The sequence below is a fragment of the Muscardinus avellanarius genome (genome assembly GCF_963383645.1).
Source record: "Muscardinus avellanarius genome assembly, chromosome: 14".
Taxonomy (NCBI): Eukaryota; Metazoa; Chordata; class Mammalia; order Rodentia; family Gliridae; genus Muscardinus; species Muscardinus avellanarius.
Genome location: NC_137800.1, coordinates 68,987,579 through 69,059,667, shown reverse-complemented (window position 1 = coordinate 69,059,667; position 72,089 = coordinate 68,987,579). Strand labels below are relative to the sequence as shown.

At 40.4% G+C, this 72,089-nt stretch overlaps 1 protein-coding gene across 1 annotated transcript; it reads left to right on the top strand.

Moving 5' to 3' along the window:
- Positions 1-18,647: 18,647 nt before the first annotated feature.
- On the top strand, positions 18,648-34,257 carry ELOVL2 (ELOVL fatty acid elongase 2; the record flags this gene model as incomplete). The annotated part of the gene is made up of 7 exons (XM_080709834.1): positions 18,648-18,705; positions 23,001-23,188; positions 26,089-26,166; positions 29,020-29,191; positions 31,563-31,687; positions 32,320-32,454; positions 34,132-34,257. Exons 1-7 carry the CDS (start codon positions 18,690-18,692, stop codon positions 34,255-34,257), a joined length of 840 nt encoding a protein of 279 aa, XP_080565960.1. The 5' UTR covers positions 18,648-18,689.
- Between the last annotated feature and the right edge of the window lie 37,832 nt (positions 34,258-72,089).

The following is a 72,089-nucleotide window of genomic DNA, read 5'->3' as shown; positions in this document are numbered from 1 at the left end:
GTCTTCTAAGCCTAACACTTTGTTTTCCATATGGTCTGGTCTATTTGTGATACTTTCCATTGCATTTTTTATTTGATTTAGTATAGGTGTGTGTGTGTGTGTGTGTGTGTGTGTGTGTGTGTGGTGCTGGGGACTGAACTCAAGGACACTCTACTTTTGAGCTCTTACCCATTTGCCCAACCCTATTTTATTTTTTATTTGGAGTTGTGATGCTATCTTGGAACCTGCAAACCTCTCAGCCTCCCAAGCCCTAGGATTAGAGGCCTTTGCCACTATACCCAGCACCTTTCATTTCATTCATAATTTGTGTTTGGTTCTTTTTCAGAATTTCACTTTTTTTATTCACCCCCTTTATACTCTGTTTAATTTCATTCCTTAGGTCTTTTTTTAGCTCTCTTGGGCAGTTTTGTTTGGAAATTTTTTCCTACTCTACAGAAGTTGTGCTGTGTTAAAAATTACTTTCTCCCATTTTATGTTATACTTTGCCACATATTATTTCCTCCCGTTTCAACTCTGATAAGCCATAGTACCCCTTCATGTTTCAGCCATGAGAAATCCAGGTTACTCCCATTTGGACCCTGAGAAGCCTGTTTTCTTCTGTTCTGTATTGCACTGAAGATAGCTCCCTCCCATTTGGATCCTGAAGCTAACACCTTCCCATTTCAGTCTATGCTAAATGCAGACCTTTTGTGTAGATTTCAGACCCCTCCCTTATAAATAATACTGTCTTTCAGTGCTGACGCCACTTTTAGTATCAGCCCATAAGCTTGCAGATAGTGAAATAAAACTTTGCTCCCTTTTCTTCCAGTTCTTGTCTGGCCTGTTTTCTTTTACACTTCAACCTAACAATTTTAATAATAAAAAATCTGAAGCCTGAACTCTGAATTTACCTTTAATATTTTCTACACTGCTAGGTTAGTAAATTCCATTGTTGTAGAATTGTATTTATTATCTCATTGACTTATATTTTCAAGGTTTGTCGTGTGTGTGTGTGTGTGTGTGTGTGTGTGTGTGTTCGTGTGTGTATATATTTTTTTTAAACAGGTTTTTGCTAAGTTGCTGAGGCTGGGGCTGGCCTGGAACCTGCAATCTTCCTGTCTTGACCTTCCAGTGTGCACCACCATGCCTAGTTTGTCCCTCATTTTGCTGTATAGTTTCCCTACTAGTTCTTTGGTGATGATTAGTATACCAAGATTCATTATCTCTTGGCTGGATTGGGAATATGGTTCAGCAGCAGAATATCTCCCTTTAAGAACTAGTAGTGTGACACTAGATTCCCAGTACCTGACAACAAACAAGGGGAAAGTAACAGCAATCAGTGTGGTGAATAATATTCAGCATTAAAAGACATATCAAGTTCTTCTTATTATATATATAACTCTAGAAATGCCCAAACCAGCAATGATGTGGGCCAGAAATTGAAAACTGTAAGGACAACAACCATCCATGAACTAAATGCATCTTTAAACACCAAGTTCTAACTAAGATAACTAGAATCCTAATAATTGCAGCAACATTAATGGTAATGACAAAAATTATGTAAATTATATAGTTGTAAAGGATAACAACACTGTTCACTAAAAAAGAAGAACATGGGTAGAAAGGCAAAAGAAAGTTTAGAATATTCAAAAGAAGAAAAGAAAAGGCAAAAGAGCAGTCGCAAATGAAGGCCATAAAGGCAGAAAAAGTATATATAAAAAAACAAAAGGGAGAACTTGGCAATCAGAGGGAGAAGGAAGAGAAAAAGTAACAAGAAAAACAAAATATAAAAGGAAACAGTTCCTCCAAATCTACTGACCCTCAAATACAAAAGAGAAAAATAACAAAAGGATAATTAAAAGCAAATAATAATAAAAAGCATGTACACATTATATAAATATACTAGTCTGCATGTATAAAAACCAAAAACTAAAAAAAATTCTTGATACACGATATCATTGTCTCCGTTGAGGTGATCAGTTTTGTAGGCAAAGGTGGATATTCAGTCCACCTTGGGCTGTGCCTCTTCTTTAGAGCAAGAGCTGTTTTTGGTGTTTTGTTTTGTTTATACCCTTCATCCTGTTGAGCTGCTTGCTGCTTGCCATACTGCTGACTTAAGTGCCCTGGAACTGAGATTGGATGAAATGGGTCTCAGCTTCCCTGCTTACCAGCACAGTGTAGATTGGGATGGAAATTACTTTGTTTTGGCGTGTTGTCCAGACAGAATAGATTGATGCACCTAGAGTGGGGCTGTTACAGAGTCCTAAATGGGAAGTTCCAAAGCAGGGAACTTGGTTCAATCAGAACTTTGAAGTTTGTTTTATGGTCTCCACTTTGGAGAGTTTGTGTTAACACATTCCAGTTGCTAGGCAGATGCGGATCTCAGCTGAGCATCTGAATCACAGGGCCTCCCAAGGATTCTACTCACAGAGTGGACCAACCAACCTAGAGAGAGGAATCTCTGCATGTTCTGAAGATTTTCCTGCCTTTGAATATGGCCTTCCAAGGCTTAGACCCCAAGTTTAGATAGGCCCAACTATTTGATTTTCTGTATCCTCTTTGGCTGGTCGCAGACCACCAAACTCAAAGTGAAAGCACATTGTACTTCCCTGTGTCTGACCTGAACCTCCAAATATAATCTTCTCTGTGCCTGTTTCCATCATGATCTGTCCAGTGTACACTATGCCTCAGAAAACACTGGATAGGACAGTGTAGCAGTGTTTTCCAAGAGCTCCCAGATTCCTGTAGCAGCCAGCTCCAGCATGGGTCTGTCAAGATGGCTCCTGCCCCAGGTCTCTGATCACCAGTTGAGAAGAATAAATCTCTTTTCAGATGTATGCTCAGTGTGCTGTTTCTGATTTGGCCAAGTTGAGACTACCTGTCTTCTCTTTCCAAGAAGCAATTTTGAGTCATGAAGCAACCAAAAAATACTGCCTCCTTCTGTTCTGCCATTTTTAATACCTGGTCTGAAGTTTTCTTTCCTTGATGTGTCCTTGTCTTGTTTTATATCGGGGTGATACTGGTGCCATAGAATGCGTTTGTAAGTGCCTCCCCATTTCTATTTGATGGAGTAATTTGAGAAGCATTGGCATTATTTCTTTCTCTTTTCTTTTTTTTTGGTGGTACTGGGGGTGGAACCCAGGGGCTTCCTACCTCCGAACTATACTCCCAGACCCACTTTATATTTTATTTGGAAACAGAGTCTCACTAAGTTGCTGAGAGCCTCACTAAGTAGCTGAGGCTGGCTTCGAACCTGTGCGATCCTCCTGTCTCAGCCTCCTAAGCACAGGGATTACAAGCGTGAGCCACCATGCCCGGCTGGCATTATTTCTTATATAAAGGTCTGATAGGATTCAACTGAGAAACCATCTGGTCCTGAGCCTTTCTTTTCTGGAAGGCTTTTTATTACTGCTTCAGTGTTCATGCATGTTAATGATCTGTTTACCTCTTGGATCAGTTTAATTAAATTGTGCATGTATAGATATTTTGTCAATTTCTTCTAGATTTTTCAGTTTATTGGAAAAAGGTTTTCAAAATAGTCCTCTGGATTTTCATGCTGTCTGTGGTGATAGTTCCTTTTTCATCTCTAATTTTGTTAATTTGGAGTTTTTCTTGGTTAGTTTGGCTAAGGGTTTATAATTTTGTTTTTTCAAAGAACCACCTTTTTGTTATACTATTTCTTTGTATTTTAAAAAATTATTTATTAAATTTGGCTCTGATGTTAATTATTCCTGCTTCCTACTGTTTGGAATTTTTGTTTTTTTTTCTAGAGTTTTTAGGTATATCATTAGATTATTTGAGATCTTTTTTTTTTTTTTTTATATGGGTACTGCTATACACTTTACACTTTGAACCATCTTCATAGTTTCCTAGATATTTTGGTATGTTGTGTCTGTATGTTTGATTCTAAGAATTTAAACTTTGTCTTTAGTTTCTTCTATTATCTATTTATTAGTGAAAATGTAATTTAATTCCTGTATATTTATTCATTTCTATGACTTACTCTGATGTTGATTTCTAATTTTATTTCAGTATAATCAAGTGCAAGGGTTTTTGTATTTGTGTCCTAAAATATGGTCTGTTTGGAGGATGTTACGTTAGCAGCTGCAAGACAGTGAATTTGGCTGTTGTTGGCTGATATATTCTATAGGCATCTATTAGGCCCATTTGATTTGTAGTACTTCTTAAGTCTGAAGATTCTTTACTGATTTTTCCTCTGGATGACCTATTGGTGAGAGAGGTACATTGAAGTCACCAAGTATTACTGAATTGGGGTCTATATGAATTTTTATGTTTAGTAATTGCTTTATGTAACTAGACACACTGATAATTGTAATTTTATACAATTAAGATTTTTATGTAATTTTAGATGCACTGAATATTTCTGTGAAATATTTACTATTAGCCGGGTATGGTGGTACATGCTTGTAATCCTAGTACTTGAGGGGCTGTGACAGAAGGATCTGGCTTTGCATCCAACCTCAGCTACTTAGGCCCTCTGCAACTTAGTGAGACCCTATTTCAAAATAAAGAATAAAAATTTGGCTGGGGGTATGGCTTGGAGGTAGAATGTTCCTGGGTTCAATCCCTAGCACACAAAGAAAAAAAATTATTATTGTTATATCTTGTAGTATTCTTTTTACCGGTATGAAATGACCCTCTTTGTCTCTTCTGATTAATTTCACCTTGAAATCTGTTTTGTAGAATGATAATAGCAACTCCTTGTTTTCAGTCTCCATTTATATGGTATATAAATTTACATATTTTTATTTTCATCCTGTGGATGTCTTTGCCTACAAGATGAGTTTCTCGCAAACAAGATTCAGTTGGGTCTTGTTCATTATTCACTCTTCCAGTCTTTTTTTTTTTTTTTTGGTGGTACTGGGGTTCCTGGAAGCCCTTCTACCTCCGGGCTACACTCCCAGACCTATTTTTACATTTTTATTTGGAAACAGGGTCTCGTAAGTCAGCGCGTGCGGCTGGCTTCAAACCTGCGCGATCCTCCTGTCTCTGCCTCCCAAGCACAGGGATTACAAGTGTGCGCCACCACGCCCGGCTCCAGTCTGTGTCTTTTAATTGGAGGGTTGAGACCATTTACATCCAGTGTTGTTAGAGAGAAATGCTCTTATTACCTGCCATTTTGACTTATATCTGGCATTTAATTGGTGTTAATTCTCATTTACTTAGCCTCTCCTCAGGGGATTTGTTCATGAATAACAGAAGTTTTGATTTTTTTACATGGTTTTTTTTTTATAATTATTTTTGCAATGCTGACTTAGTCATGAATTATTTCACTATATGCTAATCTTGAAGCATTATTTCTTCAATTCTGAAAGATAGTTTTGATGGATATAATCTTGGTTAGTAGTTATTTTCATTCAGTGCTTGTAGGTAATTCTGGCTTTGAGAGCTTATGCTGAGAAATCAGTGATTATTCTTATATATTACCTCTAACTATGACTTGTTGTTTTTCTCTTGAGGCTTTTAAAATTTTATATTTTGTAATCTAGACATTTTAGTTATAAGATCAAAAAGTTTTTTATTTTTAAAAGTTATTTATAATTCAAAGGTTCTTTTTCTGATCTTGTATATTTGGGGTTCTAAATGCCTCCTGTATCTGGATGCAGGACAATGACAATGAAGACCAATGAGGACACAATAAACTACAGCTCAACAACAAGGGAGATCACTGATACTGAGCTGCAGAAAATGCCAGAAAAATTCAGAATTCTGGTTTTCAATATAATCAAAGAACTTAGAAATAAAATCAGAAAAGTATACAGGATATGAAAGAACACATCACTAGAGAGATTGAGGCCTTGGGCGAAATGAAGGGGACAGTAAATGAAATAAAAACAGAAACCACCTTTGGTAGACTAGACCACATGAAAAATAGTCTCACTCTTAGAAGATAACACATTTAAAACTGGCCTGTCAGCAATACAGAGAAGACAATAAGACAAAACGACCAGAATGTTCAAGAAATATGGGATAATATGAAACAACCTACTTATAGATAATAAATATTGAAGTCCAGAAGCACAAACCAAGGGGATTAGAAACCTATTCAGAGAAATAATATCAGACTTATCCAAATATAGGAAATTAGATGGATATTCACATACAGAAGACATTCAGAACCCCAATAAGAAAAGATCAAAGAATTTCTCCATGCCACATAGTAATAAAAAATGAGAGACCAAGAAGAAACTTAAATGCATTGAGAGCAAAAGACAGGTGATATTCAGGGACAGAACAATAAGAATCACTCCAGACTTCTTAAACCAAATCATGAGAGAAAGGACATACTTTGACTTTTTTTCTTTTAGTCAGACGTTTCAATGTTTTATTAGTTATTTAAATGAAGGTGTCAAAAAATTTAAAATATACTAAACTGGGAATGGAAACATATTTTGAAATTCTAACTGATCTTGTTGGGGTACAAAGGTAAGGTAGAAATGAATAAGACAGTCAATAGGGATAAAAATTTAAATTGCATTATAATTTTCAAAAAATTATTTATAGTATGATAAAGTTTGAATTCTACAGCACCTAGCATTAATAAAGCCTGGTGATGCTTACTGCTTATTGGCAAGTGCTAACAGATGCAGAGGCTGAATAAAATCCTATGATACTTGAATAGTAATGTAAATGACCCAATCAAGAGGGACATATATCTTTCTGTACTATTCCCAGAGCAAGCCACTTTCTGAATATGTATTCACATATGGCAAATATAAAGAAAAATGAAACAAAACCAGTGATTTTGATTCCATTTGGAGCAATGTAATGATACTAAGTAGTTTTGTTTTTTTTTTTTTTTTTTTTTTGGTGGTGGTACTGGGGTTCCTGGAAGCCCTTCTACCTCCAGGCTACACTCCCAGACCTATTTTATATTTTTGAAACAGGGTCTCTTACACCAGCGCGGCTGGCTTTGAACCTGCGCGATCCTCCTGTCTCCGCCTCCCAAGCGCGGGGAACTAAGTAGTTTTTTTAAGGACAGCTTTTTTTTTTTTTTTTTTTTTTTGTGGTACTGGGGTTCCTGGAAACCCTTCTACCTCTGGGTTACACTCCCAGACCTATTTTTATACTTTTTTATTTGGAAACAGGGTCTCTTAAGCCAGCATGGCTGGTTAGGAACCTGCACGATCCTCCTGTCTCCACCTCCCAAGTGCAGGGATTACAAGTGTGTGCCACCACACCTGGCACAGGACAGCTAATTATTAAATACCTTGAAATGAATGGTGGTATATAACAAGTGAATTCCCTAGGATAGGAAATAAAATTATTAAATATGTTAGATTTATAGAAAGAAATTTTTAAATAAGGGCATATAAAATATCAATAATTTGATTACAATCCAAACAAGTTTGCAGAGAGTTCTGATCATTGCTACTTAGAGTTGTGTGTAGACCAGGGACATCAGCATTGCCTGTATAGCTTGTTAGGAACATAGACACCAAGTCCCCACTTAGAGCAATCTAATGAGAGCCTGTATAACAAGATGAGTATATGAATATTAAAGGTTAGAATGTGAAAATTTTATTTCCACTTTCAGCTGTGTTCAATGAAACTTTTTTTAAAAGTCTATAAAGATGATGTCTCTAGAGTTCTTTTATATCTCCTATATAAATGATGCAGTACTTCAAGTAAAATAATAAGAAAAATGGAGAATGATTTAATAGGCTTTTTATTCTTTCATTATCTTTTTAAATAATTCCATTATTAATACTTTCATATATTTTTCAGTATAGCTTAGAATGACTAGTGATAAGATAAAGATATATAGCTACATATTCTAAGATAGAAAAAATAAGGTCACTAACATTCCATAATATGTCATAGATTTATAAAAGGTCCATTGAACTCCTCTGTTAGTCACAAAATATTAGTTTGACTCTACTTTATTAATATGTAAGTGTTCTTTTTGCTCCTCTCCCATCTTCCTTCTTTTTTTTACATTTTTGTTTACTATTTCCCCTTTGGCACTTCTTTTTCCAACATTTTCTTGATCTTTCCTATCTCTCTCTGTCTTCTCAAAAAAAAAGGAGAAGAAAAAAGGAAAAGAAAAATATGTATATATGCATATAAAAGCAAACATTTCCTTTGCTCTTCAGAAGAAAGAAAATTTTTAAAATAAATTTTTAAAATTGTGTGCATTTGCCGGGCGTGGTGGCGCACACTTGTAATCCCCACACTTGGGAGGCGGAGACAGAAGGATCATGCAAGTTCGAAGCCAGCCTCGCTGGCTTAAGAGACCCTGTTTCCAAATAAAAATATAAACATATAACAATATAGGTTACTGGGAGTGTAGCCTGGAGGTAGAAGTGTTTCTAAGAACCCCAGTACCACACACACAAAAAAAATTAGGTACAGTTTTTCCTGATGATAAGTTGAGCATCATGAGTGTTAAGGATATTTCAAAATATGTTAGAAGTCTGGCGTGGTTGGCACACACTTGTAATCCCAGTACTTGGAAGGCTTCAACAGAAGAATTGCAGGTTCATGTCAGCATCAGCAACTTAGTGAATCCATCTTCAACTTAGTGAGACACTGTTTCAAAATAAAAGAATAAAATAGGGCTGGGGCTGTAGTTTGGAGATAGAATGATCCCTGGGTTCTATTCCCAGTACCCCCTTCCCCCAAAATACATTAGAAACCAATTCTCATATATGAAAGTATAACAAGGTATTGTAAAGTAATATGAAATAAGCACCAAATGAGTAGTGTGAGATTAAGAAGAATGAGTTTCATCAATTAACTCAATAAATACTTAGTGCCTAAGGGCCAGGCCTTGTTTTTGGTTTGGGGGACAATTGGAGCTTACATTTTGGTGGAAGTCCCAGACAATAAAAAAAAATTAGCTAGTGAAAACTTAGAAAATTATGAGGACAGTGGTGTAAAAATAAAGTAGGTCAGGAGGTGACGAGCAACCAGGCCAGAACCCTGCAAGCTGATGCTGTTCTCTCCTTTGGGATTAGGTCCATGAGAAATGTCCAGGGAAACATTTAAGGCATTGCCATTTGTCCAGACTCTGAATGAAATGAGATGAAGAGCCATGTGGAGAAGCAAAATATAATAAACAGAACAGCAGTACTAGTGCCTGGCTTTTTAAAAATCTTTGTAAGAGTAGAAATATCTTTATAAACCCAAGGTTATCAAGAATGTAAATAAAATCAGCTGCCCTTATCTTTATCAGATTAGTATTCCAGTGTGCTACAGCACAAGGAAAGACCATGAGTTCTGCACAGAGACCTTCTTCTGTTACCCAGGCTTGGGACCTTTCGATAGGAAGATGTGCAAACACTGACAAGTTGAAACTGAGCTGGAAGTTCAGATTTCACCCAGCAGCACCACTCTTGACTCTGCAGCCTCAGTTTCCTTATCTGTAAATTAGGAAAGATACCTAACTTGCAAGGCTGTGGTATTATCAGATGGCTAGCACATTAGGTGGTTGATAAACAGTAGCCAGTATTACAATAAGTTAGCGCATTTTTTTCTATCTAAAGATGCAATTGCCAAATGTAAATGTTCCTTAGATTCTTCAGTACTTAGACTAAGGTTTTGATTTTGGAAAATTATTTCACAAAACACAAAATAATTTAGAGTTCCATATTCTTCACCTAACCCAGCTCATTGCTTTCTCCTGAGGGCAGTAGTGGGTAGGTAGGTAAGGATGTTGAATGGTAATGCAGTTTAGGGATGTCAGTGTAAAATATGCATGAATATACATTGTGCACAGTTACCTTCAGAATAGCCAAAGAATTTGTTGTTGTCTTCTTTTCCACTTTTTCCATATTCTAAAACTTTCTAGTTTCTTTCATAAATATTAACATATTTAGTTTCTTTAAATACAATAGAGAATGGCTGGAAACAACCCCAGGAGTATGAACAAAGAGGATCCAACTTTTTTTCTGTGTGTGTGGTATTGGAGATGGAACCCAGGGGCCTTCTACTTTTGGGCTACGCTCCCAATCTGTTTTATTTTTATTTGGAAACAGGGTCTCACTAAGTTTCTGAGAGCCTCACTAAGCAGCTGAGGCTGACTTCAAACCTGCTTGATTCTCCTGTCTCAGCCTCCCAAGTACTGGGATTACAAGCAAACACAACCACAACCGGCTAGGATCCAACTTTTAATAGCCATCTTGAGTCCTGGGTATAATGGAAAGGGCTTCTGTGTGTCTGTCCAGTGTGTGATTGTACTTTAGTGTATCCCCTTGGCTCTGAGGGAAGGCACTTCTTCTCTCTTCTACACAACTCAAATCTTGACACGGAGTTTCCTGGGAAGTTGTTAGAATTGTGTTAGGCTAGTCCCAAATAGGATATATTCCTAAGCTGGTCAGATCCCATTTCCTGACTTGCTGTCATTGAACACTAAAGATTAAATTTACGTTGAAATACATACAAAAGGATAAGTAAGGATTTGGATAGTTATGTCTTTTTATTTTTTTATTTTTTAGTTGGTGCACTGTATATTTAATTGGTGCATTGATGTATATTCACACATCATAATGGGGTAAAAAACTTATGTAGACATACATGCACACATCACCCAGTTAGCTCCTACCCAATCCTTACCCCATTCCCTCTCCATCCCTCCTTCCCATGCTTAGCTTAGTGGTTGACTTCGGTATGTTTCAGTACATCGTGTGTCTCCTTTCAATCTTGAGTATTTTGCTATCCTAATACCTTTGCTAACTTTAAAAATATTTTTTATGAAAATAGCTCTTCTGATTGTCTTTAAAATATTCTATTAAACTATTATGAACAAAATAGAACAAAAACCAAGATATTGAACCACTGCTTCTGCATACCATAATGTCATGTAGGCAAATACTAAAAACTACAAAATACTTAAAATATAAAGGAAGGGGAGGATGGAATGAAAGAGGAAAATGAGGAAGAAGAAAAGGAACAAAGAAAAAAGAAAGGAAGGAATAAAAAAACACTCTGGAATAATTTAGATTCAGAGCAGCTCTGGGTTTTGTGGTGGGGTTGACATCTTCCTGGTTTCCTTCTGGGTTTCTGGAGGATGGCCCTTTATTGTGTGATAGTGATTTTGAGTGCACAGCATCCTTTTCTGAAGATAATGTGGACTGTCAAGGTGTTCACAATGCACAGTGCTCCCAGTGATCACAGACTTTTCACCATTAAGTAAAGACCAGGAAATAGCTTCCCATTTTAGACATGCTGGCTTCTATTGACCTCCTGCTGATGCAGGTTGGGAAGGTAGGGACAGGTGGGGGTCCCAGTCAGCATCATAGTGGCAACAAACTGAATGTACTCTTCCTAGTCCTATTTCCCAAATACCCATGGAAAGTGGTGGCTGAGGCAGAAGTGTATGGTGGTCAAGAAGACTAACTAGGATTTTCTATAAGGTCTGTCCAATTGATCAACCTCATATGGGCCACCACTACCTCCAAGTGGCCCTCTTCTTATTGGCAGAGGACAGAAACATGTGTGAGAGGAAGAATAGGTAGGTACAGAATATCACTGAGTGTCACACAGCACTGCTTCCTGATGGTAAGGATGAGATGATGTTAGAGGTGGTAATGGTGGTGCTGACAGTAATAGTGGCTGTTATGAGGTATGGTAGGCTAGCTTTCATTGAGCTACTCTAGGTTATGGATCTTCAATTAAATCCATTTTGAGTGTTCTTGGTTTTCTCTAAATTCTCCTTTCCATATGGAATAATTTCTCTTTGGCATGAAGACATCTTTAGCATACAGTTCTATATGTAATACAGTTCTGCTTGCTATGAATTCTCAGTTATGCATTTGTGCAAATGTCCTTATTTAACCCTTGTTTTTAAAGGATATTCTAGTTTCTTCACCTGCAGTCCCCAAGCAACCACTGATCCTTTCTATCACTATAAATTGTATTTTCTAGAATTTCATATAAATGACAACATACAACATGTATTTTTTTTGTCTAGCTTCTTTTATGCAGCATAATAATTTTGAGAGCCAGCCATGTTGTGTGCATCAGTGGTTCATTCCTTTACATTGCCAAGTAGTGTCACATTGTTTGGCTCACTCAATTTATCACTTGTTGATGGATATTGAAGTATTACTTTTTTATGTATTTTCATTTTATTTGTTTAGTTATTTGTGTGCGTCTCTTTTTTATTGGTGTATTGTATTCATACATCATAATGGCATAAAAAAAAAACTTGTATAGACATACATGCACACATCATCCAGTCAGCCCCTGCCCTATCCCCACCTCATTTTCCCTCCCCAACCCTCCTTCCCATGCTTGGCTTAGTGGTTGATATCTATATGTTTGTTTCAGTACATCATGTGTTTTAGAGAGTTTCCTCCCCACTCCATCCCCTCAGTTAGGTTGCCTTATTTCTTCCTCTATAGAATCTCCTTTTTCACCTGGAGTTTCTCCTATGACCCATTTCACCTTAGCTTTCACATATTAGGGAAAGCATCCAATTTCTTACTTTTTGTGACTGACTAATCTTGCTTCATCATATAAACAGAATCAAAGACAAAAATCACATGATCGTTTCAATAGACGCTGAAAAAGCCTTTGATAAATCCAACATCCATTCATGATAAAAGCACTGCAGAGAATAGGAATAGAAGGAACAAACCTCAACATCATAAAGGCAATCCACAATAAACCCACAGCCAACATCATACTAAATGGGGAAAAACTTCAACATTCCCCCTAAAAACAGGAACAAGGAAGGATGTCCATTATCACCACTTCTCTTCAATATAGTACTTGAGACCCTAACCAGAGCAATAAGGCAAGAAAAGGAAATCTGAAGAGTACAATTAGGAAAAGAAGAACTCAAACTTTCACTATTTGCAGATGACATGATACTATACCTAGAATACCCAGCAAACTCAACCAAGACTTATAAAACTGATCAACAAATTTAGCAAAGTATCAGGATATAAAATCAATCTTAAAAAACCAGAAGCTTTTCTGTATACCAACCATAAATCCACTGAAAAAGAAATGCAGAAAACACTTCCACTCAGGATTTCCCACCAAAAAATAAAATACTTAGGAATTAACCAAGGAGGTAAAAGGCTGCTACAAAGAAAATGATAAAACACTGAGAAAAGAAATCGAAGAAGAGCTTTGAAATGGAAAGGTCTTCCATGTTCATGGTTAGGCAGAATAAACATCATTAAAATGGCCATACTTTCAAAAGTGATCTACAGATTCAACACAATACCCATTAAATTACCAAGATCATTCCTCACAAACATAGAACAATCAGTTCTTAAATTCATTTGTAACAACAAAAAACCCAGAATAGCCAAAATAGTTCTCAGCAACAAAAACCATGCAGGAGGAATCACAATACCTGACTTTATGCTACAAAGCTATAGTAATAAAAACAGCATGGTATACTGGCACAAGATCAGATACATAGACCAATGGAGCAGAATAGAAGACCCAGAAACATGTCCACAACTTTCAGCCAATTGATTTTTGACAAAGGGGCCAAAAACATACACTGGAAAAAAGATAGCCTCTTCAACAAATGATGTTGGCAAAACTGGTTAACCATATGCAGAAAATTGGAAATTAATCCCACTTTCTCACCCTGCACAAGAGTCAATTCAAGATGGATCAAAGACTTGGAAATTAAACCAGAGACCTTGAAGCTCCTTGAAGAGGGCATAGGTCCAACACTGCAACACATAGGCACAGATAAACACGTTCTCAACAAGACCCCAAAGGCACAACAAACTAAAAGGCGAATCAATATATGGGTTGCATGAAACTGAAGAGCTTCTGTTCAGCAAAGGAAGCTGCCAAGACACTCAACCAAGAGCCAACAGAATGGGAGAAGACTTTTTGCCACCTACTCCTCAGAGGACTAATACAGAATATACAGAGAGCTCAAGAAATTCAACACCAAAAAAAAAAAAAATCCAATCAAAAATAGGCAAGTGAACTTAATAGACACTTCACAAAAAAAATTCAGATGGCCAATAAATGCATGAAAAAATGCTCAACATCATTGGCAATCAGAGAGATGCAAATCAGAACCACCCTGAGATTTCACCTAACTCCAACTAGAATGGCAATCATTCAAAACACAATAACAAATGCTGGCGCAGATGTGGAGAAGTGGAAACTCTAATACATTGTTGGTGGGATTGCAACCACTTTGGAAAACAGTATGAAGGATCCTCAGAAGAATGGGAACAAATTTACCATTTGACCCAGCAATACCACTTCTGGGTATCCATCCAAAAGAAAGCAAACCAAACTACCAAACTAATGCATGTGTATCTATGTTCATAGCTGCACAATTCACCGTAGACAAACTATGGAACCAGCCAAGATGTCCATCAATGGATGAATGGATTACAAAACTGTTTGATATGTACACAATGGAATTTTACTCAGCCATAAACACACAATTACATCATTTTCAGGGAAATGGATGGAACTGGAGGACATTATGCTAAGCGAGATTAGTCAGTCACAAAAAGTAAGATATTGAGGTATTTCTTTGCTTTTTAGCTATTACAGATAAAGCTGCTATGAATATTTGTGGGCAAGTTTTTTGTATGGAAATATACTTGTGTTTTCTCTTATCTAAATACCTAGAAGTAACATGCTGGATCACATGGTAGGTGTTTTTGCCTACATGTTTGTTTTTACCAAACCACCAAACTCGTACAAAGTGGTTGTTCTATTTTACAATCTCACCAACTGTACTAAGTAAGCAAGCAGGGATAAATATATGAGAGCCTCCCCCTTCCATATTTACCTTTTCCTCAGCTAATTGTTGCACACAATCACAAATTAAATTCCAGGCCATGGAAAAAAATTTTCTTGTGAGTGCAAGGAATTTGGGAAGTGGGTTCAGGGCTTATCTGGTAGAGAATTCTGAGGTCTAAGGAACTTAGAACACAGTCTGGAGAGAAGACTTTGTGACCATGGGTAAGCATGTCCTCTTGGCTTAAAGGACTTTTTTTTTTTCTTCTGTGGAAGGGTATGGTCAAATGATAACCAGAGAAGGGCCCTCTGGTGCAAGCACTTGTCTTGCTCACATCTAAGGGCAACACACAGTTCCTCTTTCTTAAGACCTATCCAGATTCTAGCCATCTTTGTAAACCATCTTAAGTCCTCACTCTTCTGTCACTGTGGCAGTTTGGGGTATCTGCCTCAGTCATTTGCTACCTTTCTATATGTGTGTCTCTTTCCCAGTTTACAAAATTTTGACCAACCACTTTTTTTTTCTTCAAATGTCTGACAAAGTATTACATATACAAATTTATTTTTAAAATGTTAGAATGAAACTGGGCATGGTGGCGCATGCTTGTAATCCCTGTGCTTGGGAGGCGGAGACAGGAGGATCGCACAGGTCTGAAGCCAGCCGCGTTTCCAAATTAAAAAAAAAAAGTATAAAATAGGTCTGGGAGTGTAGCCCGGAGGTGGAAGGGTTTCCAGGAACCCCAGTACCACCTAAATAAATAAATAAATAATGTTAGAATGAAGTACAACATAGAGTTGGCATTTCTCAGCTTCTAGATTATGATGTGAATCTAAAGGGATTATCCAGCAAGTTTGTCCATTTATATATGTAGAACTTAGAATATGTACAGCTGTTATTTCCCACCAAAACTCTGTTCTATCATCCTCAGCTGTTCATCCCAGTTGATTAACACTACTTAACTCTGTGTACTTGTGCTTCCATTTTATTAACCTAGTATAATCAATGTTCTTTTGTTTTTGCTATTTTTCTTTTAGATGACTTCCTTACTAGCCAATAAATAGCAAAGAAATAAAGATAATTTTTAATCAAGCTTCTGGTTTTCCCAGCATTGGCTATATTTATTTCACACAGGTCATTTAGAGACCCTAACTGTATATTTCTCAAGTGAGTCTTGCCTCAGTCTATTGGTATAAGCACATCTTTCTCCCTAATGTTCTCTTTCTTTCCTTTTCCATTGACATAATAATTCAGTTCCAGCCCCAGCTATTCCTGGAAGCTTTCTTTTTAGGAGATCTAAATTAAAGTGCTTTTCTCAGTGCTTGTCCTAGTCAACATTCTCACTGACATAATCTAAAATTAGTGACCATACCCCTTAGAGGAAAGATTTGCTCTGTTTTTGGCAATTTGGAGGTTCAGTCCCTGTGAGGCAAGTGTCTGCAGAGCTCCAGGCATGGAGACATGATGAAGGCAGGCAGCAGATAGTAAGCAGGGGGAGGAGAAAACCATAGATAATCCCAAGGCCAGACCGCCCAGGGACCCCTCCTAGCAATCAAGTCCCTTCCAACATTGCTACCTTGTTCCCATGAGGGTTGGTGGGAGGGGGCATTCTACATCCAAATCACCATTGTCTTCTTAAGGTGCATTTCTGTGACCCTTTCTTAACATGTTTGTTTTGGTGGTACTGGGGATTGAACCCAGGGGCATTCTACCTGTGAACTATACCTCCGGCCCTTTATTATTTTGAAACAGGGTCTTGCTAGGTTGCTGAGGGCCTAAGTTGCTGAAACTGGCCTTGAACCTGCAGTGCTCCTGTCTCGTAACATTTAAGTGCTGGTGCTGTACTTATTTTCTCTATACTGAAAATTATGTAATGACAAGAACCATGTCTCATTTGTATGCTTCAGCATCTGATATAGTGTTAATATCTATATATGCTCAAACAAATGGTTAATGAATCAAGTTTCTTTTTATCTTTGTCATCCTCTGCTTCTCTTTTTGTCTTCCCTTTTCTTTCCACTATTTTTTCACTTTGAGTAGATTTCTGTAGTTTATAGAAATATGAGCTTTGTAACCTTTTAGTTTTCTTAGCTTTATAAATTTTGAAAAATGGATTTTGAACCTTAGCAAACAAACTGAAAGAGCTTAAACATTTGTTCATGGATGTGGCAATGGAAGATTCCGTGTGTCCATTGTGAAAGTATATCTGTGAGGTTATTTAACCTGTTTGTCGAAGAGTGACAGGCCCTGGGCAGATCTGCCAGTTGTAACAGCCACAAAGTTCACACTTTGTCACACTGATGTTGGGCAACTGACCTTACTCAAGTCAGGTCTTCTGAGATGCCCAGCAGAGAAGTCAAAGTTAAAACTACCACTAAAAAACTTCCAGGCTTGGTTTAACCAAGACAGGAAATAAGGAAAATAAAGATCCTAATACATTGACCAGCAGGAGAAGGAGCTCATAAATATCAGGCTCTAACCCCCATCCTCCTTCCCAAGGCTCCTAATGTTCCAAAGACCTAAGTGTCTTTGAAATTTCTCTCAGGATGGACAATGTGAATAAAGAATAGGTTCACATGACCCCTGCTAAGCGCACGTATCCGTATCCTCTATCTCATGCTGCGTGTCCACTCTCCTCCCTGGTGCTCTCGCTGTCTTTGGTGTCTCCCTGTGCTCCAGCTGTTGCATCAACTCCTCCTAGGTGAACTTAGGCCACCACACTCAATGCACAGCCCGCCAGGGCCAGGCTGCTGGCCCACATCAGAGATCCTTTTCGTGGAAACACTGATAAAGCTCCCCTTTCCTCTCCTTGCACAAGGAGGAGCTGTAGATCTTTGTAGCAGGGGTAGGGAACCCCTTAGCAGGTATTTGAACAGTAGATAAGTATAAATAGGAGCTAAATCAAGTTAGAAGTGGCCAATTTAGGATTATTAACATCAGTATTCCAGTCTAACTCCAGTCTAGTTAAATGAGCTATTAACTTGGAATACCCAAGTGACATTCTTTACTGTACTATTAGGTATATGTATGAAAAGGTTTTTGAAGATAAAATATCTATGTAGAAAAAATTACTAGTGAACAGTTTCCTAATTTCCATACTTGAAAAACAAGCTGGGTTTTTTTTTTTCATTGTTGTTTTGTTTTGTTTTGTTTTTGTGGTACTGGGGAATGTACCCAGGGGCATCTACCTCCAAGCTACACCCCCATGCCCTATTTTTTATCCTTTATTTTGAAACAAGGTCTCACTAATTTGCTGAGGGCATAAGTAGCTGAGGCTGGCCAGGAACCTATGATCCTCCTGCCTCAGCCTCCCAAGTACTAGGATTACAAGCATGTGCCATCATGCCTGGCTAAAACAAGCCCTCTTTAATGGTTAGATGTGGCTCCTGGAAATATGGTGCATGTAAATTTCCATTTTAAAATTGCACATAAGCTTGACGAGATGGCACCCGCCTGTTATCCCAGTATAGGGAGGCTGAGGCAAGAGGATAACAAGCTCAAGGCCAGCCTCAGCAGTTTAGTGAGACTGTCTCAAAATTAAATAATCAAAATGCCTGGGAGTGTCTCTCAGAGGAAGAATGACCCTAGGTTCATAGACTTTCCCTGTTGCTTACATACAACTTGTATTAATTGCAACAATGGTAGTTGCTTATGGAACAGCTTTGGCTTTAAGCATTTTAGACAGAAATGGAATTGAGGTCAATATCCCTTTAAGAGTTTAAAGGAGCACCAAGCCTGTTTTCCAGGATGCATTTTGCTTCATGAAATCAAAGAGGAATTGTTTCCTTGCAAATATTTGCAAGCTTGTGAAAAGAAAAGTGGCATCTCCACCACATTCTTTAAGTCTTTGCAGTCAAAATGCCTTGATGCTAGGGCACTGGAGCTTTTAACTACATGGTGGTGGCAAAAGCTTGTTTTGAGAAAAAAGAACACTTACATATTTTTTTCTTTCTCCCGTTAGGAGTATCTAAAGGCCTTGGATAAAGAAGTCAATGCTTTTGTGGACTATATGTTTGGACCTAGAGGTGAGTGAGACACTTGAGAACTAAATGTGGAAAGAATACAGAAAGAATGCCCTTTACTTTTAGAAAAGAATGTTAACTGTCTCAAAAAAAAAATTGTATGGTATGTAGCATTTAGAAACTTGCCTCATCTTTGACACCCTTCTCTCAGAACATCCCAAAGGGCCTGTTCTTCTCTTGCTTGCCTCCCTTGAGATGAAAGCCACTCTGGGGCCAGGAACCAGGGGCACAGTGAAAGACAGTGGTGTTCTCCAGTCTGTTTTCCAGTCACCTTTCAGTCTGCTCACAGGCACAGTCGTCTGTAAATTGCTGCCCTTACATGGCTAAGCTCCTCTTAAGGATGTAGGTGGCTGCTCTGCCCTGGGCCATTTGGATGAGCTTAGAAGTCTATCATTTCTCCATCATTAGCCACTTAGGCTGCAGTGGCCTCCCCTCTTTCACTCACATATCAGCAGATGAAATAATAGTCTAGAAATATAAATCATACTGCTGTGGTATCTTAGAATTCATCAGTATTTTTCTACTGCCCTTAGGTCACACTAAATTTATCATGGACTCTATACTCTTGAATAATAGATACCCCATACACCTCTCCATCTCAGTGCCAGTCTTCTTCACTCAGAGATAGCCACTTGACATCTTTTAATTCCGCAAAAACATAAAATTCCTTTATATGCTGTTCCTTGAGCCTGAAATTCCTCCCGTTTCCTGCCCCAACCCCAATCTGGTCAGCTCCTCTCCTACTTCAGATATTAGCCCAAATGGTGCCTTTTCAGGAGGGCTTCCTCTCTACAGCAGGCCCCTTGTTGTTCTCCATTTCCACCTGGCTTCTTTCCTTCCCACATTTCATTGTTATTCAGTTTTTAGGAGGGCAGGAGCCTGGGCTGCTTTACTCATCCTTCTCTCAAGGACTCACCACAGTCCTGGGAACATGGTAGGCACTCTATTCTGCAAGTGAATGAACCAATTCTAGACAAAATGTTTTGGTTCCCTTGGGCCTTGATAGTTCACAAACATGTGGAAAATCCATTATTCTCTGTAAGGTTATTTCCTCAATACTGGTCGGGAAGAAGAGTAGTAATGAGATTTTCCTGTTTCTCAGTATCTTTATATAACCATTTGGAGATTATTTGGATCACTCCCCAGAGTTCCTAGGTGGATATAAATTTTAAGTGAGACACTGGTCACTGTCTTATAGAGCATACACTGTAGTTGGGGAGGTAAAACTAGCATATCTGAAATAAGTGGAAAGCAACTAAGTACTAAACCAGGTATGTTCTTTTCCCAGGGCTGCCATAACAAAGTACTACAAACTGCCTGGCTTAAAATAACAGAAATGTACTCAGAGTGCTAGAGGCTAACAGTCTAGAATCAAGGTATCAAGAGGCTTTGTTCCCCCAGAGGTGATAGGAAAGAATCTGGTCCATACTTCTCCTGATTTATAGTGGTTTCTGGTACTCCTGGGCTTGTAGATGCATTACCCTTTATCTGCCTTCACACAGTGTTCTCTCTTCTTTGTGTCCCTGTACCCCAACCTCCTCTCTTATAAGGACACTGCTCACTGGGTTAGGGCCCACCCTAATCCAGTATGAACTCAACTTGATGACTTGCACAAAGACTGTTTACAAATGAAGTGACATTTAGATACAAGGAGTTAGGACTTCATGTCTTTTTTTAAAATTATACACATACTTTTATTGGTTCACTGTAATTATGTATACCTAATAATTCATTATGCCTAATGAAGTTCAAAGTCATAAAAAAAACATGCACAGGGCCCAACCCTCCCCATACATAATAGTGAGACTGGCAGTGATGCATCCATACATGGGCATAGCATAATCTCAGTACTCTCATCAGTTCTTCCTTTTCCCCTCCCATGATTCTACTGGCTACTCTCAATTACCTAAAATCTTTGTGTTTCCTATTTTTCTCTCTGGCTTCCACTTACCAGAGAAAACTTTCAACTCCTGACTTCCTGACACATCTTTTGGGAGGACACAACATCATTACAAGTTAGAGTAGCTACTTAGTGCCAGTTACTTAACTTTGCCCCCTGTGGCTCACTTTTTCTCAAAAGTAAACTGGAAATATCACCTATATGATAGGAGTGCTTTGAGAATTATATAAGCTAACACATGTAAGATACTGCAGAACAGTGCCTGGCACAGAATAATCACTCAGTAAATGTTAGTTATAGCCATAATAAATTCAAGATGATTCTGGTATGCACAGGAGGCACTGTTGCTAAGAAAGAACAGTAGGAACTGGCTCCTTTGAAAAGGCAGGATCGTAGCTGGGCATGGTGGCCCACGCTTGTAATCCCAGCATTTGGGAGGCTGAGACAGGAGGATCTGGGTTTGCGGCCAGCCTCAGCTGCTTATTGAGGCCCTTTGCAACTCAGTGAGACCCCGTTTCAAAATAAAGAATAAAAAAATAGGACTGGGGGTGTAGCTTGGAGGTAGAATTCCCCTGGGTTCCATTCCCAGTACCCCCCCCAAAAAAAAAGGCAGGATCTTTTATCTGGGTCTTAAACAATGAGTAGGACATAAACATGGAAATGGCATATTGCACAGACTTTTTTTTGTGTGTGTGGTACTGGGGGTGGAACCCAGGGACTTTCTACTTTGGGGCTACACTCCCAGACCTATTTTATATTTTATTTGGAAACAGGGTCTCACTAAGTTGCTGAGAGCCTCACTAAGTAGCTGAGGCTGGCTTAGAACCTGTGTGATCTTCCTGTCTTAGCCTCCCAAGCGTGGGGATTACAAGCATGTGCCACCACTCCCATCTGCACAGACTTTTATCACAGTGATTAAATGCTAGAGGAAAGTAATATCTGTGGGTCACATGAATGCTGGAGGGTTGTTACGTTTTACCTTTATTACCAGTGGGAAAACTTTACAAAATGGGACAGAGCTTGAGTAGGCACTTTGCACCTAAAAATGTATGTAGGATAGGTGGTTTAAGGAAAAGTTGGGGTAGACAGATTAGAGGTTGTACCTAGAGACTGGAGAGAACCAAGGAGATCAACAAAGGACCTTGCCAATGGGTGAAACCAGTCTTTTTTTTTTTTTTTTTACCCTTTATGGAGATTAAGAACAGCATAAACTTTTACAAGTCTAGGACATATTTAAACAAAATGAGAATAAATAGTCATTTCATACCTACATTTATTTTCAGAGTTACCAATGACATATCTATCATATGGAATTTATTGAGGATTTTAAGTTTTTACCTTGTAAAGGGCACTTGATGTATACTACCCAAGGTCTTGCCCCTCTGCTATTCCTACTTCCAGTCAAATGGCCAGGTCTGGTCCTTGGCTTTGTTTTCTGCTCTCATCCTAAATTAGCAGCTCCCGGTGCTGTTTATAGTCCCATTGCTCTGTTTAGATCAGTAAGCTCACTTCTGCAGTGATCCTAAGCAGATTCTGGGAAATGTGGGTTTTAGGAATTAGGATATAATATCAATATCCATTCTGATACCCAGATCTTCCCCATGGAAGAATGCTTGGAAATTAATAATGGGTGAGGAGGCACATGTGAATCAAATCCTGACTCAGCTGCTAACCACTCTATGCCCGTTAGCTCAGAAAGCTTTGGTAACTGTTCATCTACATAATGGCATAACAGTATTAACCTTCATATTGTGTTAGAATAAATACAGTGACTGTTTCAAAGAAAGCATTAAAAAGCTTTACTTCCCACCTTTATTTCTTTTCCCTGTCTTTCGGTGTTTAGCTTAAGTCCCATTTTCTCTTAAAAATCCTGCAACTACAGGCTAAAAGTATTACATTGAAAATTTAATTTATAAGCTTTAAGTTGCATACTATTTTGAGTACTTTGATGAAATCTCAGTCAATTCAACTGAGATCAGCTCTTATTTCACTTAATGAAAGAGTAGTGATGCCTCAAATTTAGATATGCCAAAGAGGAGCTATAAAGGACTTCAAGTTGAAAGATAACAGTTCTTGCCAATAAGAAAAAGAAATCTAGTGGTGAGGTTGCTAAGATAAATAGGAAGAAATCTATCCATGAAATTGTGAAAAAAAATCTGTGCTAGTTTTGTGGTTGCATATTATAGACAGCAAAAGTTATAGCCACAGTATGTGGTTAAGTGCTCAGTTAAAATGAAAAAGGCATTAAATTTGTATATGCATGGATAGAAAAAAACAGCATGAATCTTGAAACACAGACCCTGAGGATAAGGAGGGTATTCTGTACAAAAACAATGTGTATGTTGCTAACTGGAGTGTCATGTTTTAGGATTTTCCCTGTGAATGTGTTTCTTTACAGATTCTCGAGTCAGAGGATGGTTTATGTTGGACTCTTGCCTTCCTACCATTTTTCTTACCATCCTATATCTGCTTTCAATATGGCTGGGTAACAAATATATGAAGAACAGACCTGCTTTTTCTCTCAGGGGAGTTCTCACCTTGTATAATCTTGGAATCACACTTCTTTCTGCATATATGCTGGTGGAGGTAGGTGCAGCCAAAACTGGAGTTAATAATTGAAAGAATTTTAGAAGCAATCAGATTGGCCTACAAGAACTATTCTTTTAGGACCTCAAGTACTTATCCCAGCATTTGATATGATTCCTTTCCAGGCCTGGCAGTCTTGTTTTTGATTTGAGATTTCCATATCTTGATTTTGGCCTATTTTCTTAGTTTCATTGAAATTTAGAATCAAAGTTTAGATTGAACAGGCTTTAAAGATCATTTGTTACAATTTTTCCCTTTATATATTTATGATAATGAGGCATAGGAAAGTTATGTAATTTGCCTTAGAATTTACAATGACAAGTATTTTTTTTTTTTTTGGTACTGGGGTTCTTGGAAGCCCTTCTACCTACGGGCTACACTCCCAGACCTATTTTTACATTTTTATTTGGAAACAGGGTCTCCAAAGCCAGCGCGCGCGGCTGGCTTAGAACCTGCGCGATCCTCCTGTCTCTGCCTCCCAAGCGCGGGGATTACAAGCGTGCGCCACCACGCCCCGCTACAATGACAAGTATTTTAAAAAGTTAACCAGCCAAAATCAGTTTGACCGAAATACCAATAGAGACATACACACATATGTATTTTATTGTTCATCAAAGAGAATGAGCCTACATTTTTGATGTCCTGATAGCAGCTTAGCACTTCTCAGAACTTCTGAGCTGACAATTCTCTCCGCTCCAGCTGACCTGCTGCCCCTCCATTGTAAAATACCAGAATCAAGTAATTTTACAAGAACATGTAATGATTGTCCTGCCCCTACAACCAAATGTTAGTTTACTATATAATACAAGGGAAAATCTATAAGTATTAAGCTTGCTCTAGCAAAAATGAATAAAAGGACACAAAGGAAACAAAAACATCATGTTGTTTTAAGGGAAATGTTAGGGTAAAATCCTTTGTGTAAGTTATAAATGGCCGGATGTGGTGGCACACTCTTGTAATCCCAGTACTTGGGAGACTGAGGCAAGAGGACTGAGGTTCATGGCCAGCCTCAGCTACTTAGTTGAGGCCCTCTGCAACTTAGACCCCATTTCAAAATAAAGAATAAAATATAGGGCTGGGGGATAGAATGTCCCTAAGGTTCCATCTCCAGTACCATAAAAAAAAAAAGTCAAACAGCTGATGACACAGAACCTTCCTGCTATCCTTGAATTAAAACTGAAAATAAATCCTTGCCTTAAAATACAGGCTTTTTTACCTAAAGTTTATTCTGTGAATTATCCTAATATGCACCATGGCAGGGAGGGTAGGCTGGGGCTAGAACTCAGTGCAGTCTACCACTGCCTCAGCCTCCCGAGTTGCACCCTGTCCAAATCCTAATCTTCATTATTCTAAAGATGGTTAATAGCCATTTCCTGGAATTCTAGTGTCAGAAAAGCCATGCATCACATAGATGCTTTCTAATTTACCTAGTCCTGAAAGGATGGTTTCTATTTTAAATTATGAGGTGAGTTTTTTAGCACACTAGATGAACTTGCAGGATCTTGATTTTTATGAGTTAGTTTCCTGTGGTTTGGGCTGCTTCCAGATTTGTTAGGTAGCCCAGCACAGGTGCCACAGGGATAAGAACAGCCTGGATAAATCTGATTAAAGCAGGACATGTGCCCTGTCCTCTCCACACATAGGGGATGGACCCTGTTTTGTTAGCATATAAAATAGATCTACAAAGCTATCTACAAAGCTTCAGCCTGGCCATAGACATTTTAAACTAATCCTTGTGCATAAAGTTAAACAGCTTTCTTAGCTGGAAAAGTGCTCTAACACATACGCAAAACTTACAAATCTCTAAGGCATTCCTAGATCTCCTCCTAGCCTGTCACTGGTTCCATTTGAGAAGAAGAGCATGAAGCCTCAGGGGCAACTAGGGAATGGCCTGATTTGTAATAGAATCCATCAGGAAAATCCAAGGTTTGCTTCTTTCACTGGATTGGCTGCTCCTGGCAGTCTTTAATTGTAGTTATGTTCACTGAAAGGAAAGAGAAGTATATCCAAAAATTAATAAAAGACAAAGGATCTAAAACATTCTATAGTTAGTAGTCCATCTCTTTTTAATGTTCAATTCAATATGTTTTAGCAAATCTATACCTTTATGCATCTGATGTAGAAAATATATACCTTTTGCCTATAATACCTTATGTCAGTCAGAGCCAAATGCCTCATATTGTAGTATCTTAAGTTTTTATAAGCAAGAACTATTTTTATAGAATTTTTAACAAGGAATAAAGTTTGTTCTCATGATGGTGTGGAAAGAACAGTGAATTAGTAAGTCTGACTTTTCATCATCATCCTACTACTTTCTACCCATGTAATATAAGCAAATCATTTACACCTCAAGTATATATTGAGCAGTTACTGTATGCTAGACATTAGGCAAGGAACTATAGACACAAAAATGATAAAAAAAAATGTAGCATACATTTCATGGAGCTTTTCAGTTTTTGAGAGTAATACAGAAGATAGTAGCAATAAAAAAATTGTATAAGAAGCTATCTGAGCTCTGTTTTTCATCTTATAAAATTAAGGTGATCAAATATTAAATTTTAGTATAGTTTCCTCACTTTTATGTTCAGTCAATTCTATATACCACTTATAGAAACAGAAGACTAGATATTCCTTACACAAAATTTTGTTACTCAAAATTTTGTTTCTTTTACTTTTGGATGATGTAAATGGGTAGAAATAAAATATATTAAGTAATATAAGTTCGGTAGCAAGAATTAAATCTCTTGATAATAAATGTCTGAGGACAAGGTTGGGTCAAACTCAAATTACGGAATGTTTCTTCTCAAACCTGAGTAAACTCCAGAGACATGAGTGGGAAATTTGGTTTATGTCTCCAAATTCTTGTGTTGATTTTCCCCACTTCCTGGATTTTTTGGCAGCTCATCCTCTCCAGTTGGGAAGGAGGCTACAACTTACAGTGCCAAAATCTCAACAGTGCAGGGGAAGCTGACATCCGGGTAAGTGTTAGAAGTCAATCATCTGTTACCATTTCGCCTTTCAAAGGAGAGAGGACTCTTCTTCCAGATGTGAGGATGGGCTGAAATTAGCAGGATCAACTAAAAAAGTTAATCACAAGAGCTTCCTTTGAGAGGAGGGAACAGGACAGGAAAGGAAACTAGAGTTCTCTGGTTAGCTTATGCTGTATTTGATTTTGGAACCATGAATTATTTTTATAATTAAATAAAATATTGTATAATTGTACAATTTAGAATGAAAGCAAGGAAGTCATCTAAAAAAGTTGGAAGCAAACAGATGAGCATATGTATATATTAAGCTGATGATGTAACCAATGAAAATTACTTTGAGTGACATTGAAACACAATATTTTGAATGGCTATTCCTAGTGAGATATGCCTTAACAGAATTGTTTTTTGCTGCTATTGCTATATTAGTATTGCTATATTAGTATTATAAGAGTTTTGAAACTCTTATAGATACATTGTAGGATAAAATAAATATAATTCCATTAGAAAACTAATATTTGAAGCAAAGGAGATGTCTATAAGAAAGTTAAATGACAATTAGTAATGATAGATTTAAACTGAAAATAATTTTATACTTTTCTGCAAAAAATAACTTATTTCTTAGTTATAAGAAATATATTTGTCTACAAAAAATAAAGGCCTAAGTTGGTCTATGACAGTCCAGGGCAATGAGCCATACTTACCCACCAGATGTGCTCTCTAAATATAATTTTCTACCAGAAGGGGTGAGAATTCTTAAGAGAAGTGGCCAGTTCTAGTTTGGGGGCAGAAAATATATTTAAAATGAATTCAGAAGGCCTTGAACAAAGAAGTTCTCCCAGACTGTGAGGGTTATGACAATAACATATCTCTAAGTACATTTTTTAAAACAAGTTTAAAGTGAAAAATCTCACTGTTAGCTTTTGAAGGTTAGAACACCTACTCATTCTAGAAAAAAACATTTATCTTGCCTTTCATATGTGAGTTTCTAAGTAGATCCAGAGGTAAAGTACTTCATAGCAGAGAAAAATATGTGAAATAATGGATCTATATCAGCCATCTGCAGATGATGAAACTATTATGTGGGAATGTAATAAAAACATTTATAATGATTTTTAATATTTGAATTCACTGTTCAGTCTGAATAGTAGGGGGATGGTCAGAAATGACACCTTCTGATGTGCTGCAGTGGGGTGCACAGAAGTACCTCTGAAATAAAACAGCCAATCCAGTCTCTCAATCTAACTGCAAGTTACAGAAGAGAAGGCAAGGGAAACTACACTGGGAGGACACAGTTTCCATACCAGCAGGGATGCTGTACAGTGGAACAGTGTTCCTAAAGAGCAGCAGGAAACGGGATTGCTTAGAAACCTTAAAACCATTATAAACCGCAAGGCACACCTTGTTTATATCCTGATTTAAATAAATTAATGAGAGACATTTTTGAGATGGTCAAGAAAATATAAAAATTGGCTGTAGAAGTTATTAAGGAGTTAATTTTCTTAGGCAATGACTTCATTGTTATAATAAAAAGTATGTTACAAGTATTTATAGATAAAATGGTATCTTGAATTTGTTTGTAATAACTCATGGCTTACCCCCCAAAAGTAGTGGGAATTAGAATTGATAAAACTAGATTTGAGTCATATTGATAATTTTTGAAGTTAATTAATGGATACAGATTGTTCATTATACTTACTCTCCATGTATTAGTGAATGTTTAAAATTTCTGTAAAATACAAGGTAAATCAATGAATATAAGACATTTAAAATATTAAGATGTATACTTTTAAAACATCTTCAAAACTATTATTTAGGCTTCCCTATAGCCATTTTATTTCTAATGGATAATAAAAGACCAGTGTACTTTGAGGTACTTTAGTATTTCTGAAGATTAATTAGTCCATCAAACACTAAGATGAATGCCACCAACTCAGGATTATCTTGAGAAGTAAACAATATAGCATGTTATTCTAACTTCGCAATTTCTATTATATAACACATCTCCAGAGATAAACTTAAAAACATACGCTTTTAACTAAAGTGTTTTCCTGTAAATGATAGAGCATGAAGGGTCTCTGCAGAGAAAGGAAGGTGGTTATTGAGGCCTACCACCGTTGGTAAGGATGAAGAACTTCTTGGTTTCTAATCTCTTCCTTTGTGGAAAAGACATAAAAGATGGACTGCCCATGGGGAGCATGTTTAAGAGAAATGTGCATTAGAGAAGCAAAGAAAAATATTGCAGGTTAGTTTAACAGCAGTGCCCCGTCAAGTGTGAGGCCCTGTGCAGCATGAAGGATACAGTCTGCCTCCAGGCACTGTGCATCCTGTTGATAGGTTCACAACATCTGCTACACTGCTGTGGTTACTGACTAGAGATGTAGTCACAGTAATTTAGAAATACAAATGAAAAAGTAGCGAGCTCGATAAAGTTCCATAGAGGCTTTGAAGAGATGTGAGGCAGGAAAGAGGGTATTGTTGAACACAGGGAGCTGAGTGTTCAGTACTCAACCAGGAGTAAACAGACCACTCTCAGGGCCTGTAGGTGCCCTGGCTGGGAATTCAGAGGATGATGGTGGAAAAAGTAGCAAGAGCAGAACTGAGAAAGATGCTGTTCTTAAACGAGGAATCTACTGAGTCATGGAGGTGCAGAGGAGGAACTTGGAGAGAGAACTCATCTTTCACTAGAGTATGGTGGATAGCTTGGAACAGGAAAAACTGGAGGCAAAGACTTCAGAAGAGCAACTTTTTCAGTGTTCTGAGAAAGAAACTCACACTGGTAAAGTAGGGATGGCACACAGGAGCATTTCTCCTTCTCACTTTTTTCTCTTTTTACATTTTTTATAGGTAGCTAAGGTGTTATGGTGGTACTACTTCTCCAAATTAGTAGAATTCCTGGACACAATCTTCTTTGTTTTGCGAAAAAAGACAAGTCAGATTACTTTTCTTCATGTATATCACCATGCGTCTATGTTTAACATCTGGTGGTGTGTTTTGAACTGGATACCCTGTGGACAAAGTAAGCTACTTGGTTCATTTTCAGTAAAGAATGAATCTCATAGGAACAGGAGTGCACCTCTTCCTGTACTGAGCATCATGTGCATTTCAGGAGAGTGGAGGGAAGTAGCAGAGGAGAAGCTTGTCACAACAGGAAGCACAGAGCAGTGGCTTTCAGTGTTGCTTCATTGAGAACTGCAATAAAAAGTATGCTTTATATCACAACCCAGTGCACCCATTCATCTTATACTTCCTATGAGATCAAAATGTCATCCAGCACTAATTTACGGTGGTTCATTCTGATGTACTTTGGGTCTTTTTTTGTGTGTTATTTCACTTTTACAAAAAGCAGTGACAAGTCACTGCCTTGACTTCACAGTTCACTAATGGGTAAATTATGACCTGTGGTTTGAAAAGTACTGAGCTAGAGAGGAGTGGTTCCAATCGGATACTGTCTTGTCCCTAAGAATTTAAAAATACTTTATTTTAAAATTCACAGCAGGGAAAATTTAAGAAAAATGCTTTCGTCCCAGGACTCAGGTCATTGTCAAGATGATAGGGAAAATGCCAAGTATATTTAGAATACAAATGTTCCTTGACTTACAATGGAGTCACATTTCCATAAGCTCGTAAACTAAAAATATCATAAGTTAAAGGTGCATTTAATACACCTACCTTACTGAGTCTCCTTGCTTAGCAGCACGGCACACTGCAACATGTGGGCAGTTCCCCCTTGTGATCCCAGGGCTGGTTGCTATTGTCCCGCATCATGGATATTACAACACATAGCAGTAGCCTGGGGAAAAAACCAAAATTCAATTATTTCTACTGAATACATCACTTTTGCACCATTATAAGTCATGCAGATATATCATCTGTATCACTGGGCTGTTAAAGTACAAATGAAAATTATAGTGTCAGGAAGAAAACAAAAGGAGTGCAGAGAGCAGAAAGACATTTGTTTTTACTCCTAGAGTCTAGTTCCTCAAATTTGGTTATTAAGGAAGACTATAACTAATATTTTATGACTGTCAAGTTTCATTTCATTGAGCATCTAAAATCCACTTAGATCATGTGTACAAACAGCCCTGTGAATGATGTTTGTGAAAATTTCCCTTCAAGAGTATTATAAGATTTAAAGCAACAACTGCTCATTGTTCATTAATTGGTGGAAATGAAAACACAGGTAAATATCACTAATATTGTGCTAGTTAGTATTTTGAAACTGTGTTTTCATTTAAATTCAATTGTCCTTTTTAAATTTAAGTGTTTTTAACATTTATTCCAGCCAGTATTTGTTGGGAACTTACTATATGCTTGGTTTTTTGTTTTTGTTTCTTATTTACATTTATCCAAATCATTAATCTAGGATCTTTTGGAAGTTCATAGTATTATCTGTTAATCTCATCATAGCCTTTAAAGGTATTACTATATCTACTTCATAAAAGAAAATACAAATTTACAGTCAAATAACTCATGCAAGGGTACGTACATAATAAGTGATCCTTTAACACCACAGCCTGTCCTACCAAGAATTGAGAGCCCACAGACCTGGATTCCAAACTAACACTCAAAAGCTTTCTCTAAATGCTAGCACTATTCTAAGCATATTTTCATACACTGATTAATCTTCACAACAGTGAGTTCCCTATTTCCAAAAAATAATCCATCTATGACATCTTACCTCTTGCAGCTAATTAAATGTACCCAAAATAGAATATAGCCTTTTCTCCTTGACTTCCTGAAACACCATCCACCCATGTCAATGGCAGAGAAGTCTTTTCATGAAGATGGCAGGGGACTGTATTTTAGGTATCTCTTGTCCTTAAAGTCCCCAAGACAGCCCTTTCACTGGGAAGGTCTCTAGTCTCTCATCCTGCTGCACATTCCCTCTGTAGCATCTGGTTCCTAAGACCCTTCCTTCCAGGTAGAATTTACTTAATTGTGAAGAGCAGTCTGCTTTGATTGAACCCAAAGCCTTTTGCATTAGACAGGTGCTCTTACCTGGAGCTGAATCCCTAGCCTGCAGATGCTCTTTTCGCATTCAAGGTTTAGCCAAAACAAAGACAACTCTTTCAAAAGAATTCTGCCAGAAGTTTTAAGCTAGCATTTTTTTCCTCACTGATTAGCTAATAGTAGTGACAAAGAGATGGTTAAGAAACTTCTCAGAAAAGCCTTTTCTGTTTGAAAAACGACCCCAGTTTATTTTGTTTAGGAGTTTTTGCCAAATCCTAAAGTAATGGTACAATAATCGGGGATTTATCATCATGAATCTTGTTATCTGGCTGTCCATCCCTGTTGCTCATTGCTATTCTCCATGGGAATACTAGCACTTACAGGAGGATGAACAGTCTTACCTTCAAGGTAGTAACTACTCTACTCTACTTCTCTAGGTTTCTTTGGACCAACACTGAACAGCTTTATCCACATTCTTATGTATTCTTACTATGGGCTTTCTGTTTTTCCATCAATGCACAAGTACCTTTGGTGGAAGAAATACCTCACACAGGCTCAGCTGGTATGTTACCCCTTCTTATGAATGAGGGAAGGAATAGAAATCTACCTTTAAGACATCAGAGGCTTCTTGATGTGTAATGAGGCTGCCCGTATTTCTCTAAAAATTGCCTTTTAAGAATTACTTTTTAGGTAGGCATGGTGGTGCACACCTGTAATTCCAGTGCTTGGGAGGCTGAGACAAGAGGATCACAGGTTTGAGGAGAGCTTTAGCAAAATAATGAGATCCTGTTTCAAAACAAAAACTAACAAGGGCAGAGGGTAGAGCTTGGAGGTAGAATGTCACTGGGTTCAATTTCCAGTACCACCAAAAAAATTACTTTTTGTGTATTAAAGTACCTTTTATGCCTGCAATTTATTGCTTTGAAATGTAGATTAACACTTTTTAAATAATGTATAAGCTAAATCATTTTAATCTAAACATTAGCTGCAACTTTTTCATGAGAAAATAATGGGCAATTTTATATAATTTAGATAAAATTTCTAGTTAGGATAGTGGCATGCTTCAGCATTTTGCTTGCTTTATTCCTGCAAAATGTAGAGGGTGATGGTAGTAGATATCTAAACTGAGGAAACTTGGCCGTGGCTTGGTGGAGCTGGGCCAGGTCCTCACTGAGCCGCTTCTCTGCCCTCCAGGTGCAGTTCCTGCTCACCATTACGCACACGCTGAGTGCAGCTGTGAAGCCCTGTGGCTTCCCCTTTGGTTGCCTCATCTTCCAGTCTTCCTACATGATGACACTAGTCATCCTCTTCTTAAATTTCTACATTCAGGTATGTGAAATGTAAATACTCTGGAAAAATGGAGACTGTATGCCTTCACATTACAAATTTTACTTAATCTATTAATGTTTATGAATAATCCAGATAGCATGTCAACAAAAGAAAAATTTGCATTCCTGACTCCTCTCCCCATGTCTTCCTCTTCATAGAACCACCATTAATAATACAGTAGGCATTCTGTTAAAACTTAATATGCCATACATTGAAAAATGTTTCAGAAATACCAAGTTATACACATAGTTCTCAACTTGTATCATGTATTTGTACTGTGCTACCCAAATCTGACACGAAACAAACAATAGTATAGTAAGACAGATCCAGGAAATTTACATGAATGGAGAAAAAGACATGAGAATAGTAACTTTTTTTAATATTAAATTCAATAAGCCCATATCAACTACTAGCACATTGTAGGCTGTTTATTAGGACAAATTTCTCTTAAGGGAAATCGGTATGAAAAGGTCACAGTGGCTTTTTATCAAGTGTCACTTTCTTTGTAATAATTATATTTTTATTGCTGTATTATAGTCATACTACATCTTAATGGGGTACAAGATGGTAGAGGCATGCATGTACATGCATAATTTAAGTGGGAGAGAGCTTCAATATGCAGTTCCAAAAGGACTTCATTATATAAGAACCTATGAAAGCTGGGAGAAAGCACAGGACTCAGGTGGTTGTAGATTTTAAATTGCTCTCCTTTGTGGACTGGGGAAATGGAAAGCTTCATCAAAAAATAAAAACATACATTTATATTCAGAACTACTTCTGAAACTACATTTTCTTCTTCAAACAAAAAATGCTCTCTTTTTTTAGTTTGCATTTGCTAAAAGTTAACCCATCGTGGCTTGATGCAAAATACAACTGTGGGAACTGAACCTTTGACAACTTTCTAGATCTGTGTTTCTGAAATTACATTGACTGGGCTTTGTCTGTTTTAAGAGATAAATGTTTCTCGTTTGAGAATTTCTAAAGAAATAACCAGCAAAGCTAACAGACAAAGCTATGCAAACACCACACCAAGTGAAAAACAAAATTGCTCTCCTTTGGGAACTGGGGAAATGGGAAGAGTGCTGGAGGACAGCCAAGGGAGTCATTTGGGCGCTGGGTGTTGGCACTGGGGGAGAAGCAGGGGAGGTAGGAGCACTGAAAGCCTTAACTCCACATGCTGGCTCAAACTGTATTTTAGTCCTAAACTTGAGTATATAATTTTAGTCTTGACTCTTGTTAATATACCATTGCTTTAAAAAAGTAAAAAGACAAAATCATAATTTTATCAAAATAGGAAGGATATGGTAACAGCTGCATTAAGCCAGAATCTTTGGTATTGGTTCTTTTAAAATAATAGTACCATTTCATTTGAATTATATAATAAATTATATCCTTTCTGAGTAATAAAAATTGCTATTCCCATAATATGCAAATCCTGACCTAATAGTGATAAGGTGAGAAGAACACCTTTCATTGACATACATGCATCTGGTCTTGGTTTGTACTCTATTTTCATCTTTAACCAGGGGTCCTAAAAATGTTCATATTGCACATATGAGTTTTTGATATAAAGCCCATTGCCCAAGAAAACTATGTACTATTTTAACCATATGCAGTGTCAGAAACCAGGCCTTATTAAGGAATCTTTTTTTTTCTCAATATATACACATCCAACAGACATACCGAAAAAAGCCAATGAAGAAAGATGTGCAAGAGCCAGCTGCAGGGAAAGAAGTCAAGAATGGTTTTTCTAAAGCCCACTTTACTGAAGCTAATGGAGTGATGACCAAGAAAGTACAGTGAAAGGAGTAACGGAAAGAGTTTCTACGCTGAACTGAACAGGTTCGCTTGTTTTAAAGCAAAGACTGAATTGAAAGTTGTATGTTTTAGCATAAACTAATTTCTCTTGAGTTTATAAATCATTTGTACCCAGAATGTATTAATATATTTCTATTAGGTTAATCTGTTAACTGAATGCTTTGGTCAGTGTTGAGGTGATGCTGGACTCTGTAGACCTCAGAGCAGGTGCAGCTCCTCCCGTCCTCCTTCAGACCAACCCTCGGCGGCACTGCCTTCACAACGCCTTACACACATGCAAAGCCAGGAAACAGTGCAGTGTTATTTACAGCAAGTCTTCAAATAAAAAGTTATAGTCATATAAAACGGTAAAACAAAACACTAATTATATTGTAAATACAGGGTATGATCTAATGTACTTGAAGCAATAATTGTCAGTGCATAAAGGAGTTAACCCCAGAAAATAATAAAATGTGATCACAAACATTAGGCAAAAATCTAGTAAAACCTCTTTTCTCAAGCCAGACTTTTGTTTGAAAAATCCTGCCACCAGTTTTCACTCTAAACTCAGTGGAATTTGTTGATCTTCAAAATAATTTGAAGATTATTCTAAGGAGAAAATGTTATTTTTCTGCCAAAATTCTTATAACTCAGGGGCTTCCGATAGGAGTTATGTTTTAATTTGATTTCCTTAATTATTCATATATTCAAGTTTACCTCCCACGTTAGTTAGCCTAGGTTAATAAAGACTAGTGCTGCATACTGAAGCTGTGTCTAGATCTGGCTGCTCACTTTCCTCCTGAATGAGGACTGCAGTCCAGTCTGCCCTTTCTTAGAATGTCTGTGCCACTGGAATACTTATAAACTGATGCAGGGAAATTCAATAGGCATTGAATTTGTCAACTATTTCTTGTGAACCGACTCATGAATATTACCTCAAATATTTGGTATAAATCTTTGCAGTTTATGTAAATTTGAAACTTGGAAAGATGTAGTAGAGTTTGGAAAGATTCCAGTCCTGGGTTAGTGATGAGCCACCAAGCTTAGTACATCCGTTTCCAGCTCAGAACTGTGCTTCCCCCAAAAACAGACCTTCCTAAGCACTGGGTCTTTTAGTATTAAACTGTACCAAGAATGAAAACAGTATTTTCTGAAGATCAATTTATACTGTATAAAATGAGACTTGACACTTTGACGTTTTTCCTTTCCTGTTGCATTGACAAGGGGATGCAGGAACACAGCCGGGGCATTTCACCAAGGCTCCAACAAGGGCATCTTTCTCTCCCTTTTTGCCTTCCCAAGCTCTAGTCTTAAATTTTCTGTTAAAAAACTAGAATGAGTTTTTCACTTTTTTTATGTCAACTGTCCTTTTTCAGGACTCTAGCGTATTTCTTAAGGTGAACATAGACACTGAGCATAGTATTTTGGGGTGACTGTCCTCTGACACCCCTCCTGTACTGGATGATCATTTGTTACACAGAGGTCTTTCTGTCTGATGCCCGCTTATTCTTTCTAAACCTGACTTGCTCTAGGGTGCTTAATCAACACTTGCATCTCTTGTCACTTATAACCATATTCAGTGTACTGGTCTCTCCCAGGAATTTATTTTTTTAAACAAGGGCTAACTTTGAGTATGACTGTTACTGCTCTCCTGTGACAAAACATAAAATCAGACTAAGAAGAAAATCCCTTAGAGAACTAGACTTTAGTTCTCAAACACAGACAGGCTGAAATCTGTTACCAAGGTACATTCCAGGTAAAACCGAGAGGAGACAGACATCACTGGTCATTGTATTCAGCTTATTCTTAATTGCCAAGGAATTGAGTGAAACATCACCACTCATCGTACATTTAATGTTTGATGAATTTATGGGCTTCACATCTGTTAAGCATGATGGAGTCATCCTCAGCTGACAGACCAAGTTGAGCAGCCATCAGTACCATTGCTCAGATCATACTGAAAACCGCATCTATTAAGCTTAGCAAAACTGAGCCTTAAACCATTCAAGGGCTGATAATACAGCTGTGAGATCTGAGCCACAAAAGGCAAATCAGGTAAATATTTTAATCTGTCATTAAATGTTGTAACTTTTTTTTTAATGTGTACTTTTAATGTGACTTTCCTAAAACAGAACTGTAAAAAAAAATGCTGTTTTTATAATCTGTTAAAGAATGGAGAATGCTTTTCCCAAGTAAACTTCTTTTACTCATTGAATGACAACACTCAGATGAATACTGTAAAGCCTGTTAATTCCAGTTTTTTAAAAAGTAACAAAATGGACTACTTGCTGAATGGAATTAAAATTTCTAATCCATCAAAAATTTTGAACTTCTTAGACATATTGGTGGACAAAGTGCTCCCCACCCCCAGAGAAGAATGTCTTTTATTTTAAAGAAAAATAATATTTACTGTGATGGGAAGAATGAAATTTTGTATGTAAGGCCATTATAGTTCTTCCTAACATGTCTGTGTCATTTTATGAATGTTTCTGTGGGTTACTCATTAGGAAAATAAGGATATCGCTCTATTTTCCTCTAAAAGTACTTGCATCTTAAGAATATGTAATATCATGATTAGGGTGGGCAGGGAGGCAGGAGAAGCCATTTTTCTTTGTAGATAAAAAGCATTCTGTATGATTGTTGTATAATAAATTGATTTTTACATGAAAGTAAAGTATTTGGCAATTTTTTTATTTGGCTCAAAGCAATTAAAAAGTATGCCTACTTGGTATTCCAAATCACTTAACACTCAGATTTTTTATTTTTACCAGGAAAGGGGTATTTTAGCAATTAGATTTTTAATTCTTCAATAACCAATTAGTACTTTAACAAGATATTTATATACTAAGTTAAGCTATTTTAGAAAACATTCACAAGAAAAATTTGAGACAAGTTAGATAAAAGCAGAGGCTATGACAATTATAACAAATTACTATGTAGTATCAACAGTCTGCGGGGGTGGGGGGACACCAGATTAAGTGGAGAGTATTAGGCAGAACCGACACTGGTCAGTGAAGCCTAGGACTGTCCCTGTACAGAGTGCTCACCACATGGAGAGGCAGCCATCTTTGCCCTGCAGACAGAGCCATAAATGAGCAAGGACCATGGTGAAGCCTGGCACAGAAGTAAGTCTAGGGCCTGGGGCAAGATCACAGGCTGGGGTTCCCTAGTGTCAAGAGCAGCCTTGAATGATAAAGATAACAGGTGCAGGTCCAAAAGCAAGCTGCAAGAGATGTGCTCCAGGTCATTATGAAGATGCTTACGTTGCTGGGCAGTAGCAGGAGCAGGACCAAAAGGGAAAAGGGCAGGAGACTCGCTGACTACCTAAAGAGGGGCTAGAGTATGCCTGTGGGAGGTGGGTTTCCTAAAGAGCTTCCTGTAACTTCATTATTTTTTTTTTAAACTGTGGGACCAACTCATTCAAACTTTGTTTAAAAATAAAAGATGAGCCAAGCATGGTGGCGCATGCTTGTAATTCCAGCATTCGGGAGGCTGAGACAGGAGGATCGCGGTTTGCCAGCAGCCTCAGCTACTCAATGAGGCCCTCTGCAACTCAGTGAGGACCTGTTTCAAAATTTAAAAAATAGGGCTGAGGGTGTAGCTCAGAGGTAGAATGCCCCTGGGTTCCATCCCTAGTACCGCAAAAATTAAATAGATAAAAGATAAATCATAGGGGCTCGGGTCTTTCTCAGTAGTAGGGCCCTTGCCTAGCATGTGCAAGGCCCTTGATTCAAGCCTCTAGCACTGCCAAAAAAAATTTTTTTTAATATCCTTAATGAACATAGATGCAAAAATTCTAAACAAAATACTAGCTATACGCATTCAAAACTATATCAAGAGAATAATACATCATGACCAAGTCGGTTTCATCCCAGAAAAACAAGGCTGGTTCAACATACGCAAATCAATACATGTTATTCACCACATAAATAGAACCAAGAACAAAAACCACATCATCATAGCAATAGATGCTGAAAAAGCATTCGACAAAATCCAACACCCATTTATGTTAAAAACACTGCAAAAAATTGGGATAGAAGGAAAGTACTTCAACATCATCAAGGCAATATACCGCAAACCCAAAGCCAACATTATATTGAATGGGGAAAAACTGCAAGAATTTCCGCTACAGTCAGGAACAAGACAAGGATGCCCACTATCACCACTCCTTTTCAATATAGTCCTTGAGACTCTTGCTGCAGCAATCAGACAAGAGAAGGAAATCAAAGGAATCCACATAGGAAAAGAGGAAGAAAAACTATCCTTATTCGCAAATGACATGATCCTTTATCTGGAAGACCCAAAGAACTCAACCAAAAGACTTCTGGAGCTGATCGACAAATTCAGCAAAGTCGCAGGTTACAAAATCAACCTAAAGAAATCAGTGGCCTTTCTTTACGCCAACAACGAATCCACAATGAAAGAAACAAAAACAACAATTCCATTCACTGTAACCTCAAAACCTATAAAATACCTAGGAATAAACCTAACCCAAGACGTAAAAGACCTCTACAACAAAAACTATAAAACATTAAAGAAAGAAATAGAAGAAGATCTTGGAAGATGGAAAGATCTCCCGTGCTCATGGATAGGCAGAATAAATATCATCAAAATGGCCATTCTGCCAAAACTGATCTATAGGTTCAATGCAATTCCCATTAAAATACCAGTGACATTCTTCAGAGACCTAGAAAAATCAATCATGAACTTCATATGGAGAAGGAAAAGACCTAGAATAGCCAAAGCAATTCTCAATAACAAGAAACACGCAGGAGGCATTACAATCCCAGACTTCAAACTATACTATAGAGCAATAGTAGTAAAAACAGCATGGTACTGGCACAAAGATATACTGACCAGTGGATTAGAATAGAAGAAACAGAAACAAACCCACACATCTTTAGTCAATTAATCTTTGACAAAGGGGCCAAACACATACGCTGGAGAAAAGACAGCCTTTTCAACAAGTGGTGCTGGGAGAACTGGCTAACCATTTGTAAAAAGATGAATCTAAACCCCTATATCTCACCTAACACAGGAATCAACTCAAGATGGATTAAAGACTTAGAAATTAGACCTGAGACGGTGAAGTTAGTAGAGGAGAGCATAGGTTCAACACTACAACATATTGGCACAGGCAGTAACTTTCTCAACAAAACCTCCAAAGCTCAGGAAATTAAAGCAAGAATAAACAAGTGGGATAACATCAAACTAAAAAGTTTCTTCTCATCAAAGGAAACTATCAATAACCTAAAGAGGAAGCCTACAGAATGGGAAAGGATCTTTATCAGCCACCATTCTGATAGGGGGCTAATATCCAGAGTATACAAAGAGCTCAAAAGGCTCTACACTAGCAAAACAACCCAATCAAGAAATGGGCAAATGAACTAAATAGACACTTAACAAAAGAAGAGATACAAAGGGCTAATAGATACATGAAAAGATGTTCTTCATCACTGGCCATCAGGGAGATGCAAATCAAAACTACACTGAGATTCCATCTAACCCCAGTCAGAATGGTAAGCATAAAGAAATCAAACAACAACAAATGCTGGTGAGGATGTGGGGAAAGAGGAACTCTTTTACACTGTTGGTGGGAGTGCAAACTAGTTCAGCCACTATGGAGATCTGTGTGGAGATTCCTGAGAAAGTTGGGGATAGATCCACCATATGATCCAGCTATACCACTCCTGGGTATCTTTCCAAAGGGGTTGAATTCAGAGAAATACAGCAACATATGCATACCTATGTTCATAGCAGCACAATTTGTAATAGCCAAAATATGGAACCAACCCAGATCACCATCAACAGATGAATGGATAGCAAAACTGTGGGAAATACACACAATGGAATTCTATTCAGCCATAAAGAAGAACAAAATTATATCATTTGCAAGAAGATGGAAAGCCCTGGAGAGCATCATGTTAAGTGAGATCAGCCAAGCACAGAAGGAGAAGATACACATGTTTCCTCTAATATGCCCAAACTAGAAAACACAACGGATACCAGTAGGACCCCAGATATTAGAGGGGAAATACTAGCTAAGTTTTAATGGAAAGATAGGAGAGGAGAAAGGCCGATCTGGATTAATGAGGGTCTACACCTGAACATGTGTAAAATTATGAATAAGACATGGTTAACCTGGACAACCATTGGTGGGGGGGGAAGGGGGCGGGGGGGAGAGGGCACCAAATATAGTGTAAATGTATACTACTTATGTTCAATAAAAAATTGTTAAAAAAATAAAGTATAAACAACAAAAAATAAAAATAAAAAAATAAAGGACAACACCATTGGTAATAGGCAAAAAAAAAAAAAGATAAATCCTATTTTTCTGTCAAGGCCTAACAACTGTTGTTCCTAATTAAAAGAACTACTTATAAATATTATAAATGTTCATCTAAGATTTTTTTTTTCTTTTGTGCGGTACTGGGGATGGAACCCAGAGGCATTTTACCTCCAAGCTACACCCCCAGCCCTATTTTTTTAGTATTTTTTTTTTAAACAGGGACTGAGTTGCTGCAAAGGACCTTGCTAATTAGCTGAGGCTCTCCGGGAAACACGATTCTCCAGTCTCAGCCTCCCAAATCTTGGGATTACAAGCATGCACCACCACACCTGGGTTTCATTTTCTTTATATAAAGATAATTTCATATTTTCATTATGCCAGACTACCTTCCAAATCAAATTACATACACACATACAAGAACAGTTTCTCTCCACGGCACACGAGGAGACAATCACTCCTACACACTACTACAGTCACCTAATATGCTGTAATTTTCAATCATAGGGTGAAAAGAGAAAAGGCTATTCACTTGTATGTTATTTTTCTGTCTTCAGCTGCTCAGAGGGAATACTGAAGTGACACTAGGTGGACAAGTAAGCCTGTAGCTCATACCCTCATTGAGCAGTTTGTAAATGCAGTCATTACAGAGCTACGAGCAGCCCACTGGGAGCCCGCTATGAAGATGTGGCTGGATCACGCTTGGCAGACTGAATGAGGCAAAGCACAGCCATCCCAGCACCCTCAAAGCCCTCTGCATGCAGCACAGTCTAAAATGTTGGATGCCTTGAGGTGGGGCTTATAATCTTGTATTTGCCACAGTTACCATCCTCATGTTTCACATTCAGCCCATTGGTAACCCAGCTGGCCTGTAAGCCATTTGAATTGTGAGTCCTGAGAACTGAAAGACAAAAGGAAAATGTGGTTCTGCTTGGGCTCATGTCACACACAGAGAGAAAAATGAAGCTAACAGTCTTGTCAGCTGTGCCCTGACAAATGATAGATGTTGCAGATCTCAGACTGAAGAAGTACTCTACTTACCACCATCCAGGTGGACCTAGCCATTATTCTTTTAAAGCTAGTTTAGGCCTGTGGACATTGATCAGCTCTGGAAATAGATCAAACTTATCTTGTTTGGTGCTATTTTTTGTGCTGGATATAAAGTGATCCAGATGAAATATCTGTCTAAAGTCTGTTGCCTAGTATTAAAACAGTTTACCAAAGGAAACTAAAGAATGTAAAACCTGAGCTTAGTTTTTGATAGGTAAAGAATGCAGTCAGGAAGGGAACTTCATTCATTTTTCCAGAGAAAAAATGGCTAGGATTCTGATAGGAGTCAGCATTTTGACTCTTGAATGACTCCATTGACAGAGTTTGGAATAGGTTAAAAAAAAAAAAAAACTTTCTGCTCTTAGAGTAGAGGTAACTCTTAGCTGGATCACAGGCAGTTATCACATTCAGTAGGAACATGCTGTTTAACTCAAACATGTCAAGATTCAGTTTCATCTCCCTTACATGAGAAGCTAAATATGCATGCTAAGACTGACACTGATTCCTAACAACACTACTGACAGCTGACAACACTTCTTCTGGCTTAAAAAAAAATGACAAGGGCCACTGAGCCAACACACTAAGTGTGAATAATTACACTTGTAAAGTCTAAGTCTCCCCCCCTTTCAAAAGGCCCACTTTAGCCAGGGACACACAAGAACAGAGATTTCAGGTGCTATTGTTTAGCTTAGCCACACTGACGCAAAGCCACCACATCCTACTATATAGTAAAAAAAAAAAAAAAAAAAATGCCTGTTCTGTTGACAAGTTATTTGCTTGCCCAAACTTTGATCAAGCTTCTGAACCTTCTAGACTCATCTGGTTTTATCAAGCATTCTCAGATTAACAAGGCGCCCCTTCCCTAGTGTCTCTGGTCAATCCTTGATATCAGCTTCTTCATCCTACACCGTGCCCTAGGTGTCTGATCACCCCGGCCTGTCATCAGCAAGAATCCTGTTAGGTCTGTTTACCCAGAATCCCCCTTATCCCTGATATTTCCTGTTAATTTTCTATCCACAGACCCCTGCCTTGGTCTGTAGCTATAAATTCTCACTTGTCCATGTTATATTCAAAGTTGAGCCCAATCTTTCTCGGGCACTGCAAAATCCCATTGCAGTGGTCCCTCTACATAATCACAAAGTGGTCCTGAATAAAATAAGCCTTAGCATGCTTTTATCAAGTGTTACTGATATTATTTTCTTTAATGCCATGTAAAGAAGGAAATCCAGATGGTTCATGGAAAAACTGAAAAAAAAAAAATTCCAAAATAGGGACTTCAGTCATAGTGATCAGTCTTCTGGAACCCCAATCAGAGTCTTCCTCCATTATCTGGGTAGTGATGATGGTTCTACCATAAATGGGAAAATCAAACCATGAATGAGCAGAAAATTAAGTACAGACCAGTACGTGTGGGCCTCCTACACAATAAATCCCAGTTCATATGGAAACAAGTTCTGTATCTTTAACCTAATGCAAACCTTAGACCTTACCTTGGAGAATTACTAATTTCTATTCACGCGCTAGTTTTCTGAAAAGCATTAAAAATGGACTCACAACTTTCCTATATATTCTTGGCACCCTGACCCCACACCCTACTCTGCTTCCCAACACTCTACTTCAAATAGTAGGCTCCTCCCGGGAGAGACCACAGCTGTGCTGGCTTAGAGACACCCTGTATTTAGAGTTCTAGAGAGAAAATCCTAAAGAGAGTTCCACAGATGCAGAGAGAGAGAATGTAGAGAGATTTTCAGTGGTTGGCTCACAATCACGGAGGCTGGCTGCAAGTGAGAAGTCTGTAGGGCAGACCAGCAGGCTGGAAACTCAGACTTGATGCTGTTGCCTTGAATTTGCACTCTGTGGGGCAGGCCAGTGGCTAGAAAACTCAGGTAGGTTTCTGTGCTGCAGTCTTTAGGCAGAATTGCTGCTGTGGGCAAGCTCAGTGTGCTCTAAAGGCCTTCAACTGATTGGATGAGATTCCCCCACATTTGGAGAATAATTTGCTTTATTCTGAATGTACCAGTTTAAATTAGTCGCATCTGGAATACACAGCAGACACACAACTGGCCACTATACTGACACGTAAGACTGATTATCCCCTGCTCCCTTTGTAAAATGCTAAGGCCCACAGCCTGAACTTACCTTTCTCAACCTCACTGCCCCGTTCTCAAACTCCTCTTGGTCCTTTGGCCCCTGAGACCTTAAAGTCTGAGGTTCCCCTCTTTGGTCTCCCTTGAGATGGTAAACTCATTTTCTCACCATTTCTGCTCAGGAACAACAGTGAGCAGAGCTTGTAAAGTCCAGGGAGCAGCCAACTCCCACAGACCTATCAACCAGCCTGGGAAGGAGCTCAGGGTGGCCCGGGGTGGGTAGCAGGGGACCCCGTGTGAGGGGACAGAGCTGCCACTGGGCCTGGAAGCAGACGAAGGGCCTTGCTCGGGGGAGCTGAGGGGCACTCATATTTCTAAGCAGAAGCTACGGTGTTAGGAAGAGACATGATAGTGCTGTCACGGCACATCCTAGAAACTTCTAGTGGTGAAGAGGAGGGTTCAGTGCAAGGCAGGAGGCTGGGGCAGATGCCAAGATGTATACTGCCCTGACCACACCAGTGGGAACCATCACAGCATTCAGCAGGGAGCGGGTAGATGGTGGTGTAGACCAACCACCAGCAGTGGTTGAGGAGGCAGAAGCATAGTCATGGGATTGTCCCCACAGAATTAGAGAAAATCTAGGCAGATCAGATGGGCGCGTTCACTGGGAGATGCCACAGGACTCTGAAGGGGAGAAAGAGCCAAGCGTGAGATTCTGAGCCTGGGGACAGGACTTTATGATGGCGTCACAGGCTCAGCAGGGGAGGGTTCGGGCTGGGGATGCGGAGGATGAGAGTAGCTTGTGGACACATTCAGTCTGAGCTGCAGATAGGATACAATGCCCAAGAGGTGCCCACAGGTAGGCACAAGGCCTCGGGCTCAGGGAGCCTTGTGCAGAGAGAAGAGTGAGGAAGAAGAGAAAGCCGGGCCCTTCCCAGAGAGGAAGATGCAGGAGAGAACCACAAACGGGCCCGAGGAGCAGCCGGAGACAGGAGGAAGTGGTGTCCCAGAAGCAGAGGAAACAGAACACTCCAACAGGCACCTGGTGGAAGGAGGTCCGGTCCTGAAGAGCAGTTAGCAAATGGCAGAAGGCTTTAGAGCAAATGGGAAGTCAACAAGGTGGGGGGACCCAGAAAACAACACAATAATCAATAATTGAGAATAGGTAGCTAGGCATGGCGGCACTCACTGGTACTTGGGAACCTGAGATAGGATAGCAGGTCCGAGAACAGCCTCAGCAACGTAGACTCTCAACAACCTAGTGAGACCCTGTTTTAAAAACAAAAATAAAAAGGGCTGAGAGTATAGCTTGGAGGTAGAATGTCTCTGGGTCAATTTCCCAATACGACCCCTCCTCCAAAACAAAGAAGGAAAGAAAGGGACAGAAGAAAGGAATTGGGGCTAGGGATACTCAGGGCATGTGCTGAGCACCTGCAGAGAGAATAGGCCACGGAATTCCAAAGATGCCGGCATCCTGGCGCAGCACCTCCAGATGGAATGGGGGTGCCAAATAAAAATAATAGGACGGTAGAAGCACCCGGAGGTGCTAATTTTTTTCTGAAAAGAGGGCTGTAAGCCAGTAAGTTTGACCTCTGTGGAAGTGAACACGCAGGTTCAGGGTAAGGGTTGGGTAGATGGCAGATGAGGAATCGGTAAGAAAGCAAAGCGAGGAAGGAGGGCAGGGGCGGCCAACCCCTCGCTGCCAGAAGAAAAACAACTCGGCAATATACTTCCCAGCTGAACCACTTCATAGTCATCCTGGCTCTGAGCAAATCCTGCCCTGGTTTCAATCCTTGTTGCCACAAAGGGGCTGGGGGTCCCTTCACACCAACCTGCTTAACTTACATAAAAAGGTACCAAGGCCAGGAGTTAAAGCGCTGTATCGGGAGTGTGGGTAGGGCCAGGGGAAAAGCAGATGCTTACAGGAAGGAGCTGCGGCAGAGGAGGTCAGTGTGTCCAGAGCCCCCAAAAGTGATGTGTGTCCATGGCCACGGATGGCAACACAGACGCTGGGCTGGGCGCAGGGCAGTTCCTCCACAGGAGCCAGAAAGGAGCCCAGCTTTGACACAGAGCTGGAATCTGGCCTGAAGTCCCCTCCCGAGTCACCAGCGTGGGGTGAGCAGGACCATGTGGGCTCCTCCACGGTGCCTCGGGGTCCAGCCTTCTTTCCACATCGCCTGGAAGAGCGGATCCACCTAGCCCATGCCAGGGCAACAGGACACGCACAGCCGGCGTGGCATCCTGCAAACCTGCTTTTCACACTTGTGTAATTATTTCACTAGCACACACCTCCCCATCAGACCACCGGCTCCTGGAGGGCCAGGCAGGATCCATCTTGAATCCTGTGCACCCAGCACAGTGTGGCACACGGCGAGTCCTCCAGAATTTGCTGAGTAAGACAAGTTTGAGGACTCTCTCATGCATATCTCTAAAGAGATGCCCCCCACAACAGCTCATGTTCTTTGTAACATCTGTCAGCCCATCCTCAAAATCAGCTCTATTTTTTTGTGTGTGTGGTACTGGGGATGGAACCCAAAGGCATTCTACCTCTGGGCTACATCCCAGTCCTGTTTTCTGTTTGGAAACGGGCGAGGTTGATGAGTCTACTTGCAATCCTCTTGTCTCTGCCTCCCAAGTACTGGGAAGTGCAGGCCTGCACCACCACACCTGGCTTAAAATCAGCTCTTTAAATTCTCCACCTGCCATAGCTGCTCACATCTGTCCCCTCCTCTTTTCCATACCCTATGTGATGGTTTTATTGTGGCCATCGTCTCCCCCAGTGTGAATTCTGCCTTCATACTGCTACCAGACTCACCTGCCTAAACCGTAGTGTTCATTTTATCATTCCTTACTAACGTTCTCACTACAGAATAAGTCCCTCCAAACTGAAGTCACTGAAGGTCCAGCTTGATTAAATTCCCTCCAATGCGTCATAGTATTTTAGAGATTCAAGCAAATTTTGCATTTTTCTCCATTTCTCCGTTCATATTAGTCTCTCCTCTCATCCTAGAGAAGCCCTCCTTATCTTTCAAGATCTATTTCAAGTGTACGTTTTCAGGAAGCCATCCTTGATCACCATGCAAAAAGTACATTTCTCACCAGGCATGGCAATGCACACCTATAATCCCAGCACTTGGGAGGCTGAGAGAGGAGGATCACAGGTTCAAGGATACCCTCAGCAACCTAGTGAGACTTTCAAATTGTATTTATTGTAGTACAGGGGATTGAACCCAGGGGCAGTCTACCTCCAAGCTAACCCCTAGCCCTATTTTATTCTTCATTTGGAAACAGGGTCTAAGTTGTGGAGGGCCTAAGTAGCTGAGGCTGGCTGTGAACCTGTGATCCTCCTGTCTCAGCTTCCCGAGTACTGACATTACAAGCATGCACCACCATGCTGAGTTCAAATTTTTTTTAAAAAAAGGGCTCAGTGCAGTTCAGAGGTAGAATGCCGCTGGGTTCAATCTCAAAGTACAACTACCAAAAAAAAAAGGGGGGGGGGCTCTTCACAATTCTGATTCACAGTTTATACTTCATCGAATGTGTGTGTCATGAACATCCTGGATCACAGGTACCTGGATGATTTGCTCCTAGCCTTCCTAATATCTTCCATGTGCATTAATGCAAGAGTTTTTATAGTGTTCCCTAGATACTAGGAGTCATTTATATCCCTTAGCTGTCTCTTCAATAAAGATAGTTAATAGAATAGTACTGAAATCCACACAACTCCAAGACACCAAATCTTGGGAGCCTCGAATTAGATATACCTAAATGAAGTGGGATTAGTTAACTTCACTATTCTTATACTCTGTAAAGATTATAACAGTGTACTAAAACATATCTCATTAAAAAATTCTAAAGATATGGGGCTGGGAGTGCACTTTCCAGCACATACATGTCCCTGGGTTCCATCCCCAGTGCATTAAAAAAAAAGGCTTAACTGAAAAAAATGACAATCAAAATGGGGTTGTAAACATTTGGTTTTGGCAAATTAAAGCACATATAAGTAAGCTATATATAAAGTAACTTACTAAGTGAATTAGCTGTTCAGCCTATACTCAAGAACTTTACTTACCCAATCATAAATCATCTACAAGGAAGATGACCTTAAATTATGTAGGTCTCGTTTTTTCTAAAGTAAATTTAAATGTACAACTATGTAGGCAGCTTCATGTACTCAAATTTCATGAGATCATTTAGTAGATGTGAATATTTCTCCTCTGAAAAATTATGTTTTTGTTAAGGCGCTGAAGAAACTAAAATATTCACAAATCAAATGAGTCCTAGTAACTTTATTTCCATTATATGCCATTTTCATCTGAGCCACTTTCAAACTGTTTCTCCTTTAAAGAGCTAAATTAAGCTATATTTGTGTATAGATGCTGCTAAAATTCTGGTTCCCACAAAACTTGAAGACATTTCTCAAACAAAAAATTAACTTCACTTTTTAAAAATCAGAAGAAAAAGCAACATCACATCAAATTCCAGGACATTCTGACTTTTCTATTATCTGCACAATTATTAACACAAAAGATAAGCCTTTGTGAACAAAGAGATAATAACAAAATTGTGAACACTAAAATATTCTTAACTCAGTAGTTCCCAGGGATCCTGTTTGGGGCCAAATAAGCTCTGAACTCTATAATTTGGCTCATATTATCTGAGCCAAAGTCCCGTTTCTATGTTCTTCTCAGGCAGTTCAGACTGGTGGAAAAAAGAAAAAAAGAAAAAAGAACAGTAATTAGTCCAGGCTCTTGGTCCCTTAGAAATGAGCATTACGATACTAACGTCACCTCCTCAGATACTAAGGACATATGACATGTGGCTGCTGTGAGCTAAAGTTCTAGATAGGTGAGAACGGACCAAAGTCAAAATGACCTTCAAAGGCCTCTTAAAACACGTGCCACTGGAAAGCTGCATGGACCATCTCTCAGCAGTCTCATAGGGTGGGCAACTTAAGACAGCCTTTTTTTTGGAAGAGCAAACCCTAGATGAAAATTACACGTTGTTAATAACCAGATTGGCATTCAGCCCAATCGGATGCTATGAAGCAATAGAAGCTGCTGTCAACAAGGGGAGCATCTTCACATTAGGGAACGGATTCTCTCCTCCCACTCAAATATGCCCACTACAAGAAACAGACAATCACCTGTGTGATGAAAGTCATTTCTCTGTTTTTCTGCTGTGTTCAGCACATGCAATTTAAACCAGGCACGGTGGACATTACTAGTTACCTCCCTACTATCTACCTATTCTTCCCTGCTCCCTATTTACAAACACCTGAGAGGGAAGGGATGGTTATCCGGTAATGTGCTCAAATTTTCATCTCTCCAGATTCTCTGTTACAATCAGGGTAGGTCACATGACCCAGCTCTGAGCAGTAAGATGGGGACAGAAATCTACTGGTTTAGGCTTTCATGAAAATTGTTTCCTTGATTGAAAAAAAGGAGTAGTGGAGCTGACACACATCTTTTACTTTTTACTCTTAACTCTAACCCTAAGCCTCTTACCTGGAATGTTGAAGAGATTTCTAGAGGTATAGTGGCCATTCTGTGACTGTAAAACCCAAGTCCCGTAAAGGATCACAGAGCAGAAAGCTAAACCGACCTAGGTCACTCATGACCTCTCAAAGCTGCTGTAGCATGGATTTGCTTACTCAGGACTTCTTACGAGAGTAACGTTAAGGCTATTTGCTTTAGCCCCTAAGACTCTGATTACTGTTACATGTGACCAAAAGCAACATGTTCATTTAATTCACATTCGATCCTATTCTCCAGTAGAGCTGGGAACTATTCCAATATTTTTAGCTCAGATTAGTTTTTTTTCCCATGTCCTACTTTGACCTGGAGGTTACTGTTGTTTCTTCAAAAGAAGTTAGTAATCTTCCCCAATAATGTAAGATTTGTGTATGAGGATATCTTCTACATATTTGTAATAACAATTTAAAGTGACCTGGACATCATCAATAAGGAGATAAATGTATAACTCATTGTATGCCCATAAACTCAAATATTCTACAATTACAAAAGACAGTATCTCTATTACTTGGAAAGGAGTTCTATTTTCACTGTTGAGGGAACAGAGCAATATGTATTTTAGTATATAGTTTTGTTATTTGAAACATATGCACATAAATACTTGCATAAACACTTGCTATGCTCTTCTATAAATATCAGAACAAATGTTTAGAAGAATAAGTTCCAAACTATTAAGAGATAGTTATCTCTGGATCATAGGTAGGAGGGAAAATTGGAGAGAAGAAAAAGTTTAAATATTTATAAACTTTTGTGTTGTTTGCATTAATCACATAAAATTCGTGTGTGTGTGCATGTACACATGCATGTACACACGCACATGTGTGCTACTGAAGATTACCTCCAGGTGCATTCTACCTCTGAATTACACCTCAAGCCCTACTTATTTATTTTGAAACAGGTTCTAAGGCTGGCCTCAAACCTGCAATCCTACTGTTTCAGCCTCACAAGTACTGGGATTATAGGCATGTACCACCACACTCAACTCCAAAGTAATTCATATCTTACAATGAATTGTAAAAATGAAGAACAGACAGATAGAAAATAAATTCACCAAAATATTACCACTCCAAAATACCCATAGGAACACTTTGATGAGCATCACCATCCCTTCTTGTCTCACTGGTCACTCCTAGTCATCCTCTTTTGCAGACTTCATCCCCTTTACCTAACTTCATACTGGAGTGACACAGAATGCTATTTGAGGCACGTCTCTCAAAAGTCACCTCATCTCTTCTGAGGCCCAGCCCTCTGCCATGAACTTCAGTCTCAGATGTCCAGTTACCTATTTGACAACTTTGTTCAGATGCTTAAATAATATGGAATGGATATCCCAAATCAAACTGTAAATACCTGTCTCAACCCTCTTCACCTCCTTAAATGACCCTACATTCCACCCGGGGGGTCAAGCTCCAAACCTCAAGGTTGTCCTTGACCCTGCCTTGTCCCCACTACCACACCCAACCCATCAGCAGTCCCTCCAGGCCTTCTGCACTGCCCAGACAACACACACTCAATGGCTCCTTGACCTTTACCCACTACAGTGTGATGGGAATAAAATCCAAACTCATGGCCATGACCCACAAGGCCCTCGCCACCCTACCACATTTCCCCTCTTCTAGCTTCATCTTACGCCACCCTGCCTCGCTCCTTCTGTTGGGCCTCACTGAACTCCTAGAATATACTAGGCTGCTCATGGTCTCAGAACACTGGTCCTGGCCATTCTCTCCGGAATGGTCTCCCCAACCCTCTCCACTGGCTCCATCCCACCACCTGGATTTCAGCTCATAAGCCACCTCCTTTAAGAGATTTTGCTTGCCTTCTCTTCCCACACCATGAATATTTCACCATATTTTGCCCCCTTTCTTGGTACTTACAACCATTGTAATTCTCATCTGGTTACTATGAGGTCTGGAACTTGTGGATATTACTCTACCCTACCATCTAAGGAATATGGGTCCCTCCTATTCACAGGAGGAAATATACGAGTTCCGTAGTCACAGACTCAACCAACCTCAGAAAACACCAAGGGGAAAACTACACTTTTATTAATCAGGCACAGACTTTGTCACTATTCTCTGAATATAGCAATTTCTTATATAGCATTTATGATATATAAGGTATTATAAGTGATCTGAAGATGACTTAAAGTATGCAGGAAGATGTGCAAATATTGCATCATTTTATACAAGGGATCTGAGCATCTTTGGGTTGGACCTTCAGCATCAAAGTTGAGTTGGTCCTGGGATTAATTTCTCACAGATACTGAGGCATGACTGCACCTCATACCCAAGACTCAACTGATTTAATGGATGTGTATATGCCTACACATATAAATTTCCTAGAGCTGAGCATAGTGGTGTACCCCTGTAATTTTAGCACTTGGGAGGCTAAAACAGGAGGATCACAAGCTCAAGACCAGCCTTGGCAACTGAGTGAGACCTGTTTAAAACTGAAAAATACCTCTAACGCAGAGGTAAAATATCCCTGGATTCAATCCCCAGAATCACAAACAAATATCTGTGTGGTATTAGAGAATGAATCCAGGAGCATTCCACCTCTGAAGTATAACCACAACCCTATTTTTATTTTGAAACAGGGTCTAAGTTGATGAAGATCTCATTAAGTTGCTGAGGCTGGCCTCAAAACTGTATCCTCCTGTCTTGGACTCCAAGGAGATTACGGGGACTCCCAGGTACTAGCACCACACTTGGCCCTATGTCATTACCATTAAAGGCTAACACGACATAGCAGAGGGATGTCTAGATCAATTTAACCAAATGCTCACTGGACAATGAGACACTCTCTGTCGTCTCTCTGTTACCATCAGGTTTGCAACAATATCATTGTAAAGATCTTTGCATGTATCCAATTTAATCTTTAAAATAATTTCTTAAAAGTGAAACTGCTGGTTCAAAAATCATTAAGCAAGCCAGAGAGCAGCACAAGTCTGTAAGCACTCAGAGGGTTGAGGCAGGTGGACAGTTTGAGCTCAGGCATTCAAGAACAGCCTAGGCAACATTGTGAGACCCCTGTGGTTCAGGGGGAAAAAATCACAAAGCTCAACTTTGGACACTGAGGCAGTCTTTTTTATTTTTTAAAGTTGCCCATTTGCTCTCAAAATAAAACATTTAATAAAATATTGCCACTCTTTAAGGTAAGTACAATTGTACTCTTCCAGATAACACTGTAATTTGGATATAGTATAACTTAGGAAACTTCTTCGGACTCCTAAACTGAAGAAAATCTCAAAGTCGGGGTCCATAAAAAGCCCTATTGTTAAATGTCATGGGAATGAACAAAATAATATTCAAAAGAATCCAACTGGGCGGGAGCATTGCTGTTCTTAGAAATGCTACCCAAAGAACAGAATGGCTGGCTGTGTTCTACCCATTCCCAATTTGCTTATTCTGTGAGCCTCCATAACCCTAACCAGGAAATTCACCCACATTCTGATTCAGTGCCCTTTGAACGCTTCCTCCCTGCCCCAATTGACAGCCAGTCCCTGTGAGAGTACTGAGATGCAGGCTCCTGCTTGAAGGGTTAAGGAAGCAACTCTGGCTCCTGAGAAGCAGCTTGGAATGCCAGGCTGGGAGGCAAGCACACTTCTGCTAATCAGTGAGCTATGAGCTTTGCCAAGTTGCCTTCAAGGTCAGAAGCAGCTCCGGCCCTCTCTCTCTCTGAATGTCCTTCCCAGCATAGACATCTCTCAGAAAACTTACTGGTATGATAAACAGCTTGAGATGTTATGAGCAGTCACAAATGTTCTTTGCTTCTAATTGTAAAACAAAAAGTTGCTTTGAGACTAGTCCTTTGGCTTTACTCACACATCTATTGTTGCTTTAAGATAACCTTGTAATGTCTAAAATGGTTAATTTGTCTATGGATCCCATAGAAGCTTTCTCTCTAAAAGTCTGATAGCTCTTTCAATAAAACATGCAATGTACATGAAACCTGCATCCCCTGTGTCCCGTGAATAGGCTTTACCCTTAGGTCTCCAGTGCACTAGACATTGACAAGTCCCTACCTCTCGAGGTTTTTCATGCCGGGCCCTACAACTCAGTCTGCTCCAAACTAATATACACAGCCTTTTCTGGAAGAAAGTTTCTCCTTGGTCATCATCTTTTAACTGAAATGTGGCTAACTTCTGAGAGTTCCACCTCCTTGACACCATGCTTCAAATATCTTTCTGATATCCTATTACAGGCTGAACATCCTTAATCAGAAGTACAATGAGTTTCAGGGCATTTCAGCAGATGAGGGCTGCTCAATCAATAGAGCCCATGCAAATGGACTGAAGCCTTGAACTTGCAACCCACCTGTCTCAGCCCCCTTACTACTGGAATTATAGGTGTACGACCACACCCAGCTGAGATATGGAACTTTAAGAAATCTATATTTCCTAGTGTTATCTACTGATCAGATCATAGAAACCATGCCAGTCTAAGGATTCTGAGAATGGCCAGACCACCATAAACCACTTTGTGATTACCAGACTGATGTCACACACCTTAACCACAAGGTATGCAAGTTCATATACCTTCCCATGACCACCCTTCACCAAACTTCTTCTAAAAGAAGAATCCCCAAAGCACCTCTCACAATGGCCCATATTCTTCCTCAAATGGTTTTTTTTTTGTTGTTGTTGTTGTTGTTTTTGCAGGTCTGGAATGAAACCCAGGGACATTCTACCTCCAAGTTACACCTCCAACCCTATTTTTCTTTATTTTGAAGCACGGTCTGAGTTGCAAAAGGCCTCACTAAGTAGCTGAGGCTGTCCGCAAACCACGATCGTCCTGTCTCAGTCTCCCAAATGCTGGGTTCACAAGCATGCGCAACCTACATCTGGCCTTCTTACTTTCTTAAATAAATCTCCATGCCTCTAATTTATAGATCCTTAAGTTTATTTCTGAAACATTTGTCCAGAACCCTACTTATCCTGAGTGGAGATTCCCCTCTTAGGGAACTCCCTGGATCTTTTCTGGTAAGGAAGAACTTTTCCCACCCTATGGCCTTGGTGCTGTGGCTATTTGTACCATAAAGCTCAGGATAACCTGAATGCATCCCTTGAGACCTAAGAGCAGTCCTATTATGGGTCCTGAAGTTCTAGAAATCCAGCTACCAGCACCCCAGGGAAAGTCAAGAAGATCTGTACCTCAGCCCACAGCCTGGGACTGCAGCTGCTGGAGCAAACAGCCCTAGGCTCACCGGCACCTGTCCTGTGGGCACTGGGGAGGTTTCTGTTCACATTCTGCAGTGCCAGGTGTGTGGCAAGCAATACCACAAGCCTTGGCCCCAGAGCTTGCCTTATCTGAACCAGGAACATTCCCACCATGTGCTGCAGCTCCAAAGTGCAGATACCCAAGCCACAAGCCTCAGTGCCACCCGCACTCAATCAGTGGAACCTAGGAATGGTCACCTCCACATGCTACCTACCCAGGGGCATAGATAACAAGACCACAAAAGCACACATCCCAGAGGACCCACGGCATGTCTCCTCAGCAGTCCACAGGTTTGGAAGCAAGCTTCTGGGGCCCCAAACCCAAGGATCATTTGTGCTTATCCCCTGGGACATAGAAAAGGTACTATCTGGATCCCGCAGCTCCAGAAAAGCAGCTTCCAGTGCCATAAGCCTCAATGCTACTCAAATCACAATGTAAAATCTAGGGCATCCTACAATAGAGAGATTAATATCTTTTTTTGTGTGTGTGGTACTGACGGTGGAAACTAGGGTTTTTTCTACCTCCGGGCTATACTCCCAGACTTATTTTATACTTTATTTGGAAACAGGGTCTCACTAAGTTGCTGAGAGCCTTACTGAGTAGCTGAGACTGGCTTTGAAGCTGTGCAATCCTCCTGTCTCAGCCTCCCAAGTGCTGGGATTACAAACATGGGCCAGCATGCCCGGTTTTCAATATCCTAATTAATAGAAATTACTGGTGTCACAGACAACCAGTATTACCTGTGTCCATCCTACAAGTCCTGAGTACGGTCTCATTTACATCCTGTCTCCAGAACTATGACTAATATGTGCTGCAGGCCCAAATATCTCCTGCGTTCATACTGAGGCATGCGAGAAAGGTCTCCTTCACATCCTCTGGCTCTGAGACCATAGTTGCCAGTGCCATAGCCTTGATGTCATTATACTCATCCAGTGGGACCTAGATCCAGTTCCCTTCACATCTGACACAACCAAGAGACTGTGGCAGCTGGTGCCACAAGCAACCCTTCCATCAGCACTCAACTCTGTGAAGCCTGAGAACATGGACCTTTGGAAGCCTATGTTTATTGTGAAGTTGTAAAACTACAGTCACGAACTGCTGCAGACTAGACTATTGAGACAGATACTACTGATACCAATCATAGGGACTCCACTTGTAAGCTTCTCTATAATGAGAGCCAAAGAACCTATCCAACTGACACCCTCTATCCTATCTAAACAACAAAATATTTCCTACAAAAGCTACTCCATACCATTGGAAGAAGCAACTATTATACTAATGTGCACAGGTATCAATATAGGGCCTCAAGAAACATGAAACAGGACACCTCTAAAGGGAACAAAGTCATTCTCCAGAAACATCCCAATCTGAAGAAATCTATAAAATGCATGGAAAGGAATCCAAAATTACGATCCTAAGGAAGCTCAGAAAGATGCAAGAAAATACATATAGATAAAACAAAGCACTGAGAAAAACAATTCAGGGTAATCAATGCGAAATCCACCAAAGTGATGGTAGTTGTTCTAAAAAATTAGAAACCATAGAGTTAGCTGGGCGTGGTGGCGCACGCTTGTAATCCCCGCTCTTGGGAGGAGACAGGAGGATCATGTAGGTTCGAAGCCAGCCACGCACACTGGCTCGCACACTGGCTTAGGAGACCCTGTTTCCAAATAAAAATATAAAATAGGTCTGGGAGTATAGCCCAGAGGTAGAAGGACTTCCAGGAACCCCAGTACCACCAAAAAAAAAAAAAAAAAAGAAAAAGCAAGAAAGAAACCATAGAGTTAAACATTTCAGGTGATAAAACGAAGTAGAGACAAACAGAAGAATTCCTAATTTCTAAAGTGGTGAATAGATCTTTTGCATTAACCTAATCAGATGAAAATTATCAATGAGAATAATTACCAAGACTGAAGACAGCCTACAGGACTTATGGTATACCATTAAGTCAATAAATATACACGTGAATTATGGCAAATCCAGAGGAAGAAAGATAAAAGGCATTGAAAACAAATTTCACAAAATACCTGAAAACTTCCCAAACCTTCCAAAAGTTATAGACATGCAGATAGAAAAAGCTCATAGAGCCCTAGCTAGATTCAGCCGAAATTCCTTCATCAAGTACTAGAATGCTGAACTAGAATATTCTAGTCAAGATATCCATTTACAAGACAAAGAGAACTCTAAAAATGAGAGAAAAGTATCAAGTCAAAAATAAGGAAGTGATCATTAAACTTATAGATTTCTCCTGAAAAAGAATATGGGCTAGAAGAGAGTGGGATAATATATTCAAAGTCTTGAATGAAAAAATGCCACGAGTACTATATATCCAGCATAAATATCCTTCAGAATTGAAGGGGAAATAAAGTATTTCCCAGATAAATAGAAACTGAGGGAATTTATCATCACCAGACTAGTCCTACAGGAATTGTTTAGGTGAGTACTAACAACAATGAAAACACACCAGTTGCCGGGCGTGGTGGTGCACACTTGTAATCCCCATGCTTGGGAGGCAGAGACAGGAGGATTGCGCTTGTTTGAAGTTATTCTCGCTGGCTTAAGATACCCTGTTTCCAAATAAAAATATAAAAATAGGCCTGGGAGTGTAGCCCAGAGGTAGAAGGGCTTCCAGGAAGCCCAGTACCACCGAAGGAGAAGAAGAAGGAGAAGGAGAAGGAGACGGAGAAGGAGGAGACAGAGACGGAGGAGGAGGAGGAGGAGGAGGAGGAGGAGGAGGAGAGGAGGAGAGGAGGAGGAGGAGGAGGAGGAGGAGAAGGAGGAGGAGGAGGAGAAGGAGAGGAGGAGGAGGAGGAGGAGGAGGAGAAGGAGGAGGAGGAGGAGGAGAAGGGAGAAGAAGAAGAGAGAAGGAGAAGAAGGAGAAGGAGGAGGAGGAGGAGAGGAGGAGGAGAAAGAGGAGGAGGAGGAGGAGGAGGAGGAGAAAGAGGAGGAGGAGGAGAAAGAGGAGGAGGAGGAGGAGGAGGAGGAGGAGAAAGAGGAGGAGGAGAAGGGAGAAGAAGAAGAGAGAAGGAGAAGAAGGAGAAGGAGGAAGAGGAGAAGAAGGAGAAGGAGGAGGAGGAGGAGAAGGAGAAGGAGGAGGAGGAGGAGAAGGAGAAGGAGGAGGAGGAGGAGAAGGAGAGGAGGAGGAGGAGGAGGAGGAGGAGAAGGGAGAAGAAGAAGAGAGAAGGAGAAGAAGAAGGAGGAGGAGGAGAGGAGGAGGAGGAGAGGAGGAGGAGGAGGAGAAAGAGGAGGAGGAGGAGGAGGAGGAGAAAGAGGAGGAGGAGAAAGAGGAGGAGGAGGAGAAAGAGGAGGAGGAGGAGAAAGAGGAGGAGGAGGAGGAGGAGGAGGAGGAGAAAGAGGAGGAGGAGAAGGGAGAAGAAGAAGAGAGAAGGAGGAGGAGGAGAAGAAGGAGGAGGAGGAGAAGAGGGAGGAGGAGAGGGAGGAGAGGGAGGAGGGGGAGGAGGGGGAGGAGAGGGAGGAGAGGGAGGAGAGGGAGGAGGAGGAGGGGGAGGAGGAGGAAGAGGGGGAGGAGGAGGAGGGGGGAGGAGGAGAAGGGGAAGAGGGAGGAGGGGAAGAGGGAGGAGGAGGAGAGGGAGGAGGAGGAGAGGGAGGAGGAGGAGAGGAGGGAGGAGGAGGAGGGGGGAGGAGGGGGAGGAGGAGGAGGGGAGGAGAGGGAGGAGGAGGAGAGGGAGGAGGAGGAAAGGAAGGAGGAGGAGAGGAGGGAGGAGAGGAGGGAGGAGGAGGAGGGGGGAAGGAGGAGGGGGGAGGAGGAGGAGGAGGGGGAGGAGGAGGAGGGGAGGAGGAGGGGGAGGAGGAGAGGGAGGAGGAGGAGAGGGAAGAAGAGGAGAGGGAGGAGGAGGAGAGGGGAGGAGAGGAGGAGGAGGAGGAGGGGGGAGGAGGAGGAGGGGGAGGAGGAGGAGGGGGAGGAGAGGGAGGAGGAGGAGAGGGAGGAGGAGAGGGAAGAGGAGGAGAGGAGGAGGAGAGGGAAGAGGAGGAGAGGGAAGAGGAGGAGAGGAAGGAGGAGGAGAGGGAGGAGGAGGAGAGGGAGGAGGAGGAGAGGGAAGAGGAGGAGAGGGAGGAGGAGGAGAGGGAGGAGAGGGAGGAGGAGGAGAGGGAGGAGGAAGAGGAGGAGGAGGAGAGGAGGAGAGGAGGAGGAGGAGGAGGAAGAGAAGGAGGAGGAGGAGGAGGAGAGGGAGGAGGAGAGGGAGGAAGAGGAAGAAGAGGGAGGAGGAGGAGAGGGAGGAGGAGGAGGAGAGGAGGAGAGGAGGAGGAGAGGAGGAGAGGAGGAGGAGGAGGAGGAGAAGGAGGAGGAGGAGGAGGAGAAGGAGGAGGAGGAGAAGGGAGGGAGGAGGAGGGGGAGGAGGGGGAGAGGGAGGAGGAGAAGAGGAGGGAGGAGGAGGAGGGAGGAGGAGGGGGAGGAGGGGGAGGAGGGGGAGGAGGAGGAGGGGGAGAAGAGGGAGGAGGAGGGAGAGGGAAGAGGAGGAGGAGGGGGAGGAGGGGAGGAGGAGGAGAGGAGTGAGGAGGAGGGAGGAGGGGGGAGGAGGAGGAGGGAGGAGGAGGAGAGGAGGAGGAGGAGGAGAGGGGGGAGGAGGAGAGGGAGGAGGAGGGGGAGGAGGAGAGGGAGGAGGAGGAGGGGAGGGAGGAGGAGGGGAGGGAGAGGAGGGGAGGAGGAGGGAGGAGGGAGGGAGGAGGAGGAGAGGGAGGAGGAGAGGGAGGAGGGAGGGGAGGAGGGGAGGAGGAGAGGGAGGGGGAGAGGGAGGGGAGGAGAGGGGAGGAGGAGAGGGGAGGAGGAGGAGAGGGAGGAGAGAGGAGGAGAGAGGAGGAGGAGAGGGAGGAGGAGGAGGAGGAGGGAGGAGAGGGAGGAGAGGGAGGAGGCGAGGGAGGAGGAGAGGGAGGAGGAGGAGGAGGGGGAGGAGGAGGAGGGGGAGGAGGGGAGGAGGAGGAGGGGGAGGAGGGGGAGGAGGAGGAGGGGGAGGAGGAGAGGGAGGGGGAGGAGGAGGGGGAGAGCGAGGAGGGAGAAGGAGGAGGGGGAGCAGGAGGAGGGGGGAGGAGGAGGGGGGAGGAGGAGGGGGAGGCGGAGGAGGGGGAGCAGGAGGAGGGGGAGGAGGAGGGGGAGGCGGAGGAGGGGGAGCAGGAGGAGGGGGGAGGAGGAGGGGGGAGGAGGAGGGGAGGCGGAGGAGGGGGAGGGGGAGGAGGGGGAGGCGGAGGAGGGGGAGCGGGAGGAGGGGGAGGCGGAGGAGGGGGAGCGGGAGGAGGGGGAGCGGGAGGAGGGGGAGGCGGAGGTGGAGGAGGAGGAGGAAGAAAAAGGGGGACCAAATTGTAGCCTGACAAAAACAAAGCAAAAAACCTACCAAATCTCAAATCTAACAAATAAAAGAAGTGGGAAGAAACCAACAGAAGTCAACAAAATGACAGAAAGAGTTTCATACCTATTATCTTGAATGTAAATAGATTAACTTCACCAACCAAAAACATAGTCTGGCTGACTGGGATTGAAGTAAAAACAAAAACTAAATGCTGCCTATAATGAACTCATTTGTCTGGTAAAGATACACGTACTGAAAGTGAAGTGTTGGAATAAGACATACCACACAAAGAGAAGCCCAAGGCAAGCGGAAAGAGCTATACTAAAGCAGACTCTAACAAAAAGTATAAAAAGAGAAAAATAAAGCCAGGTTCAGCAAAGTGTACCTGTAATTCTAATACTCAGGAGGCTGAGACAGAAGGACTGCAGGTCTGAGGCTAGCTTCAGCAACTTATGTAACTTATCAAGACTGTTTCAAAGTTAGAAATAAATAAGATCTGGGGAATATAGTTTGGAGGTAGAGTGCCCTTGATTTTAATCCTCAGTGCCACCACCCAAAAATGGGTCATCATATGTTGATAAAAGAATCCGTTTAGCAAGTTATAACAATAATACATAAGCACCAAATAATGGACTACTCAAATATAGAGAACAAATCTATTATATCTAGAGGGTGAGGCAGACTAATACAATAATATTTTGGGATTTCATTACCCCACTTCCTTCAGTAAACATCCAGAATGAAAATAAGCATCTGAGTTAAACATTATAAGGAAAATGGACCTAACAGATTTTTACCAGAAATTTCACCCAACTGTAGCAGAACACATGTTTTTCCTATGAGCACATGGAACATCCTCCAGGATACATCATGTTATACAACAAACTAAGTCTCCTTTTTTCAACTGAAAGCATAGCATGTATTTTCTTAGGCCACAGTGGAATAAAACTATTAACCAATAACAAGAATAAAAAGCATATTAATGCATGAAAATAGACATTCTCCTAAATGACTGTGTGAGTCAGCTTTTCATCACCACGACCACAATATCTGAAGAAGAAGAAAACCCAAGGAGGGAAGATTGAATTTGGCCCGTGGCTTCGGTCCGTGGTCAGCCAGATCCACTGCTTTGAGGAGAGGCAGAACACACAGCAGAAGGCTGTGGCATGGCAAAGCCACGCAGTCCCCGGCAGGTAGGAAGCAGAGAAATAGAGAGGAAGGGGCCACGGCAAGATATTCCTTTCAGGGCTCACCCTCAGCGACCTACTTACTCTGCGCTCTACATCTATAATTTCCACCACCTCTCGAAAATACCATCAAATCAAAATCTCCCAATGGTTTAGAGTCCATTGATTACATCAGAGCCTTGATGGTGCAATCACCTCCCTAAATCCTCACCTTGAGACACTGTTGCTCTGGAAACCAGGCCTTCAAAACATGAGCCTTTGTGGACATTCTAGATCCCAACCAAACAAGGAACAATGAGTAACAAGAAATTTAAAGGGAAGTAAAATAAATTTATTAAAACAACAGTACCACATACCAACATCTGTGGGGTACAACACAAACAGTACTATGAAGGAGGAGGGTATAGCAGGGAACACACGCATCAAACACAGAGAAATCTCAGACGACCTAATGATGCAGCTGAGGAAATTAGATTACAAGAACCAGATCCAAAATAAGTAGAAGGGAAAATAAAGATCATGATTACATTTAAAAATTAAAACTAAAAACAAAAAGAGCAGTCAGGCATGGTGGTACACACCTATGATCGCAGTGCTTGGGAAGCTGAGACAGCCAACCTCAGCAATTCAGTGAAATCCTGTTTCAAAATAAAAAATTAAAGCTGGGCGTGGTGGCGCACGCTTGTAATCCCCGTGCTTGGGAGGCGGAGACAGGAGGATCGAGCAGGTTCGAAGCCAGCCGCACTGGCTTAAGAGACCCTGTTTCCAAATAAAAATATAAAATGGGTCTGGGAGTGTAGCCCGGAGGTAGAAGGGCTTCCGGGAACCCCAGTACCACCAAAATAAAAAGTAAAAAATAAAAAATAAAGGAGCTCTGATGGTATACCTCAGAGATAGAAGGCTCCTAGGTTCAATTCCAACCACCACAAAAACCAACAACAAATACAAGGAAACAAAGTTGAATTTTGGAGAGGAAAATCATAAGTCTTTAGACTAATCAAGAAAGAAGACCCAAGTAAATAAAACTGGAGGTAAAAAAGAAGACAATACAACTGATATCACAGAAATAAAAATGATTCAAGGTAGCTGGGCGTGGTGGTGCACACTTGTATTCCCCACACTGGGGAAGCTGAGAAAGGAGGATCACACAGGTTCAAAGCCAGCCTCAGCTACTTAGTGAGGCTCTCGGCAACTTAGTGAGACCCTGTTTCCAAATAAAATATAAAATAGCTCTGGGAGTATAGCTCAGAGGTAGAAAGCCCCTGGGTTCCATCCCTAGTACCACCAAAAAAAAAAAAAATATATATATATATGTGTGTGTGTGTGTGTGTGTGTGTGTGTGTGTGTGTGTGTGTATGTATGTATATATGCTAAAAACCTGGAACACTGATGATTTTTTTTCCCTCTGTACTGGGGATGAAACCCAGGGGCATTCTACCTCCAAGCTACACCCCCAGGCTTATTTTTTTTTATCTTGAAACAGGGTTTCACTGAGTTGAAAAGGGCCTCACTAAGTAGCTGAGGCTGGCCACAAGCTACGATCCTCCTGTCTCAGCCTCCCAAATATTGGGATTACAAGTGTATGCTACTATACCCAGCTCAAAACCTATGATATTAAATCAATTCCTGACTGGGTGTGGGGGTGCATACTTGTAATCCCTGCACTTGGGAGGCTGAGACAGGAGGATGGCACAGGTTCGAAGCCAGCCTCAGCTACTTAGTGAGGCTCTCAGCAACTTAGTGAGACCCTGTTTCCAAATAAAGTATAAACTAGGTCTGGGAGTACAGCCTGGAGGTAGAAAGCCTCTGGGTTCCACCCCTAGTACCACACACACCAAAAAAAAATCAATTCCTGAACACAACTGACCAAAACTAAGTCAAAAAAAGTCAGAAAGAAATATAAAATTGAAGTAAACAAATGATATTGAAGTCGTAATTAATAATCTCCCATCTAGAAAAAGTCCAGAACTTGATGACTTTACCACTGAATTCTACAAAAATATTTAAAGAATTATAATTTTTAAAAACTTAAATAGAAGGAACTCTGCCAAACTCTTTATTAGGATAGCATTATCCTGATTTTATTTTGTTTTTATTTTTTGGCAGTACTGGGGTTCCTGGAAGCCCTTCTACCTCTGGGCTACACTCCTAGACCTATTTTATACTTTTTATTTGGAAACAGGGTCTCTTAAGCCAGCGCGGCTGGCTTCGAACCTGCGGGATCCTCCTGTCTCCGCCTCCCAAGTGCAGGGATTACAAGCGTGCGCCACCATGTCCGGCTTCATTATCCTGATTTTAAATAAAAAGGTAATGATTGATAAAACAAGGAATTGTAGACCCATTTTCCTAATAGTAGAGTCTCACTAAAATATTAGCAAACAAAATTCAACATGATCAAGAGGGATTCATCCCAGTATGTAAGGATAGTTCAACATATGCAACTCAATAAATATCGACAGGACAGTCAAAAACCAAATCAACAGATGAAAAAGTATTTAATAATATGCACTACTGCCTCATGGTAAAAACTCATGACAAATTAGGTACAGAAAAAACATGCCTCAAAATACTAAAGCCTATTTATGAAGATCTCACAATAATTATCAGACTGAATAGGAAAAGGCTGAATGCATTTCCTCTAAGATTGGGAACAAGAAAAAGATGTCCACTTTGACCATTCTTATTGAAATAGTAGTACTGGAAGACTTAGAAAGAGCAACTAGGCAAAAAATAAAACAACTAGAAATGCAGCCACGGATGTGAGAGATCACTAGAATTAAAACTCTGAGACTAGGTGGAAGAATTTATAGAGGACTCATAAAAAATTAAAAGATGCTATGTGTTTATAGATCAGAATTATTAAAATGACCATCCTACTGAAAGAAATTTGTGGATTCAATATAATTCCCATAAAATGCTGATAGTCTTTATATATTTTTTTGAAACAGGGTCTGAGTCGCGAATGGCCTCGCTAAGTAGCAGAGGCTGTCTGCAAACCGCGATCCTCTGTTCTGTGCTTCAACCATTATACCTCCACGTTCAGTACAGTGTGTGATACACAGGTGACTCAGACCCAAAGGGATATAATTCTCAGGCTGGGCGGAAGCTCGGTTGCAGAAATGTAATGTGGGAAAAGTGCAGTATGTCCGAAGCCTGGCCATGCTTGGACAAATTCAAATAATGAAGGGCTCAATTTGCTCTCAGGAAAATTCCTCAAAACCCAAATGACAATTTGGAACCCGCTCTTTAAGGATAGGCAGGAGCAGAAGCTAGCTTGACCAGTCAACGGCATTCTGACATTGCAAGCTCAAAATCCTTCTCCGTAGAACATGACTCCCTCCCAACGCAAAAAAAGAAACACAATCTGTTAAGAGCCATGATGACATTTAAGCCTGCACAAAAAGTACCCTGAAACTCTCCATTCTCACCATCCAACAACCAATGGCTCCCTTTCGCATAAATTCCTCACAACCAAATGATCGGGGAGGCAAATTTAAGCTTTAATGCCCCCACGCCCAGTTTAACACTCCTTGCCTCCTTGACAGTGGATCTGACGATAAACCTTTTGCAAAAACCCAGTGCCACAATATCAGCTCCTGTGTACGTCAGTGAACCTTGCTTGGTTTCAAAAGCATTGGAATGTCTTTTAGTGCTTTTTACTGAACAATGTGAATCGTACTTACCTGTGGGATGTAGTAATAAAACTGGTCTTCAGTTTTCCTTATGAAGGCTGAATGGGATTAAGCCTGGAAGAAATCGGTCCATCTCTTATTATGGTCATAGATAAGAACACAGTCTATACCTGTATATATATCATGTGTTTACTTACTTGATAATGGATGAGCAGGGTCCATGGAAACCTGGGTTATCAACATAAGGATAAATATTCCTATTTGATTCTATTTTAGGCATTGTCTTTGTCAATGCTGTCTGGCCATTGGCTATGTAATAGGCATTATGGCCACCATCCAAAACATTGAATCCCTAACTCCTTGTAGCTTTAGGTTAGGGGCAGAATCAATCTAGTCTCAGAGATGTCCATTTCATTTCCCTAGCGAAATATCTAAAGCCATCTGTAAGAAGAAAATATGACAAGACAGACAATAGATACTTGTGTGTTCTTCACTGGAGCTAATTAACCTCCCCAAATTTCACAGAATTCTTGCACTCAGCCCAGAGCCTGGTGCCCAATAAGCACTCCATTTGAGCTCAAAGAATCACCTTCCTCCCCTCATTTGCAAGTCAAAGGGAAGTTTTATGAGGTCTTTGGAAAAGACTAAAAGCAAAACCCTGAGAAAGTATACTCTGCACATATCAGAAGAAATGCAAATAGCCAGTATATGGAAATAATGTTCATCATCATTAGCAATCCAGGAAATGCTTAATCAAAACTACATTGAGATTCCATCCAACTACAGTTAGAATGGCAATCAAGAATATGAACAAAAATGCTGGCAATGATGTGAGAAAACAAATTTTTAAATACTGTTGGTGGTACTGCAAATTAATATGACCACTATGAAGATCAGTATGGAGGTTCTTCAAAAGACTAGGAATGGCCGGGCGTGGTGGCGCACGCTTGTAATCCCTGTGCTTGGGAGGTGGACACAGGAGGATCGCTCAGGTTCAAAGCCAGCCGCGCTGGCTTAAGAGACCCTGTTTCCAAATAAAAATATAAAAAAATAGGTCTGGGAGTGTAGCCCAGAAGTAGAAGGGCTTCCAGGAACCCCAGTAACACACACACACACACACACACACACACACACACACACACACACACACACAGGCTAGGAATGGAACCATCATATACTCAGCTACACCAACTCTTTGGTATCTTTCCAAAACAAAGTCAGAATACTATAGTGATACATGCACAACCATTTTTAGAGCAGCACAATTCACAATAGCCAAATTATGGAACCAACCTTGGTGTCCATCAACAGAACAAAATGTGGTTAACAAAAATGTGGTTTATATGTGGCAGTACTGGGGATGAAACCCAGGGGCATTCTACCTCCAAGCTATGCCCCAGGCCTATTTTTTATTCCTTATTTTGAAACAGGGTCTCGCTGAGTTGCCAAGGGCTTCACTAAGTAGCTGAGGCTGTCTGCAAACCCAGATCTTCCTGTCTCAGCCTCCCAAGTACTGGGATTACGAGCATGCACCACTACGCCCAGCGGCAATTTTTTCATTCTTAAAAACACACAACTCAGTGAAACCCTGTATAGAAATAAAGGAAAAAAAAGACAGGGGGTGTAGCTTGGAGGTCGAATGCCTCTGAGTTCAATCCCCATACCCACAAACCATATATATATATATATATATATATATATATATATATATATATATATATATATATATATTAGAATTTCCTAGAGGCAAGGTGACTTACAATAGATTAAACTCAAAAGCAGATATAAGAACATAGCACCTTCTACTAAGCCAGACGTTAAAAGGATTTATAAACATAAAACAATGCTATTTTTCTCATTTTTTAAAATTTAAAAGCCTATTCATTTTCATAAAATTTCAATATGCAAGGGTTTGCTTTTAATTAGAATATACTTTAAAATGGTCTCAAATGTTTACATGGGAAATATTCATAGATATAACCCTCATAAGTGAAAGCTCCTTGGGAATCCTCAATAAATATTAAGTGTGTAAAGAAGTCCTGATTCAAAGAAGTCTGAAAATAACTCACAAGCAATAATAAGCATTCGGCAGAGATATTTAAAAGGATACCACCTTTGATCCTGTGTAATGCTATGTAGAGGAAGATGATGGGGGATATTTGAAAAGAGATCCTTAAAGTCATTATTATTATTGTGTTAAGTGGAATAAGTAGTGGGATTGATAACAAATTTTAAAGTTGTTGGGGTTTTTTTTTTTTTTTTTGCTTTGAAACATGTCTTCCCTTGAACCATTTGACTTAAGATTCCTACCCAAGAACTTGATTCCTAACTAATAAGGCTTTCACCATTACAAATTTATACAGAGATTCATTCCGATTATTCAAGTATGAAGAGAACACTAGAATTTTTCCCCGGACAAAAAGCTGATGAGAAGTTTATGCTGCAGAAAATGGGATAACACTCCACATGGACAGAAGCCACAACCTCAGATTCACAATGACGGGTTACAGCGCGAGGAGCACGCAGCGCACTAAACCCCTGTTGCTGCTGGTGTTTAAATTGCATGTGTGTGTATTTAACATATAAATATATGCATGCAAAATATATACAACAGAGTCTAGCAAGAACAGCAGTACATCATTAAAATCAGTATACCAGTTGTTTACTCAGAAATCTAAGTACTTTTCTCAAAATAGAGTCATTTTAATTTTTAAAATGCTGCTTAAAAATAAAACCATTTGGCCGGGCGTGGTGGCGCACGCTTGTAATCCCCGCGCTTGGGAGGCTGAGACAGGAGGATGGCACAGGTTCGAAGCCAGCCTCAGCTATTAGTGAGGCTCTCAGCAACTTAGTGAGACCCTGTTTCCAAATAAAATATAAAATAGGTCTGGGAGTATAGCCCGGTGGTAGAAAGCCTCTGGGTTCCACCCCCAGTACCACCAAAAAAAAAAATAATAATAAATAAATAAATAAATAAATAAACAAACAAACATTTGAACCGAGAGCAGAATTTTGGATGATTCTGTAGTGCTTCCCAAAATTCATACTTTCTTGACTGATATCATTAGCCAGGCTCCATCCTCAGGAAGGTGCCATAAAAGTGACCGGTCTGAAAAGATGTGGCTATTCAGATACTTATGTGAGTTGTATCAATGCCAACCACACATCCTCTAGCTGAAAGCATTGCTCCATACATACACCTAAGGATTTCTAGAGACAATTCTACTTCAAGTACCTCAGCACTTGCAGGTCACAGAATGATTTCAGGTCATCGGATTGTTTGCTCCAGAATTCCTAGAATTGAACAAAATATTTAAGTAGCTGAACCCCTTCACTATCAAAGGTTTTCCTAAGAGAGAGAACATTCCTAATGAAAAGAATTTACCAGGACATCCTTCTCAAGGCCTTTCAGAGCCTGAATATCCTTCTCAAGTTTGCTCGACTCTTGAAGAACAAATTCGTGAAACTTCTGGAGTTTATGGAGTCTGATAAACAGAAAACAACAAATCTCATTGGTATTGCTTGGCTGTGACAAAAGATACTCATGATTTAGCCTCTTATTACGAGAGTGTTTCGTATTGTTGGCTAGACACGTCTTAAGAACAGGTAGGTGTCTTCCTTCTCTCTCTTCCCCTGCAGGCTTGTTCATCCTTAACCCCAGAAACTCGGCCATGTAAACTCTCATTAATCCTTCCAACAGCACCTGGTGGAAGCTAGTGTTTCAGAATCTTTTTTTTTTTTTTCCTTTTTTGGCACTGAGGATTGAACCCAGGGGCATTCTACCTCTGAGCTACATCCCCAGCCCTATTTTGTTTGAGACAAGGTCTCTCTAGGTTGCCGAGAGGCTGTCGCTGAAGCTGGCCTGGGACCTGTGATCCTCCTGTCTTAGCCTCTTAAATACTAGGATTACAGGGGTGCACCACTACAGCTGGCTTTTTATCATCATTATTTTTAGATCACAGGACAGATGGCTCCAGGAGGAGGAGACTAAGCATCCCCATTTCTTCTACTTTCAACTTCATCTCCTTTCTCTGTGTTTCAGCTGGTCCTGAAAACTGTCAGGAGTGGGTTTATGTGCCCCTTTTCCCACCTCCATATTTTATTCTAAAGTTTCTGAGAGTGGCCATCCTGGGTCTAACCGCCCTATGAATTGCTTATGTTTGCTTGCTTACTGCCTCTTTTCTCTGTTAGGCTAAACACTTTGTGAAGATTAGAGCTCTTAAAGCTTGCTGCTCAAGTTTGGATGGTGAATATCTCACAAAGGCACATATGTTAAAGGCTTGGTCTCCTCTACTGGGAAATCAGATCACTTGGGTGTGCCCTTGAAGGGGACTATGGGACTCCAGGTCCTTCCTTTTTTGTTTTCTGATCGGGAGCTGCACAGCTCCCATCATACTACGCTGCGTCACCACAGGCCCAAGGTGAAGGAGCCAATTGAACATGGACTGAAACCTCCGAAACAGTGAGCAAAGATAAACCTTTTCTTTCCAGGTTGATTATGTCAGATGTTTAGAATCAGGAAGCTGACACTGGCTCTCACTGCTCTCCCACAAGGAGCACAGAGAGCCTGGTACCCAGGCTTGCACAGTTTGTATTTGCCCAATAAATATGTGGCTGAGCATATACCCCTAAGAAGAGTTCCACAAATCCAAATTCCTCCTGGGCTTGTTCGGACAAGCAAATGACATTGCACACATAGAGGAGTTAGAAAAACGTTATAAACTGCTTTCTCAAATAATGTATTCTGCCCTGAGAAACTTTCTACTTCAGCTATGAAAATCCACTTGCCATCCTTTTCTTCCATCTTTCATTTATGGGTCGTTTTCTCTAACAAAGACAAACCTCTATACTCAGCTTCCCTGTAACACTACAGTATTTGTTTCTAAAATCTCCCTGAAGTACTTCCATTGCAATTGTTCTGAATTAACTCTAATAACTACAGAAACACATCCCTCCACTCCTCTTTCCCACACTTTCCATATCTCTGGAAATTAAGAACTTTGGTACCATCTTGCTACAATACCATAAGAGGGAGAGATACATGTATGTGCAGTAGTAGTTCCTTATCATGGTATAATATACATAAAATTTATCCTCTAGCCATTCACAAGTGTGCATTCACTTATTCAGTGGCATTAAGTACATCTAGAATGTTCAACAACCATCACTAGTATCTATTTGCAAGTTTTTTTCCCATCATCTCAAACAGAAACTGTACCCGTTAAACAACTGTCCCTTCTCTAGACCTCTAGAAACCCTATTGTACTTTCCGCCTCTGAATTTCTTCTATTCATAGATTCTTATAGATACCTCATCTAAGGGGATTAATACAATAGTTTTCCTCTTATGCCCGGTTTCTTTCTCAGAATATTCTCAACATTTATCCATGCTGTAAGCAAGTGTCAACATTTAATTTCTTTTTAAGGCTAAATAACATCCAATTGTACGGATGCACAACATTTTGCTTATCTAGAATTTTTTTACATAAACACTCATGCTTGCCCTGTCTTCACAAGCAGATTTTAATTTTTTTGAGAATGTCTTAGGACTGTGAGAAGGCAGATAACGAAGAGGCTTAAGGAGGACATGTACCTCAATCTCTGATCTGAGGGATAGAAGATACCTGGGAGGGTTAAGCCAGGTATCAAACCTCACATCTGCTCAGGTTTCAGGCTCCTGAGGCCCCAGCACAGGGTTCATAAAACAAATATTGTTTGTGAATAATCACACTCTCATGAACTTGTATCAAAATCCATACTTACTTGCACAGGTGTATCTTGTTTAAAAGTTTTAATATGCAATTCGGTGCTTTCTTTGCCTTTCCTAAAAGTGGGCTCTTTCTGTACCTATACTAAACCATAATGACAAAAACAAAATGATCACATCTGAGTTAAACGGGATTACAAAAGTTGAGTAGAATGCTTTGTATTAAAAAGATGCCACCTGCCAGGCACAGGCCTGGAATCTCAGCTATTCTGGAAGTTGAGGCAGAAGGATCACAAGTTCAAGGCCAGCCAGGGCAATTTAGTGAGAACTTGTTTCAAAATAAGAAGGGCTGTAAATGTAGCTCAGTAGTTGAGCACTGTTGGATTCCATCCCCAATACTGCAACAAACACTAGCACATTATAATATTCAGAGTAAACACTAAAGCTAATGAACTGTGATAACCATTCTACATATTAGTACCAAGTTTGGTACTAATAAAGAAAAACAAGAGCCAGGCATGGTGACACATGTCTATAATCCCAGTACTTGGGAGGCTGAGGCAGGAGGCTCAGAGGTTCATGGTCAACCTCAGCAACTTAGTGAGGCCCTCTACAACTTAGACTCTCTTTCAAAATAAAAAATAAAATAGGGCTGGGGTTATAGCTCAGAGGTAGAATGTCCCTGGGTTAACACACACAAAAAAACCCCACAAAAATATAGGAAAGTATGTATTCATATTCTGGATACACATGTTGAATCTATGGATACATGCCAATTATAAATTGGTTTACACTGACGTAGCAAAACTGAGAAGACTTTGAAAGTCTTCCAAGTTAGTTAAGTATTGGTTTCAAATAAATGTTGGCTAGGGTATACTAAGAAACCGCTAGAGATTTATAAATAACACGTCAAAGGAAACTGAAGTGGTTCCATTTTTTACCTTGCAAAGGTGGCTCTGAGCCGACTTGTACATACAGAGTCTCAAAGGCCTGCCTCCGTCTCTGCCTCAGAGTTCTCCTTCTTGCCCCAACATCACCTTGCTCCCCATCGCAATGTCTGTCCCCATGACTAAATCATTGCTTTCTGGCAATTCAGTTCTCTGAGAATCCAACCAATGCAACTCAACCAATCGTCCAGTTCCACATACTGAGTCCCATTGGAGCAAATGGACACGGGATGACTGTCTTATAAACACAAGCCACAATTCACAAAATCAGTGGCTACGGCTGACACAATTGCATCTCCCCAGAGACTCAGAAGCACCTTTAAATCTGAAGGATAGCAAGAGAATCTAACAATCATACATTACTTAACTCCTAACGAGCTTTTCTTTTTTTCTTCAGCTTTGTGAGGAATAATGGACAAATAAGAATGATTTCTAATCAGGGGGTACATGTGATGCTTGGTTTATGTACACATTGTAAGTTGATCCCCACGGTGAAGCTGATTAACATACCCGTCACCTTCACACAGTATGTGCCCCAAGAACACCTAGAATCTCCTCTCTTGGCAAATTTCAAGTAGCCATCATTATTAGCGACATCACCATTCTGTATATGAGGTTTCTAGAAGTTATTCATTTGGTGACTGCAAGTTCGTGCTCTTTGATCAACATCTCTGTGTCTCCCTCATGCCCACCCCCGACCTCCCGGCCCCTGATGGCCACCCTTCCACTCTCTGCTTCCGAGTCCAACTTTTTTTAGATTCCACATGTAAGCAAGAACATGCAGCATTTGTCTTGCTTACTTCCCTCTAGGTGCACAATGAGCTAGTTTTCAGTGGACTGTTACCTCGTGCTTTCTTTTCATGCCTCTGGCGAAGTTTTCCAAGGTT